This window comes from Pavona decussata, unplaced genomic scaffold (assembly GCF_977016875.1).
Source record: "Pavona decussata unplaced genomic scaffold, jaPavDecu1.1 SCAFFOLD_221, whole genome shotgun sequence".
NCBI lineage: Eukaryota > Metazoa > Cnidaria > Anthozoa > Scleractinia > Agariciidae > Pavona > Pavona decussata.
This window is the reverse complement of record NW_028145626.1, coordinates 395,648-450,152: the sequence shown is the minus strand read 5'-3', so window position 1 is coordinate 450,152 and position 54,505 is coordinate 395,648. Positions and strand designations below refer to the sequence as shown.

The window sequence follows — 54,505 nt, the reverse complement described above, 5'->3', positions numbered from 1 at the left end:
GAACATAAGTAAACTAATTCCCTCACACTTTCACGCTGTCAAATGTACATTCAATGAGATCCAGAATTTTTGGCCAAATTTTAAAAATTAACCGTTTCTAGCGGAATTACAGCATGCCAAAATAATGCGAAATTCAACCGCAAAAAAAGCATCCTGGTACATGGCTTTGTCAACCAAGACTATATTCATCGGAATAAGCAATGTTTCGTGTACGATTTGATGAAATAAAATTTTTGGGTAAATGAAACGATAAATTTTTGGAGCGCTATTTGAACATGCTATTTATCATCAAAAGTTGACCTTTTGACCTTCAAAGGAGGGCAAGCTGTTTTCACATCACACCCGCTAATTTTGATTTTTCCAACAAACATTTCAAAACTCTGGGTATTCTTTCATAGCACAATGTTAAATAAAGTCAATCGCTAGAATTGGGACAGGTTTAACGTTAGTAAATATGATTTTAGTTACGAACACGTAATTTGGTTCAGGGCTACAACATCGACAAATTTGCATATAAATTAGTTCGTTTTGATTTCCACTTAGAATATTTTTATTTACGTTAACTTTACTAAACAAATTAAATCACAAACAAGGTTAGTCGTTACTTTAACGGATTGTATGGTTCATCATACCTTAAAAACCCTTTTCACAAGAAGAAAAGACGAGTTTGCTTCTAGCCGCCAAACGACCATTGAACCTTTTGACGTATCTCTTGACTGTCACGCAATATACGCTTTTAGTCAAAACGTGCGTGACCGCGGGGCTTAAATGACAATTCAGATATAGCAAACGTCTTGTTGAATGTTGTATCTTCACTGGCAATAAATGAAATTGAATTTAAACGTTTCTGAGTTTCCGAATGTAAAAGTTTCTGACGTTGGCGCAACGATCCGCAACTCGTTACATTTGGTAGCGTCCGTGCATTGGTCCGGTCCATCCTCCAAGACGTTTCCAGCCATCCGGCCTAACGTGTATGCAGCTCCGACAGCTCAGCCAAACTCCACTTTCTTCAATGAATCCAAAAAATACATAAAGGAACATTTGAAAAGTCTTACTTTATTATAATAATAGCCGGTACAAATTTATAGCATGAGGTAAATGGGTACCAAACGCTTTTCTTTTCCGGGTGCGCGCGCGTGGCCGCTTGTAAAGAGTCACATTATGAAAGAGAAGCGGGAAAATCCTGCGTTTAAAAAAGGGCAAAAAGGTAAGGGAACAAAAAGGGAATTACAGGTTATATGTATAAAATGAACCACTTCTATCAGTTCATCAGCTTCGTAAAAACTGAAAGCTGTCCAAATAGAACGCGTTTCCCAATTTATTCTGTTTGATTCCAGGATAACTTCTAGAAATGGAATCTTTTTTAAAAAATGTTTCTACACAAATCATATGCTTAATTAATCTATTAAAAAATGAAGTCTTCCTATTTTAGATGAACAATGGAGACGAAATTTTCAATGTCTCATTTTCCATCCCACAAGCCAATCAAGGATACGAGAGCGAAAGAAGACGCAAGTGGGCACGATTGTCTGCATTGTTGAAATCGCTCCTTTTCATGCTCTAAATCAGCGAAACGAGCGACTTGTGTAATTAAAAGCGCTTTGATGTCAGTTAGTGTATTTTTCTGACAGTGTCATATATCTGTATAGCATTCAGTTTGCATCCAGTCTACCGTAAAACCGGTGCAAACAACATGCGAAAAAATGTTTAAAATGCCGAGCTACATAAATAACCCTAAGCAAAATTATCTGTGTGAAAGACTTCGCCTCTCATTTTGTTTCCGGTGGTACGTTTCACGGTTTATTTTTATTTATTTTTTTTTCGCTTCGGGAAAACACTTCTGAGCACAAGCTTTGTACAAGCCTATCTGCGTGTCACTCTACCTGAAGGTAAAATACTTCAGAACTCTGTAATTCTGTCATTTAAGAAAATAATGTATTCTGAATAAATTCCGTGCGCCTTTTAAATTAAGGCAGAAATCAAATGCCTGGAATACAGCTTTCACCTGTAAAGAAAGAACAGGTGTAATTGCACTTTCGTCCCTCAAAGCAACCTCTTTGAGAAAAAAGCAAAACCCAAAACAAAGAAAAACAAAAATGCAATTGACTCGAGTAGGCCAAGCTTAACACTAGCATGTTCTTGGAAATGAAAAGGGGATAAACTTCAAAAATCTCTTTACTTTGATGTTAGAAGGCAACAGTCACAAGTGGAAATGAGATCCTTCAGCAAGGAGATGTATGGTGCTTTCAGTCGGCCAGTGCGGATGCCTCGACGCTCAAATCAAAATGCTCACATGCAGCCCGAAGCATCGCAACACTCAGTTGCCTCATTTTGCCAGCCTTGTACATGGTACACAGATTGTAGGTGTCGAACACAATTGGATGCGAAAGCTGCACCTCCCTTATTACCAGCGCACGGGTGCTGTCGTAAGCTTGTTGTTCTTCAGCCGCTGCCAAGTCATCCGTTTGACTCTCTGGATCATCTTCGGGTTGCCTGTGGCGCAGCTTAGACGATTGCCTTGAGAAGAAGGACTGTATCTGTTGGGGAGTCATGAACTCGCTCATCTTGAACTGTCTTGTGCCGTCTTTGTTCCTAGCATAGCGCATATCCCTTGCCACAATTGCTGGATCCAACTTGTGGCCAGTCTCCTGACCAAGGTTGAATTTCTGTTCAAGATAATGTTTTTGGGCTTCATTAAAGCGAGTAGCTTTCTTTGGTGACTTTAAGGCCCATCCTTCTGGAAGAATTTCGTTGCTATCTTTTCCGATCGTATCACCCTGAATGGTGGCTGGAGCACTTGTTCCCGCTATGAGTTTGGTCTGGTACAGCTTTTTCGCCTTGTCCAGTAGTGTGTCTCTTTCAGGAACTAATTTGCACTTTCCAAAGGACAGGTGTTTTTCTAAAGAGGAATAGCGCTGATAAACCTTCACACAACCAGTATTTGGGCAGGAAAACAGGCCATGCACAGGATCATCCAGTACCTTTTCATCTGTTGCCTCCTCCTTCTCGCCTTCCCCTTTTTCAGGCATGGTGGTGGTGGTGGTTCCTCTTCCTTGGTGAACAGTGACAAAATCCCCAGATGAAAAAGAACAGTGGAAGGCATAACTCTGTAGTAGTTAGATATATGAGGGTATCAACTCACTTTTCAAAAAATGATAAAAAAATCCCATACAAATCCTTATAAACCCCATAAACCACACATTATCTCACCCCAATAACTACATAAAATACTATTTCAGCCTTTGAATTCAACCCTAACTCCTGCAACGGAGACGTCAAAAACCTAAAAACCTAAATCCTCGGTTTTTGAAAAACCTAAATTTTTATCCTGGGTTTTTGAAAACCTAAATCCTCGGTTTTCAAAACTGGTTTAAACCGGTTATTCAATTTTATGTAACCTTATTTATATTTGAAAAATGAGTAACAACCAATTTGATCACCATGATAAAACATATTTTATTCATCCAACATTTCAAAATTTCGGAGCCTCAGTTGATGGTTATATAATCAACCGAAAAAGATTAGAACCTAGAAAAGGATACTTATCTGAAAATGGTTATTATATAATTTCTCCGGGACGTAACAATACATGCCCCGCTCATCGATTCGTCTATGAGGCCGTAAATCAGACACATATTTCTCCTGGATTGCAAATAAATCACATTGATTCCAATCGCCAGAACAATTCAATTGTAAATTTGCAATTGGTTACAGCCTCTGAAAATATGAAACACATGCACAAAGCCAGAAAAGAATTTTTTAACAGCTCATACTCTGAAGAAGAATTGCAAACAGTCAATAGATTAATGGAATTTCCACCAATGGAAGACAATGATTGTGAGTTTACACGCACAGAAAATAAAATAATCAATAAGATGTATTATAGGCTGTGTAACGATTTGGATGACATTAATTTTCCACTTTACAATGATTAATCATCAATGAATTCAAGGGTTGTTTGGCTATATTTTGATTTGACTATGAATAATGGGGTTTTGGAGGGTCATTTAGGCATGAATTTGAAAACCAAAATGGCTTAAAGACAAAACGCGTACCGAAGGGTATCCGAGATGGGTGGAACAAAAAAATCAAAAATCGCAAACGTGAATTTTTCAGCTGGTGAAAATTCATCAACACAAATTCCAGCAATAAATACTGTTTTTCATGAAGGAAAAACTTACTATTGTCATCCAATTTATACAAATTACGCGGGATCAGAAGATGGATATATAATCAATCACAAGATATTGATTCCAAGAAAAGGAAGATTACAATCTAATGGATATTTACATACAACTGTTTACAATCAAAATGGTAAAAAAATATACCAAGCCCACCGGTTCATCTGGGAAGCTGTTAACCAAAAAATAATTTCAGAAGATTATCAAATACATCATATCAATAATGATAAACAAGACAATTCAATTGAAAATTTGATGCTTGTGACTAGACAACAAAATATGATATACAAAGGAAATGAATGCAAAGGTAAAACACGGTCCGAAAAACAAAATGTTGAAATAAAATGTAATAAATTTTATTATCATAAAATTTATACCAACTTTGGAGCTAACAAATATGGACAAATACACAACAAAAAAACCAAGAGAGTTTCAATTGGAATAAAAAAATTTAATGGTTATTTTAATATAACATTATCACAAACTGGTTTACAAAGAAAAACTATTGATGTCCATCGATTTGTTTTTGAATGTATTGAAGGTGATATTCCTGATGGAATGCAAATTAATCACAAAGATTCAAATAAACAAAATAATTGTATAGACAATTTGGAAGTAGTTACTAGATCAGAAAATGTCAAACACGCTTATGCAGCCAAAAAATATAAAACAAAGATTGAAATTACAACTGATAAGCCCATTGAATCCATCAAATTGGATATCAAAATGAAAGAATCAGACGATGAGTTTACTGAAGATGAGAAGGCATTAATTGATAAAAAATTCAATGCAATGATGAAAAAAATCAATAAGGGAGATTATCCACATCGAAGGCAATTGCAAGAACATTTTCCAGACGTTGAATTTTGGTGATTTTTTGACGTCCGAAGTATCCAATTTGTTGGGTATTTCGGTCGTATGGCCAGAACAAAAGAAACACGAAATAGGAGTAAGATTGGTGCTCCGAACACGCAAATTCCAATCGTGGTTGAACAAGTTGGTGTTCAATCTACTATGCAAAACCCAACATCGCAAAACACAATCCACACACAAAATAAACACATTAATAAAAATAATATGACATATATATATATATAATATGGATGAAAATAATCTATCCAAATTAACGAAAGAACAGTTAATTGAATTATTACTCGCTAAACAAAAACCGGTTCCAATTCCTGCACCACGACGAATAAAACCAATACAAATGCCTAGACAATCTGTCAAACAAATGGTAAAAGAGTACGAGAATACAATCATCAAGCCGCCAATGCAATTTAGAGATGGACCTCAACCTTTGCCGAGAAACAACATAATTCCACCTCCAAAACAATTTGCTGATACACCAGTCCCGAAGCCAAGGATGAAGAAAATGGCTCCAGTTCCAACACAAAGAACCCAAATCACAGAAGTTGCAAGAGCATTCAAGGGATATACAAAATCTTTTGAAGTTGGAATTAAAAATGAAACAGATCCTTTGATTCAAATGAGTTCAACCAGATTAGCTATCGCTCATTTTATGAAACAATTATTAACTCAAATGAAAGGAATTAAATTTATTGAAACTTTGACAATTTATTTTGAACAACAAAAAGGAAACCAAACTGTCTCCAGAATTGGATATTTTAATAGTAAACCAAAAACAATAACTAATGCCAATGATTTTAAAGAATCTTTGGATGTTAATGTTGAACAAATTATGAATGATATTCACAAATGGATTAGTGAAGGTTCAGCTTGGATAATTAAATCAATCAATGGACATTACATCAATATTATCAAATATGAGCCTCTTACTGGAAGTTCTTATATTCAACTTCCAACTGAACTTCGACATCACAAAAGTGGATTGATTAATCTACAGAATAAAGACAATGAATGCTTTCGATGGTGTCACGTTAGACATTTAAATCCACAAATTAAAGATCCACAAAGGATCAAATAAACAGATAAAGCATTCATGCCACAATTGGATTATGATAACATTGAATTCCCTGTTTCAGTCAAACAATACAACAAAATTGAAACCCAAAACAATATTAACATCAACGTATTCGGTTATGAAAACAAACAAACTTATCCAATTTATGTTTCAAAAGAAAAGTTTGATGATGTATTGAATTTGCTGTTAATCTCAGATGATGAAAACAAACATTATGTTTATATTAAAAATTTTAATAGATTTATGTATCGAAAAACAAGAAATAAAAATAAGAAACATTTTTGTATGCATTGCCTTCAATGTTTCTCCAAGGAAGAAATATTGTTGAAACACAAGGAAGTATGTATTGAAATCAATGGTGAACAATCAATCAAAATGCCTGAAGTTGGCTCAAAAATAAAATTTACAAATTATAATAAACAAATGCAAGCGCCATTCGTGATATACGCAGATTTTGAAGCAATCACTGAACCAATTCATGGTTGTAATCAATCTAACCAACAATCTTTTACTGAAGCTTATCAAAAACACACTGATTGCGGTTATGGTTACAAAGTTGTATGCTGCTATGATGACAAATATTCAAAACCAATAAAATATTATCGTGGAGAAAATGCTGTTTACAAATTCATGCAAGCAATGCTTGATGAAGTCAAATATTGCAGACAAACTATCAAATACAAATTCAATAAACCATTAGTTATGTCTCCAGAAGATGAAGACAAATTCCAAAAAGCAACATCTTGTCATATTTGTGGTAAAAAATACAAGAAAACAGATAAACGTGTCAGAGATCATTGTCATATTAATGGAGAATTCCGTGGCTCAGCCCATAATCAATGTAACAGGGATTTTACAATAACTAACAAAATCCCTGTAATATTTCATAATTTGAAAGGATATGATAGTCATTTTATAATGCAAGAAATTGGTAAAATCATTGAGACCAATACTTATGTGGATAAAAAAGGTGAAACCAGACAACACAAAATTAATGTAATCCCAAATAACATGGAGAAATACATGGCATTCATGTTGGGTTATAATTTAGTATTTATCGACAGTCTTCAGTTTATGAATCAATCATTGGCAAATCTTGCAAAAAATCTACCAGAAGATGCCTTCACATATACCAGTGAAGTTTTCAAAGGTGAAAAACTGCAATTAATGAAACAAAAAGGAGTTTATCCGTTCGATTATATGAGTAATTTTGATAAATTCAATGATACTCAATTACCAACCAAAGACGAATTTTACAGTCAAATGAATAATACAAATATCACTGATGAAGAATACAGTCATGCACAAAATGTTTGGAATACATTTCAATTGAAAACCATGGGCGAATACCATGATTTATATCTCAAATCTGATGTATTATTGCTGGCTGATGTTTTTGAAAATTTCCGTAAAACATGTTTGGAATATTATAGATTGGATCCATGTCATTATTTCACATCTCCTGGATTATCATGGGATGCAATGTTGAAAATGACTGAAGTCAATTTGGAACTCATTACGGATATTGATATGTATCAATTCGTTGAAAAAGGCATGAGAGGCGGAATCAGTTACATAGCCAATAGATATGGTAAAAGTAACAACAAATACATGCAAAATTGGAATCCAAATGAACCCAGTAAATATCTCATGTATTTGGATGCAAACAATCTATATGGTTGGGCGATGTCACAACATCTTCCAACAGGGAATTTCAAATGGTTGAAAAAACAACAAATATTGAACATTAATTGGAAAACAGTTCCCAAAGATAACAAGACTGGATACTTATTGGAAGTCGATTTGGAATATCCTAATGAATTACATGATTTACACAATGATTATCCATGTGCTGCTGAACAAATTAAAGTGACACCAAATATGCTGTCAGATTATTGTAAAAGAATTGCAGACAAATTTGGAATAACAAGTGGACAAGTCAAAAAGCTGATTCCAACATTGTCAAAGAAATCAAAATATGTGTTACATTATCGTAATCTGCAATTGTATCGTGAATTGGGTTTGAAATTGAAGAAAATCTATCGTGTTCTATCATTTGACCAATCACCTTGGTTGAAAACATACATTGATTTCAATACACGACAAAGAACTAAAGCAAAGAATGCTTTTGAAAAAGATTTCTTCAAATTGATGAATAATTCAGTGTTTGGTAAAACAATGGAGAACATCAGAAAACGGGAAGACATCAAATTGGTTACTAATGAGAAACAATTGATGAAAATGACATCCAAACCAACTTTCATAAACAGTAAAATATTTAATGAAAACCTTGTTGCAGTCCATAAAATAAAGGAATCATTGACTCTCAATCGACCAGCATACGTTGGTATGTGTATCCTTGATTTGAGTAAGACTCTCATGTATGACTTCCATTACAATTTCGTTAAAAACAAATATGGTAACAAAGCCAAATTATTGTTCACGGATACTGATAGTTTGACATACGAAATTGAAGCAGAAGATGTGTATGCCGATTTTTGGAAACACAAAGATATGTTTGACAACAGTGATTACACCGTGGATAACAAATATTTTGATGCAACAACTAAAAAAGTTATTGGAAAATTCAAAGATGAAGCTGCTGGTGTTCCAATTGTTGAATTCGTTGGTTTGAGATCCAAAATGTACTCATACATCAAAGACAACAATAATGGTGGTAAAACAGCCAAAGGAATCAAAAAGAATGTCATAAAAAATGATATTCAACATTTTGATTACAAAGATGTGTTGTTTAATGAGAAACAATTATTCCACCAAATGAAAACAATCCGCAGCAACAATCATCAATTGGGTAGTTACACAATCAATAAAACATCGTTGTCATGTTTTGATGATAAACGATATTTGCATCCCGATGGTGTATTTAGTTATGCTTATGGGCATTGGAATACACATCCATCCCGTATGGGATTCAAACTTTGGTAAAAAATTTGTGATCAAAACATTGCGACAAAAACTTGTGACAAAATTGTGATTTTATTGATTTTTTGATAAATATTTGATTTGGAGACTTTGACTCATCTTTTGTGATGAGATATTTAATTTCAATGTTTTTGGAGAATATTTGGTTTCAAGATTTTGACTCATCTTTTGTGATGTGGTATTTGGTTTGTTTTTTGATAAATATTGGATTTCAAGACTTTGTATTATCTTTTGTGGTTTCAATATTTTGGAAAACATTTTTGTGTAATTATATTATATACTATATTTATACAAAAATGAAATCCATTCTGAAAAAACCAAAAGATGTTTCCATGCAGGTGGAATCATCTCTGTGTCAAAGCCTGCATTGCAAAGATGAATGTGAATTTTGTGGATATCATGATGAATCCAAAGTTGAGAAACAACCATCAATGCCTGATTGTTGTGGATCACAGAATTTGAAAAACATGGAATGTCAATTAACGTGTGTTGCTTGTGGACAGGTTGTTGGTGAAGAATACAAAACAGAATACATCAATTTTCATGCCAATTTGTTCAAAATATACAAGAAAACAGTGTATAATAGAAAATACCATTTGTCGCATACATTAGATAAAATTATTTTGAAAAACAAAGTTGAAATCAGTTGTTCAACCAATTTCAAAATTCATAAAATATTCGTTGAAATAAACAAAATACTGCCACAAATCAATGGCAAACGAAAGAGAATAATCAGTTTGAAATATCTTTTGCATAGAATATTGCAATTAATGAAAATTGATTCTTCCCAAATTGAGTTGACAAAATCCAAAAAAACAATGAAATTATACAATGTTTATTGGGATAAAATTATGAATATTATTGGCCCCAAAATCATGCACATTATTAATCATACATAAGTGAATATCTGATATTTTTTTATCATATTTGTCACCCCATTTATCGACAATCGGCGAATTATCCAAAATGAAATCATCATTTTGAGTAAGCTTGTTTGTCAAATCATCTCTATCAAAATGTCCATTTCTCATTATTTCTTTTATTTCATTTAATAAATGTCCGTAAGTTTGAAAAGCATATTGGCATTGATAAAGTTTGATTTCAACTTTTTTATGCTTCATATAAGCTTGAATTATGACAGACACCGATGATATTGCCAATAATGAAGCTCCACTGGTTGCAACCGATGATGCAATACCACCAGTTGCAAATACAATGGATGAAATATTACCAGCGAATTCCCATTTTTTGAATCTTTTGTATGCACTTTTGTACATCCACATCTTTTTGTGATATGACATGTAATAAGCTTTCAATTCATCAATTTCTTCTGTTGATAATCGATTTGAAATATGATTGAAATCAATTATTAATTTCTTCTTTTGCATATATTATATGGTTATCTTATTTTTGATGCAATAATAGAGACCAGTTATTTGACCGAAAAACATGCATTTTTTCATCCAAGGATATGTTTTTTTCTCATTAATGGTGTACATGTATCCTTTGTCACGATGATATCTGTTGTAAAATTGGCCATAAGCATCATGTAATATTCCATGTGATCTGATATATGGTTGCCAACCAAATAATCGATGGAGAATAGCTGTTAACCATCCATCTCCAGGCCCAATTAATCCGATTCCATCATGAATTAACTCTTTGTAAACTTCATCAGGTAAACCTGTGTTGTAATGTTTTTCATACAAATATGTGAATATTACGATACTTTTTATCATGCATTCCTGTCTGGGTAATATTGGAAGACTCAATTTACGGTGAAAATCTATCATCGATGTTCGAATGTGTTCTTGCAATTCTGACAATTCTTTCATTATACAATTTGATTACAATATTTTTATAAAATAAAGTAACGGAGTCCACGACCTAGTGGACATTATTGTCAGGTAATTGTATCCTAATATATTCAACAAAATACTTCATTGTCCAATCAGATGGATGATTGTTGAAGTAGCAATAATAGTTTTCAAATGACACATCAAAGAAGAATTCCAATTGATCAAATGATGATGACACCAAATCGGATTTGGAATGATGATATCTGTCATTTCTCCTGATATATGTGTTTGTCACAATAATCTCTTGCAATGTATTGATTCCTTTAATGTCATCTTTACTCAATAATTTTATCCATTTGTAATTTGTTTTTGGTATTGTACCACTTTTTCTTCCTATTCTCATTGCAACTTGATTGTTGAGAAACGTTACAGCTTCCTGAGCTTGTTGAGCTTTAAACTGAGCCAGAGCTTGTTGTATTTGTGTTTCAATATATGGTTTGATGATGTCTTCATTGTTGTTAATTAATTGTTGGAGTGAAATTGCATGATTTGAATTAACTCCATCTTTGATAACTAAATGTCTGTTTTCTGTATCCAAATGACCATCATCATTCACATGGATAGATTCTCTGTGTTTGTATCCATCCTCTAAGTTGTCATAAGTTACTGTGTATTCTATTTTATCTCCATTTTCATCAAGAATATGGTTTCCATTTTCATCTTCAACGTATGGCATTATATTAATAGTGTTGATAAATAAATTTCAAAAGTTCCTGTGACTTCTTGGTTTATAGTTGGAGAAGTAAACCCTGGTCTTCTTTTAAAAATCCCCATTTGAATTATCATGGGTTTGATTGTTGTCTTTGTAGTTACAAAATTTCTCCCAATTTTCATATTAAATTGTATTAAATGGGAAAATAAAGTTTTACTGTTAGCAATGGCGACAAAAGAAACTTGGTAATGATTTTTTGTATTAATTACAATATTTTTTATTTTAACCGGGCCTAATGTTCCAAAATTGTAACCATGAACATTTTCAAAAACTCCATTTTTTATGTTGCCGTTAACAACACTTGAAGTTTCAATATTTGACAACCAACTTTTATTGACAGCATGATATCTTTCAAAAAAATCAGAGTATAATACTTTCAATTCAAAAGTTCCATTAACAGCAGTTCCTGCTCCAATATTATCCAATATTGACATAGAATCAATACTGACAAATTTTCTTGATTTAGGCAAAGCGAATGTATTGCTTCCACTTATTATGTTTCCAATTCTGTGGTATGTGTCAGTGTTGGTTGTTTCACCTTGTTTTTTCCCATTTATCAAAATTTGTGCATTTGCAACTTGTTGATTGCTTTGGAAAACAATGGAGTATAGATTGAAAAAGTTATTTCCATCAGCAGCGATTTGAAAATTATTTGTTGGATTTGTTCTTTGGAAAACACCACTGGCAATAGTTCCAGTGTATTTCGTTTTGAATAAGTTGGTAAAATAACCCAAATTCATTGCTTCAGAATCATATAACGGATTTATTAAACCAGAAATAATCTTATTATTCATATCCAAATTGACTTTCATCTCCATATCTCCATTTTTATATTCAAACATTACATTGTCCAAGCCGTCATACACTCCTGGATAAACGCTATCTGACCAATCTTTGACACCGTAAACAACCAGATGACATTGTACTGGAGTCGCTGTAGCTGTTCCATGCATCGTCAAATAGATGTAATTTGGAGTTTGTTTGCTGTTGTTATTGAATTGAACCAATAGCTTGCTATAAGCAGTGAAATCACGCTGTACAGCTTTGTGGATGTATGCTTCAGAAGCAGTACATGATAATTGAATATTAGTCATTTCTGGTGGGTAGAATTCAAACACAATTGTGTATGTTCCAATAGCAAGAGTATAAATATTGAAACCTATCCTTGATCTGCAATCATTACTTCCACTGTCTTTAATCAATGTGATATCATAAGCTTTTTTATTCTGATGCGGGGATTGATTGAAAGCAGCTATTCCATACACTGTGATATTATATTCTGAACTGCTTTCATCGGTATCTGTAAGATATTTGAATTCATTTGTTTTATGGCTGCTGACAAGATGACTTTGCTCCAATTTGTCATCAAAATATTTTTTGGTAGTAGCATCATTATCATCAGTTGGTTGAGCCATATCTTTGATTTGTTTATTATTCATATCAAGGTTTCCAGTCATTGCAACACTTCCATCTTTTTTCAAATATACACTCAAATCACCTCCAACAGATGGTATTTTAGCTATTTCTGTATCAACATATGCTTTAGTGGAAGCATCATTGGGATCGGAAGGATTTCCAAGAACGATTATTTTATGACCTCTCATATCTAATTCACCACCAAGAGCATTGGGTGTTAACCTGTTGAGAACGTTATGATCAACGTAGTGTTTATTAACAGCATCGTTATCATCAGTTGGTTGAGCCATATCTTTGATTTTATGATTGTCCATATCGAGGTCACTATTGGAGACTTTTTGTAAATATTTAGTATCACAGAAACCTAAATTAACGACATCATATGTATTTTGTATATTGGCTCCAAGATTAGTAATTTGTTGATTACCCATATCCAGATTTCCAGTCATTTCAACAGTGCCATCTTTTTTCAAATATGTCGATAAATCAGGTGATGGTATTTTTTTAATCTCATCATCGACATATTTTTTATTCGCCGCTTGATCGTTATTATCGGGTTTTAAAACACTAATATCAAAAAATGTTTTCCGTCCAGTAATATGTTGTTCTGTTGATGTAACCATTATTTCACTTTTAGCTCGTCCACCATGGCCATCAAAGTTTTTCAAATCTGGTATATTAAGATGAATGTTTTCATAAGACTGATGCTCAGTCAATAATCGAACATCATTGGAGCTACCAGCCCCGTCTGGTATGTCTTGCAAATAGATACTATTGGTATGAACACTTCCACTGTTGCTGTAAATTACTGCTTTATTAGCTCGCACATCACCAGGAGCATTATCCAACAATTGTATTTGGCTCTTTGTGACAACATCATTGGGATCAGCTCCTTGTTTAACATTAACAAGTTTTTTGTTTTGTATATCATAATTGCCATTTTGGGTCAATTTAAACCCTATTCCTTGAGGCCCAGCGGCTCCTTGAAGAGGAACCGTTGTGAAAGAAGACGATGAACTATGTTCGTTGAATATTCCCATTTATATCATTTGGTTATATTGTTCCATAAAAATTCCTGTTAATTCTTTTCATGGGCTTATCAACATATAGAAATGAAAATGGCTCTTTGGTTGCTTTGATGTATTTATCCTTTTCGACACCCAACTCACGGGATATCAGACCTCTTTCATTGCTGCTAGGAAAGTCATAGACACAGAAATGAGAGCAATTGAGTCGAATATCTTTTGGTGTTTTGTAGAACGATTGGCTCAGATAAATAACAGAGCAGTTCTTGTGTCTGCCACCAATGAAATAATCAATCAAAGGTTTCTGGTTTTTTTCACAAATAAAGTCATCAAATATGACTATCTTCTGGGCATCATCATCCTTCAATTCCTCTACTGGAATTATATCATCATTGCTACAAACAAGGACATTATACCCGACACTATTTGATATATCAGTCAATGTTTGAATCATATCCTTGTATTTTTGTTGCTCCAAATTTTTGGCATACAAATGTATTCTATCATAATACAAAAGTGGTTTCATCAGCATATGGTACAATAAATTTGTCTTTCCAGATCCTGAATTACCACATATTAACATCCGAAACGTGTCACTTGGCATGTAACCATACAATCTTTTGAAATTAGTGTTTTTATCATGTCTGTCATAATTTGGGATTTCCATGTATATCAATACATTATATAAGTTGAGAAAAGTTAATATAAGTTAATAATATAATGGATCTACAAAGATTAAAACAATTATCTGAAGCCAAGATTAAGGCTGGAACAATAACCAAACAAGTTAGAGATACATTGAAGGAGTACAAGCATGATAAACAAGATTTACAACAAGGTTTATCAGAAACTTTCAAACCAATTATTAAGGCTCAAGAGGAAACAAAACAAACAATTGATGAAAAACAAGACAAACTGATTGAACAATTGGAGAAAAACCAAAAAGCGTTGACTTCAGGTTTGGAAGACATTGCTATGTTAACTTATCAGCCTGAAACACAATCACCAGAAGCAAAGCTACCAATTGGCTATAAACCATTAATGATGTCACCTGATGTTGAATCAAATTTGGATGCTGGTTTTGATATTGATGAAATCCAAAAATTGATGCAATACGATCTTGCACCTCCAAGTTCTGTTCTCCAAGCTTCTATGCAAGGAGATATTGACATCAAGGATTACGATGCTAATATTGGCAAAATGTTGAAAAAACTTGGAATAAAGAAGGGTTCTTTATCCAAGGGGTAAGGAAAGACCAAGAATAAAGACAAAATTGATAAAATAGATGAAGATATAAAATTATAGCAAAAATACAGAGGGCGCATTAAAATAATCCCAGAAGGAATGAAAACCATCAAAAAAGGTTCTGGTTATACTCAACCAAAGAGAAATGCATACAAAATATCATCTTCTGGGAAATATGGTGGACTGATGATTGATATTCCAAAATTAATGGGACAACTCAGACTTGTGGCAACAAAAGATAAACGCAAAGTTATGGACAAAAAGGTTGATCTCGATACAATCGATTTATTGACCAAGAGATTTAATTCAAAGAAGAAATACAGTGATATTGCCAAAATGGTATTTGATGAATTGAACCAACTCAGTGAGATTCCAATCCATAAATCCAGCAAAAAATTCAAGAAATTGGGCTCTGGTGTTGTTTATTTCAATGATGCTAATGATTTGATTGACAGAATGGAATTGCTTGGTGGATCCATTTTGGCTGGCAATAATGGAGTCAAAGAGGAATTTTCACAAATAGCCCATAAATTGAATCAACTTGGCTTGATAAACAACAAACAACTCATTGATTTATTGCAACAATATATAATCAAATAATATATGCAAGAAAGGGCGATACATATTTCATCTGTTAACCGACAAAAAATAGGTCGAAGTCGGCCTGAAGACTTTATTATCAAATTTGATCCACCATTGAAGCTTGACACAACAATGAGACATGAGCTAGCTGTTGATCGAGTGTCAATGACATACTCGTGGCATAATGTCAATGCAGGATACAACAATAATACAATAAAATACAGCCCAGATAATGGTACAAAATGGAAAACAATCACATTTGTTGATGGAATGTATTCATATGATGATCTTGATGATTATATCACTCAATCAATAATTCAAAATGGAGATAAACCATCTTCCAGCAAGGGCATCAATCTATATTTTGTGCTTTCATCATATAGAGTTGTCATTGAGCTGGACAACCAATGGAAGCTTGATATTAGAAACTCTAATTTTGGAGCGCTTATTGGATTTGAACCAAAGTTAATTAGCCAAACTGAACATGGGACAAAATTGCCAAATATTACCAATGATATTGACATTTTGAACATTAATTGTGATACAATAACTGATAGCCTCAGTGATGGACGATTCACAAATACACTGATAATGATACCCACTGACAATTTAACAAGGAGTTATCCATTTACTTTTGAGCCAAAAAGAGCATTATTCAGTCCAGTTTCCAAATCAATTATTTCAGAAATGGGGATAACAGTGACTGACGCTTTGGGTCGACCAATTGACTTGAATGGCATTGACTGGTTCATGAGCTTGATTCTCAGGTCTAGTTTAATATAATATATCAATATATGGTACGACAAAGTGAATTTAAGCCACGTTTTGACCCAGAATTGGGTCGTTATGCGATGAAACATATCCATGGTGAAGGAATTATGGATGTTTTCAGATCAGTTGGATCAAAACTTTTCGGAAAAACAGCAAAAGAATTAGCTAAGAAAGGAGCCAAAACTGCAGCTGAAAAAGCAGTCACCAAAACTGGTGAGTTTGCTGGTAATAAAGCAGGTGATAAAATAATTCAATTATCGAGCAAAAAACAACCTTCCAAAACAAAATCAGTGACAATGAGCCAACCAAAAATGGAGCAGCCACTGACTGATTTTCAAATAGCTGAGAGAGTTAATAGGATGATATCTGGTGGAAAACTCAAAAGAAGGAGGAAATGAAAATAATGTAACATATCTGTATAAATGAAATCATTCAGAAATCCAAAATACATTGAGAGATACGAAGATGTCTTCTTCCAATTGGAGACACCATTGAATACTGGTAATCCAGGAAATAATAGGTCACAAAAGAAAGATGGTTATCGTTTTGTTGTTGACAACACAGGAGAAGTAACACCATTTGATTGGTATAATGCAAGAATATCAGTTGGTTTTAAAGTCCAAACAATGCAGAATGCAAATCTTGCAGATGAAGACCATAATGGTATTGTTAATGGTTCACACAGTCTTATACATGATTTCGATGTAAGATTGAATGGCAAAATGGTATATGATTGTAATGATGCAAATCATTGTGTAAATATCAAGAATCTATTGGAATATAGTCCAGGATATGCTCAATCCATTGCAACCAATGATTTTTTCTATTTGGATACAAGCCGGCACGCTGAAGAACGATCAGCTGAAGATAACTACAATAAAGGATTTGCTGCAAGAAAAGCACTTTTGGGTCTATCAGTGGTTGTCAATACAGAAATACCATTGAATCGATACTCATTCTTTGAAGCATTGATGGATGAGTTATTACCATCAACAAGATTGGAATTAAATTTGCAGATTGAATCTGATAGTATTCTAATATGGCAAGCTGGGACTGATTGTCGTGTAATTATTACCAGAATGGAGTTGATTGTACCAAGAATCACTTTCAATTCAGAGGGGGAATCACTGTATATGAGTCAGTTTTTGAAGCCACATAAATGGGTTTATTTGCGAGAAAATATTGAGAGAAGTAATTCTTCAACACAAAGAAGTGGTCATTTTCAGATAACAAGTGGGATTTCAAAACCAAGGCATGTATTTGTTTTCATTATCAATGATGCAAATCTTGCTGCACAAACAGTAAATCCATTTTTGTACAATACATTTAGTGTATCAACAGATCCCAGAACATTGCTAAATTGTCATTTATCTGTGGCTAATGGCAATGAATATCCTGATGTACATTACACTCCAGAGGCTGATTTGACTCGAGTTTACAGAGATGTCCTCAAATATGTGCATGCAAACAATGAGTACAGTCAAGGAACTTTATTGAATGTCAACAATTTCAAAACAATATTCCCATTCTTGTATTTCGATTTAACAAAACAAAAAATGGATATCAAAGATGGTATCACAAAGCTGACATTCCACTATGAATTATCTGGCACAACTGCAACTGCATATTCAGTTTATGCATTGACATTATACGAGCAAGACGCGGAGCTCATTCAAAAAGATGGCAAACTATTGTTTCGATAAATGGAATAAATTTTTAATGTAACGTTAGTTATATAAAAGATATGACAACTTATCATTCACATGGAGTAAACCTATCAATTGGGCAAAAAGATAAACTAGCAAAAGCATTAAAAAACAATTCAGCAATAACAATAAGATTATCAAATTCTGAATTAACTGGACCGGATCAGCTGATGTTAACCAAAACACAAATAAATAGGCTGAAAAAGGCAATGCAAAACAAAACTGGAGCAGATATTAAAATAAGCAAAACACAGATACGAAAAGCTGTACAACAAGGAGGCAGTCTTTGGTCATCATTATTCAAAATTGGCACAAAATTACTACCAATGGCAGCAAAAGCAGTTGGACCATTAGCTACTGGAGCACTTTCTGGGCTTGCAAATGTTGGAGTCAATAAAATATTTGGTAGAGGACAAGCTGGTGGTTTCCTCATTCCTCAAAATAAAATTGATCAATTAATAAAATACAAAGATTGGCTCACTGAAGCACAAAAGAAGCAAATTGTCAATGCAATACATACTGGTGGACAGATTGTAATTAAACCAACTAGGACACAATCAGGAGGTTTTTTGGGTACTTTACTGGCTTCAATTGGCATTCCAATGGTTTTGAATGCATTAATGGGTAAAGGCTTGCAGGTGGATAGAAGTAGATCCAGAAGATCGGTCCCAGTTTTTGTTCCAAACACAACCAAAAAAGATGGTGGTTTGGTCCTACCAGTTAATTATAGGCCGCCTCCATTTTTCGGTACATGGGATCAGTATGGTAAAGGGAAAAAAAACCAAAAAAGGAAAAGGTCTGTTGTTAGGCAAAAACAGTCCATTCAAGGGGATTCCATTAATCGGAGACATTCTGTGAAATTCATCAATAAACCACTCAGTAACTTTGAACTCATTGATTGGGTCAAAAAACTCAAAATAAAACACTTCAGAGGCATTTACAGCAGAGATAATCTACCACAAAAGATGAAAAAAGATGAAGTTGGTATCATTAACCTGGATTCACAGATTGGACCAGGTACACATTGGGTTGCGTATCGAAACGGAGACAAATATGTAGAATATTTTGATAGTTTTGGGTTAATTATGCCAAAAGAAATTATGAAATTCATGTCAACAAGTGGCAAACGATTAATGTATTCAGGTGATGAAATCCAGGAAAGAGATTCAGTATTATGTGGCTATTGGTGTTTGTATTATTTATTTGAGAGACAAAAGGGTACAAGTATATTGAAAACAATCCACAATGCACATTTTAACATGAACAATCAAAGTGTCAATCATAATTTTATAATCCAATATTTTAAAAAATTATCTAATTAATTTGTATAATGGTTGATATAAGATATTGTGAAGAGTGTGATGAGTACACAGAATTTTCAGGAAAATTATGTTTATGGTGTACATTGGTAACAGATTCTGAGTCAGAGGATTATGAGACGGATTATGAGTCTGACTCTGATGATAATTAATCTAATATAGTGATATAAAATGGTCAAATCATATTGTGTTAAACAAAAGAAAGAAACTGAATGTGTTCAGCCTTCAGGTTACAAGCAAGCCAAAAATGGTCGGCTTATGTTCTTCTGTACCTGTGCTGAATGTGGTATAACTAAAACCAAATTTGTTAAAAAACAGGGAAACTAAATAGCCCCTCCGAAGGGGGGGGCATAATGGATACTTTAGCATCAACTGGTGCTGATATGTTAATTCAACATGCATTACCATGGATGGGAAAGAAAGCAGTTGAAATGGGTCGATATTATGGGTCTGAAGCACTTAGAAACCCTAAATTGCAGAAAAAAGCTATTGATTATGCTATCTCTAAAGCAACACCTTTTGTTCAAAAGACTGGATCAGAGATGTTTGATAAATTATCAACCAAAGTAAGACCAAAAAGAAGGTACAAAACTGACCGAAAAGAACTTGATGGTGGTAATTTAGATACAATTTTAGAACAATTTGGCACACCAGGTAAGGTTGCATCGAAGTCGATGGATGTTGTTGGAACATTAATTCCATCAACAAAGGAAGTCTTTGATAGATACAAATCTGGAGACATTGCCAAAAGTGCATTTAGCACAGATACTGGCATATTGTCGAGTCAATTTTGGTCTGGCAAGGCTGGGAAAAATACATTAGAAAAATACAAAAATTATCCATGTGAAAGCATGGTAAAAATTGGAAGCAAATTTCACAACACACCGAAATGCTCAAGCTATGATTCAATTGGTTGGCACCCACCAAATTGGGGTGAATATGAGAAAGGAATCAAAGGACGACCCAAAAGCGGTGGTTCAATTGATATACACCAAATGATTGGTAAGCTCCCAAAGCCCAAAGCTGGGTGGGTATTACCTGGTCATAAATACACTGGTCCATACAATGATTTGGAAAATCAAGTCAAATATAACCCCAAAACAGGGCAAATATTGGAAATATATGATAAACCAACAGGCAAAACAGATGCAATAGCCATGCAACATGATGTTGATTATTCAGTCTGCAAAGATGACAAAAAATGTAAATTGAAAGCTGACAAAAAGATGGTAAAGTCATTGGATGCTGTTCCATATTCCGAACGACAATGGGGACATTGGTTGGCAAGAAATGCAATAAATACAAAACAGAAACTGGGTCTTGGGGTTCCAAAAAACGTCAAAAGCCGTCGGGTAAAGAGGAAAACTGGCAAGAAAAATAAGCTAATGAGCTGCATAAACCCATAAGACGTAACTTTACTCGGCGGCGTGTTATTGTAAATAATATTGATGAAATATGGGCTGCTGACCTTGTTGAAATGCAACAATTCAGTAAATGGAATAAAGGTAATAGGTATCTTCTCACGACTATAGATGTTTTTAGTAAATACGGTTGGATTGTTCCATTAAAAGATAAAAAAGGTGAGACTATAACTAAAGCATTTCAAAGCATATTCAAAGAGGGTCGAAAACCAAAGTATCTGTGGACTGATAAAGGCTCAGAGTTCTACAACAAACATTTCAAAGACTTGCTCAAAAAACATAACATTACACTGTATTCGACTGAAAATGAAGAGAAGTCATCAGTTGTTGAGCGCTGGAATCGAACGATTAAAAATAAAATGTGGAAACGATTCACTGCTCAAGGCAATACAATGTATCTGGATATTTTGCCTAAAATATTGAAGCAGTATAATAACACTAAACACAGTTCAATAAAAATGACACCGACAGAAGCATCTAAGAAAAAGAATGTAGGAACTGTTTACTTCAATCTATTTGGCAATTTGAAGCAATTATCATCTTTGCCAAAATTTAAAGTTGGTGAAAAGGTTAGAATATCAAAGTATAAAGAAAGTTGTTTGATCGAGGTTATACAGAAAACTGGTCAGAAGAGGTCTTCATTATCGATAAAATACAATACACGAATCCGATCACATATAAACTGAAAGATCTCAATAATGAAGAAATTAAAGGGAGTTTTTATGAACCAGAATTATTGAAAGCTAATCAGGAGATATTCAGAATCGATAAAGTTATCAGGAGAGATTACAAGAAGAAACAAGCTTTGGTAAAGTGGAAAGGATACAATGATACCTTTAATTCTTGGATCCCAATCAAGGATTTAGTCGATTTCCAAAAATAAATAGCTCATTCTATCATACAGTCACGGTTTCACGAGTATTCGATAGCGAGTCGATTCAATAAAAAAATCTATTGTTGTGTGCAAGATAAATGATATTCTTACCTCAAAAAGCGTCTACAAACATCAGAACGATGAAAGTGGAGAAATAAATGTTCAAAAATCCCAAAACAGGAGCCATAAACATCTTCACAAAATGGCAACAAAATGGCCGACACGTGTATTAACAAACTAGTGTCCAGTCCGCTTTGGGTTGTGTCATCGTGAACATGCATGAAAGCGCATGCGTGTTAATCCAAATCAAGCAATATTACGCAATATACGGAAAAATAGCACCATAAGTGTAAAAATTTCAGAACTGAGTGTAATATATAGGTAATCGGGCCATTATTATATTAGTTCACAAACTCTGGTGAAGCTTTAGGGTGGTGTCAGCTGGCCCCTGACTGAAACCTGTTTAACGGCTTGTGCAGATGGTGAATTACTGAGTAGTGTGGGATGTCTTCCAGTAGACGGTACCTCCAGGGTGAGCCCGCTCAGGCCCTACTGGTTTACAGCGGGGTGCTCAGAGTTCGTCAGGACTCAACCTCGGTCCCAGAGGTAAACTGGGAAAGGGACAGCCGCCTTGTCAGCGGCGGGAAAAAGACCTGGCTGGGGCCAGGCAAGTAAACAGCCAACCGAGCACCCCACTTTCAGGGTTTTGTCCATTTTCGTGACAAGTCACACAACGTCACGCGTGACAGTAACGGCATCCAGTCACACAACATCCATAAATTTGAATTATTTATGATTATTTTTTTCTTCATAACAGGTTAATTATATCCAAATTGATGTTCAAAAATATTGTATTCATCATTCAAATCAGCGATTGATGAGTTGGTTGGATTTAATCGATGATTGTTTGTGAGTTGGGGATCAGTTTGGTGTCATTTATGAAAAACGTAAATTTAGCGTCTCCGTTGCAGGAGTTTTGAGAAACCGAGGATAAAAATTTAGGTTTTTCAAAAACCGAGGATTTAGGTTTTTAGGTTTTTGACGTCTCCGTTGCAGGAGTTAGGGTTGAATTCAAAGGCTGAGGTCAAATATTTTTGTTACAAGGGTGTAGTAAGGGGTTGAGTTAAAAATTCGATTTACAAGGCTTTGTATGGGATTTTTTTATCATTTTTTGAAAAGTGAGTTGATACCCTCATATATCTAACTACTCTCTGTAAGAAATCTGAAAGATCATATATAATTTTTAATTTTCGTTCTCAGTCATTTTCAATTTTTTCAGTGCTACAGTGCAGGTGCCAACTCAGCAAACCTCGTTCCGAAGTTCTTCTCGGAGTTCAAAATTGGTAGAAGAAAAGAGAAATGAACACCCTGCCTTCCGACTTGCCTCAAGTTCAAAGCATTTTACTGACTAGTTTTTAACTGAAAAGGATCTAAAGACGTCAATTAACACTTTGCCTTCCAACTTGCTTCACATTCATAGCACAGAACTTACCAGTTTTAATTTGAAAAAAAAAAATAAAAATGTCAATTTTTTTGTAGCCACATGCACACTTCTGATCGTGGCCCTCTCTTATTAGGAAACATTTGTTAGTATCCGTTAGTCCAAAATTCAGTTACTTCGACATAAATGTATGACATCAGAAATTTTATCGGAAGAACTTAGGTTGTTCACATATAATCGTCATGCAATAGCACACATTATATATAAAGGTTTACCCTGCATTTGTAGTCCTCCTTTGTGAACAAGCTTCCCTGTACCAATGCCATATGCACGCCAAGTAGTGATGCCTCTGTCTGAATAGGAGAAATTATTTTGAGAGCTGATGCCTTCCCATTTAATTTGGATTTCAGAATTTGTCAGGGCAGGAGTAAAAGCATCAACCAGGGCGATACGAACTCCTTTTATCCCACCACTAGACATCATGGCCTCTTTAAAGTCGTTTGGAGTTTGCACATCGTGACCTTCGTTGATATGCCTTCGCACATGAGCCTTGATTGATGCTGCCTTTCTATCACAGGCACCTTTCCCACCTTGAGGATCACTGAAGTCCACCCGTCCAATTCTGATCCCGGTAATGTTGGCCATAAGACTACAGGCTGCTAATGTTATGGAACTATGATAGCAACCTGCATTATCTTGGCGGAGAAACGCTGTTAACAGTTCCGGATGCTCCCTCTTGAGGGTCCGAAGAACGTGCTCGATAATCCGTACCACCAAAAGGCTGTCTTGATTCGAATTTTCTGCAATGTGCACAAAGGACTGGCTCTCTAGCACACCACGTTTCTTTCGTACCACCACACTAATGTGCCATGAAATTCCTCTTTTTCCAAACCAGTCAGACTGAGATTCCCGGTATTTCTGAGGAAGGAATTTCATGGCCCAGTCTTGAGTGACGAGCACAGAAGACTCATCCAGGGTATCCAAAATGTCTGTTCTCGCCATGTCTTGTCTTACACTTCTCAACTGGTGAGCCTTCCAAGCATGGATATTTTGGACTGCCTGATGATAATCGTACCGTAAATCATCCAGCTCTTCTTCAGTCAACTTCACGTCATTCAAAAATTTCTCGACATTCAGCAACACGTCCTTTAGTTCTTCGCAGTGTGAACACGCTTTGTCATGGGTGTGATCACAAGGAGTGCTGTAGGCAGCATCGTTACTGTCATTTAGGGAATACGTGCTGCAGTGATCGGCAACAGAGGAGGATTCTGACACATGCACCTGAAAAAATTTCATTACATTTTATAACATTGTATATCTTGCAAACGGATAGCTAAACACATGCTTTCCAATACCTACGAAGGTAAGCGACTGGCACTAATTGTGCTTGAATGTCCGTATAACCATAGAAATAGAAACACGAAACATTCAAACAATTACATAGTGGGATGATAATAATGCCCAATACCAAGGTTATGTTAGGCCAGAAATAAGGTGTTTTTGCATTCTGGTTATGGCGTTCAGACTTTTTTAAACACGATTTATGATAGCAAGGGTAACTAAAAAAAAGATGTTAATTTTGATTTATGATAGTTTCATTGACCTCTGAAAGAAAACGCATTTCAGTGAAGTCGTAATTTTTTTAAAGGCATAACTGATGAAGTGTTAATAAGATAGTTGTTTCTATACCTTGTAATCGGACTTTAAATATTGTTTTCCTTTCTTCAGGGATCTCTCCCAACTATTGCTGACTTGTGCAGATAGACCATATTCTTGCAAACGTGACAAAGGTCATCAAATGCTTTGGCACCATCTGCGGCAATGTAGTCAAGCCCCTGTAGAGATTTTCTGACTGTTGCAGAACAAGCTGACAGAATTCGTAGCATGGTGTTGGAACTAAATGGTTTGAAGTTCGTCTCTTCACAGTATTGCTGGTACTGCCCTACAATCCTCTGCGGGATCATGGTACGGATGACGTTTGGCGTTTCAAGCACTTTACCGGAAGAAAGGTGAAGATAGCGTTGTCCAAACGGCAGATCCTGAACGACATGAGGACTGGTAATAAAGGTAAGAAAATGGTCTAATTGACCACCCTCAACGCGCATTCTCGGACTTTTGTTCACAGGTAAGACTGCACCCCGACCATACTCTAATCTGTGCATCCGTGCCATCTTGAACCTGTACTCGGTAAGGCCTGGTATGTAACGCTGGATTTGTTTGAAGGTAACGAGATCAGCCATGACTGAAAGCACCTGTCTACGGGTATCCCAGCTTGAAGCATTTTGGAAGGTTTCAGCTAGAGCTTCTAGGTATCTCTTATCTGCTGGACATTCTTCACTGATCTGCAACGCCTTTTCAACTGAATTGGAAGCTTTCAATGCTTCCCACAAATGACCTGCGTCTCCCGGTGCAATAACATTCAATGCTGCTACAACTGCATCTTTTGCTTTCGATACATGGCTTTGTTTTGTTCGCATACTTGCTTCCTCCCATCTTTTCTTGTATGGACCAACGCTGCCAGCGTCACAACTTCTTAAGAACTCGTTCATCTTCGACCGTTGGACACTCAATTTATCTGCCATAGCTTGGTGGCCATCAGAGGTCTCGCAGCTACTGCTCCCGTTGCTGTCATCCTTTGGGAGGTACATGCTAACATCTTTGTCAATGGTAAGATCCATCATTTCCTGACACAGTTGCTCGTCAGTGTCACTGGCCTCTCTCTGTATACAAGAGTTGTTTCAGATTTCAGATGTTTCCAGATATCTACACGCGAGCAGTCCCACCTTTTCCTCAGGGATAGTCGAACAGAAAGCTAAAAATGGGGGTATTCGGTGCCCGAGAACAAGCTATTGATTCATGAGCTTTTCGCTCGAATAGGACTGAGATAAAATCGGGACTCTCTATAGTCTAGGGTGGAATAAACTCTTCAAAGATTTCCATTACTATGCTCAGATTCTTTTAATTATTGTTATCGCAAAATTCTTACCGAGACTTCTTTTACAGCTTCAAACGGAAAGCTGGATTGTTCCTCGGCATGAGAACCTGAAGCGACGCTTTGTGTTTTACCTTCGCGTGCAGTAGGTGTGGTATCGACGACGGGTTCGTCTAATTTTTTCCTGCACTGAACACATACCGCTGATAAACAAAACAAAACAAAAAAAAACAAGCCACGTGAGTTTCAATCACTCGCATCAGATTGATTACATGTACGGGGAAAAAACCGGCATGGTCTGGGTTCTATAATACTGCTGCTACTGTTATGACGACTACATCTGCATAACATAGTATATACATGGACTCACGTATATACTGTTATGTACCCGCGGCATGCTGCAAACACACGCTTGCGCGCGTGCTTTACAAAGGCAAGAGCATGGTCAGGCTTAGCCTCTATTACTGAAGCATCTTCCAAGCGAAAAGGGCTGCGGTGAGCTCTGTGACTTGGTAAAAAAGGAGACAGAGTCCGCTGATTTATCTGCGCAAATCGCGCGCTCTCGTGTTGCTTGTACGCGCGTTTGTTACACGCATTCGTATCGCTTCGTGGTCCAGACGCACACCACGAAATTCTCCTAGCACGATTAAGGTTTACAAGTAGCTCACTAAAGTCTGCCGAACACCAGACCACTTATTGTCTTTAAGGTCAACAAGAAATTTTACTTGTTGGCCAGTGCTCGACGAATCCGGATAGGACTGCAATTGGGATATCCCCGAAGGGGGAGGGGGAGGGTACTCCTCTATATTTTAGTTACAGTGTGTCACACACAACTGGATCTTCCATGATATTGTCTTCGCTACGCTTGCAAACTCCTGACATACCTTATTTAAGACCCTTATGTTAAAAAAAGATTCTTAGACTCTGGGGGCAGCTTGCAATTGCAATTTGTTAGGAAGCTGGCAAAATATCATCTATCGTTTATGATTCACATTTCCAGAATGTTACAACTTACGTGATGCCACAGGAATCAAAACTTCAGTAAGCCGCAGTAGTCTTTCAGACTGAGCAAGGGTTAACCCGCGCTCTCCCTTTACTGTTCCTGTGGGATGCCCATTCACATGGGCAAGCACAATTTTTCTTATTACTTCTCCATCGAATTCCAAATTGTTCCCGGTGACGGGGGCAGATTGTCAAACCCAGAAGAACGTCCTTGACCTCCAAAATGCCTTTGACAATAATAATGACAATAATAAAACAGTTAATTGTACGTATTCGCTTCATTAATTACACTCTAATTCTGACATAGTTTCTCGCTGGCTCATGCCCTCGTTTCACGCGAGATCGCGTGCTCGCTCCAGTGGCTACAAAGAGAGAGTGCTCGCTGTCTAGAATTTACATTTGCCTAGATTTCGAAATTTGGATTGGAGTAACTACAGAATACCCTAACACATCGAGTCCATTTCTGAGAGAGGTGGCAACTCGGTACGCGGTGTGTAAATTTCAAGATGTATTCCACGAGAAAATCCCGGCGTTCCACGCGGCCTAGTCTGAAATAGGGTGAAGGTTTGGAGAACCGAGCCGCACACCCGGACCCCCATGGAGTACTCCTCGGGGATACGCGATGCACAGTCAGGAAATAGATTGAAGTTGGGGCACTATTTTAGAAACTAGCTACTTGGTACGCGGGGATTATTTCAGAGTCGGGGTCAACTTGTGGATCGATTCGGGGTTGAGGATCATTTCGGGTACCCAACTGAGGTCACACGCAAAGCGCGTGGCATACACAAAAGCGCTACATACTGGCCTGCAGAACAAGCGTTATTATTATTATTATTATTATTATTATTATTATTATTATTATTATTATTATTATTATTATTATTATTTTATTCATTTATTTATGACTTTTTAGGTGAGCGGAGGTTAGCACGAGGCTATTGCGGAACTCGAGTCCCGCGCGAAGGGAAGGGGACAAAAAAATTTTTTGCGTCTTTCCCGTCGCACGTCGCTCGCACTCCGCGCTCGCTTCGTGCACACACGCACACACACAAAATAACGCCTGTTCTGCAGGCTATAGTGTAGGTCAGGATAAAACGTTAAATTAATTAATTTCCGCGTGGTAGGGTATCTGCGGTTAAGCAGTTTTAGAGGTTCTCTGCAACATAATTTATAAAGTGTATTCAGTTACCTGCACGTGCCAGCAAAAGCTTTGCTTCTGTGTCCAGAAAAGAATCCCACACTTTGTAACTTTTAAGGTGTTCCTTGATGTTCTTATTGCACTTTTCTATCGTGACGCACTGAACATTTGCCGGATTGTCCGAGCTTGGACCACAAATTCCGCCAACAAACTCAGAGTAACCACAAGAAGCCATGATGGTCCATGTGGTTTGTGAATCTAAGGTCCGCGTATATTGCGTGACAGTTATGACATGCGAGGTATTTCGGCGACGTCAAAAGGTTCAATGGTCGTTTGGCGGCTAGAAGCAAACTCGTCTTTTCTTGTGAAAAGGCGTTTTAAGGTACGATAAGCCATATAATCAGTTAAAGTAACGACTAACCTTGTTTGTGATTTGATCTGTTTAGTAAAGTTAACGTAAATAAAAATATTCTAAGTGGAAATCAAAACGAACTAATTTATATGCAAATTTGTCGATGTTGTAGCCCTGAACCAAATTACGTGTTCGTAACTAAAATCATATTTACTAACGTTAAACCTGTCCCAATTCTAGCGATTGACTTTATTTAACATTGTGCTATGAAAGAATACCCAGAGTTTTGAAATGTTTGTTGGAAAAATCAAAATTAGCGGGTGTGATGTGAAAACAGCTTGCCCTCCTTTGAAGGTCAAAAGGTCAACTTTTGATGATAAATAGCATGTTCAAATAGCGCTCCAAAAATTTATCGTTTCATTTACCCAAAAATTTTATTTCATCAAATCGTACACGAAACATTGCTTATTCCGATGAATATAGTCTTGGTTGACAAAGCCATGTACCAGGATGCTTTTTTTGCGGTTGAATTTCGCATTATTTTGGCATGCTGTAATTCCGCTAGAAACGGTTAATTTTTAAAATTTGGCCAAAAATTCTGGATCTCATTGAATGTACATTTGACAGCGTGAAAGTGTGAGGGAATTAGTTTACTTATGTTCAATTGCTTCGATTTTTATGTTACTCCTTCGTAATTTCAAGACGAGCGGCCCATACAAGTGACACTTTTAAGTCGGTTTTACCCGCTCACAGGTCACCAGAATGAAAAAGTCACTTTAAAGGTAAAACAATTATCTAAACAAACTGAAACATGTCTTTCTACAAATGGTTTTAGTAGTCCTTTATTATGACAAAGTTTGGCGATTTTCGATTTTTCTATCTTGCATGGTCATAGGTGAAACTTCCTGGGGAGCGCTCTTAAAACTTTTTTTGATAACTGATCTTGGACGTACAACTTTTTATTTACAAATAATTACATTTATCACAAGCCTCTAGTTCAAGTCGACACATAATCATCCAAGCAATCTAATTGATTATTTAGAGAACGAGACATAGTCATTGTTTCTAACCTGTGTTTGTAAATAAAAGTAGACAATTTACGGAATTAAGTTAGTGTACCTCTCTCGGAAAAAAAAAATGCGACGCAGAATATTTTACACAACAAGCAAGACGCTTACGTTTACTACTAGCCAGTCGAACGGCAACGGAACCCTTTTTGATACAATTATAATTAACGGCAAATATTTGAAATGCGGTTTACTGTTTTTCAATCTCTCTTAACTTTGTTTTGAGGCATTCATTTACACATTTGTGTAAATGATGACAGGCGAAATCGTTCAGAATTTATAGCCTAATTTTTATGTAGTAGATTTTTTTCGGAAAACAAATTCCTTCCGCCGAATTTATGAACTACCGTTGGTCTTCCGAAAATGCTACTTTACTTTATTCAGCTCTTTTTCGTTTAAAAACGAATTTTTGTTTTCCTTTCAAGACTAAAACGATTAATATTCCATATCCCAAAGGTCTGTTCAGATCAAAACCACAACTTTTTTTTATTACAATTTGAGCCGAACCTCTGAAGCGATAAAGTCTTTCTATTGTCGAAAAGGGCCGTTGGGTGTGCCGACAAGTAGGATTAGTGGGTGAAATTTAGTAATGACTGATTGCCTCATTTTCTTTGGACCATGAGCAGAGATTTCTGATAAGCTTGCATATATACAGTTAATACAGAAAACCCAGGCTCCGTATGTAAACGTCTTAGTGTTTTGTGGGTGATTTGGAAGGCATTTGTTGATGTTTAATTTAAAGCCAGCGGTTTCGTTTCGTTTTTTCCTTTAAATACAAAAAAAAAAAAAAAAAAAAAGAGGAATGCTGGGGACTCGATTCCTTCTCGTATCAGAAATTGCTCTCGCATCAAAATTCTCATCCACTTCTTCGACAAGCGCTATAATTTAACCATAGCATTCACCTTTCATGTTGATCACACTGCGATCTTACATAACAAAAATTGGAAGAAAATTCAGTTACCAGTGATTTTCGCTTACGTTCGGCCTTTTTGACGGAGGCCGCCGTGAGGAGGCTGCATGAGTTCAAATTACATTAGGTTCCCTTATTGGCCAGTTCAAACCGACCACCACCCGCCAACAACTGAAAATGCACAAGAGGGAAGAGATTTCTTTCTTTCATGAGTAATCACGCTCCCAGAACTATTGGGAACATGTTTTCATTGTGGACAATGTTAACGGAATTAACGACTTTCCAACATATTCCATCATATACTTACATAGAGAGAACATCTTGTAGCACAACGAATGCCCGAGGTCCAATGGCTTGTATAGGATTATCTGACAGCAATCTGCGGAAAGAAATAAATTTTGTTGCAGAAGTGCGCATCTAGCTTAATTACCGAACAAGAGGCTACCAAGTGCTCGAAACATAGTAAAAACACATTAAGGATAACACTTAAGTGAGAGCTATGATTGAGATTTGCTAGAAACACTCCAGGGGTGATTTTATCATATACGGTTTCTTTTATTAATATTATAAATAGTTTTTAATGCAAGGTAAAAAATACAGCATTTGTATTTATGCTATTAACCATAATTTACACACAGTATTACGGTTTCATAGTTTCTAGGTTACAAGCTATGCTTTTTCTTTTCTAGTTTTTGTCAGTTAATGATTGAACTTGCATAACAATTGATAACATTGACAAAAAAACCCAAAAAGAACAACAACTAAAAAAATCCGAAACAAAACAAAGAAAACTTAAAAAATGCATATTAAAAGAAATATTGAAAGGTAGTAATAATCTTATTTGCAATAGCTAATTCTATTTCAATGGTCAGTTTTCGGCGAAAGAGTGCAAGAAAACTGTCAAAAAAGAGTTCTACATTGTGTAGGCTTCTTTAGAAACCCACCTACAATCATAATATTCGATAATGTTTCGTTTTATTAATCGACCAGCATTGGAAAGTCTTTCAAAGGGCTATAGGGCTATAGTATAGGAGTAGCGTATTAGAACATGCGATGTAAGGAGTGAATATCAGTTAAGCATTGACCGCATGCATTGTTGCCACAAATTTTGGCTCTGAACAGACTTACTTTGGTTTTAAGAATATTAATGTTTGAGGACAATCATATATTAATAATTCACAACCCATTGACCTATCAAATGGTCGATAAACATCACATGCAGTGGTTTTATATCCGATAAAACCTCCTCCTTGTTAGTATGCGGATGTTGAATGTTTTTCTTGCATGTTAATTTCAAACGTTCACAAAAGCATCATTGTTATGAACTATCTTGACACACGCTTTTCCGGGAATGTTTTTGAAGCCGTTCAAAAGACTCGCTGCACGTGTTTTATCGGGTCTAAAAGCACTCGGCTGCGCCTCGTGGTTTTAAATCCCGATAAAACACTGCTGCTTGTGTTTTAATCATTACCTAAGGAGGTGCCTACTAATACAGTAGATATTTTGCGTGGTTTATGACTATGCGGAAAAATCAGATCTTAGCAAGGGGCTATTGGAATCCAAAAAGAAAATTGGGGGTAACCACGCATTTTTCAGTGATAATTAAGCAATAATAATTCTAAAGAGTTGTGAAATACAAAGCAATATATCGCATTCTTTCCCAAATTGAAACTTAATTATCTCTGAAAAAATGCATGGTTACCCCCAATTTTCTTTTTGGATACCAAGAGCATAGTTTTAAACCGCGCAAAAATATCCCTATATTGGTAGGCACCACCCATAGGAAACCCGAGTACCTCGAGATGCACAGAACGTATGCGCAGTAACAAAAGTAGGCACCGTCCTTAATATCTTCCTTTTTTTTTTTTATTAGCGGTGGGCAGTACTAAGATTTTCTTGAACAGAGTGCTTAATACATTTCTGTAGAAATAGCTTCTTTTGCTTTCTCACTATCTAAAAATCGAAATGGAGACTTTTTAATTGAAAAATTCCAAAATTCCTTGAGACTGCTATAGTGTCAAACCAGCTTTTGTGAGAAAACTGTTTACAATTAATTGCAATATTTTCATTATTCCAAATTATTCATGAGAAAACTGCAGAACAGGTGCTATTTATTTATTTATTTATTTATTTATTTTTATTTTTCCGTTTTTCAGGTGAGTGGAGTCAAGTGCGAGGCTCGATTCACGCGCGACGAGAGAGAGGGAGAAGATACTACACCTGCCCGCACACTAGTGTTCATGCTATTCCGCCCGCAGGCACTTTCCAACATCTCCAACCATTCACAGCGTTTAGTATGGACGGTGAATACCGTTCCTACGTAAACTGCCACAAAAACATACGCTAACGGAACAACAGCACGGAAAAATTGTTGTTGGAGACAGTAACAACTCTGCAACCTCCAATTGATTTAGAACAGGAAGTAATGAGAAGTTTTATGGATTTCCTTAACGAAAGAAGGACAATTACGGAGGCTAGCCTCGTAAAGAACATATGGCTCCCGTTCTTTTGTTGTCAGTTGTTGTTTAAGTCAACAGTCCAATTAGGCCCAATTTATTTTCTTTTGCGTATGTCAATTGTTTACTGGGGCCATCCAGAAAATAGCATGGTTCGTAGATTTGATTTCCAGGATATTCACGCAACAATTGTTCGAAGAGCAGTGGAGAAAAACTATAAGAGCATTCCGGTTAGTACTGAAACAGCGAAGAAAGGGGAGCGTTTGCTAGATCAAACCTTTTTCCAAACCTAGCTGTAAGCCATTCAAGTATATTTCTTTAGTTTTTCCTTTACCGCATTAGGGAAAAATAACGAAAAAAAAAAAGAAAGAAAAAAAAAAACGAAAAGAGCTTGTCGAATAGCTTAGTCAAAAGAAAACAATGACGCGACCGCCATTTTGTTGTCCAAAAACAGGTCATGATCACTTGACATTAAATAACCAACTGGATAGCCGTGTTCATATATGAACGCCGGAATAGCATGAACAATAGAGGGCGGAGGGGCGTTAATTTTTTTTTTTTTGCGCCTCTCTCGTCGCGCGTGATTCGCACCTCTCGCTTGCCTGCGCTCAACGGAAAAAAATGCAAAATAATGACAGCTGTTCATCAGGCTAATTCATGAGTAGGTAGGGTTTCCATATAATTTTGTTTTGTATTTTCTAATTGTTTCAATAGTTCGAGGCAAGATGATGGAGATTGTTAGCCTGTAATGCGTCAAACTGTTAGTTACAGTTTATTTGAAAAGTTAGTACACCATGCTCTTCAAGGCTGCTTCTGGGATGCCTTTCTAGGATGCTTTATTTACTGATTACATGCGCGGTACCCAAGAGACTTTTAAGGCTTTATTCATGATATTAAAGTCCGTCAACCTAAGTCCTTGTTTTGTTTTTTTTTTTTTTCTCGCCTATAATAGTTAACTTTTTAATTTCAGTGAGTTTTCCATCCCAGAAGAAATTGAAAATAGTAGAATTCATTTCTCTATATAGTTGCTCAGAGATAACAAGTATAGACGCATTGTAAATTAACCCTATCTAGACTGTTTTTTTTGTTTTTTTTTTGTCTTCTGGGACCGGGGGGAAGGGGTGGATACTTCACAAGTATAAAAGCTATGACAGTAAGAGGTCTGCAACGCAAAATGATGACATCATGTCACGTGGTAATCATGTCGTAATGATCAAATAGCGGCTATTTTAGATCCGCCACCACGGAAGAAAGAAAAGTAAAAACAAAAAATAAAGAAACGCTAATTTGCGCTAAAAAAAAACCATTAAAGATTACGGGATTAGAAAAACGATTTTTCTTCAATTTTAAAAGGGATTTTCTATTTCTGAAAAAAAAAATGCCTGTCAAAACTTGGTGGCATTGGTAACCTCAAAGACAAAGAACACTAAAAGAGCACATCACGTTTTTCCCAGACAAATTTATTAAAAACGTCCTGAAGTTCCATGGCGTTTGTTAAAATATTCAAAAAGTATTTCAGGTTCAATGTCGCCGCGGGGAGAGTCCGCATCCCGCCCTCTCATTCCCCGGTCTTCTAGATTGGGTTAAGTTTAAAAATTTTAACGATTTGTCTTGACCCTGGGGGATCTTGTTATTGTGCTGAGGCGACTAGATTCCAAATAGATTCCAAGTTGCCGTGCGTCTACTAATAGATCACAGATGACGTCAAAATGTGGTAAGAACAAAAAAGTGGCACACGAGCCGTAGGCTAGTGTGTCACTGATGTTCTTACCACATATTGACGTCTTCTGTCATCTATTACTGAACAGACGCACGGCAACTTGGAATCTATTTGTTTTATACAATGAACAGAAAGGAAACACGACAAACTCATAACTCACTCTCAAAAGCATAACTCACCTACTTTATATAAATAGGAGCTATGTAAACTTTTGTAGAACTTTGGAGGGTTTATGGCTCTTTGAAAAATTGACATTTTGAGGCCTTTGCGATGAGGTAAAAATTGAGTAAGATTGAAGGTTTAAAATGCATCTTGGTATGTCAGGTATCGACTCGAGAGGAACATTGTGATAAATTTTGGGTCTTTGTCTTTGATAATATGAAATAAAAAATCTGGGCAATCAATGCACGCGCTGACGAAAACCAAAGTTAGCGAGGCTTCGTTAACAAATTTGCATAATTCGCAACTGTTGAGAAAAAGCTGTTATGGCGACTCGGTGAAAACATTGACCCAGGCTATTTTCAAATGGTCATTTTATCTCATATTGCATTTGCCTGTTTCGCTTTCTTGTTTAATAACGTGGTAGAAAAGGTCTGGACAAAAAAAAATGCACGCCATCGGGAAAGAAAACATTCGCCAAATTCTGGTGGGAAATTTGCATAATGCAAATCTCCCAATAAATCTTTCTGCAAAGGAATCTGATTGGGAAGGTTTCGTGAAGAGACCCGAAACACTCCATATAAGAGGAGTTAAAACAACGTTTAACAATCCGATTTCAACTAATAATTGTCGAATCTAAACCTTTAAATTAAAGTGTCGAACTGATACTCGCTATTGCGTTACCTGCGTCACGTCAATAGCTGGCGATATGTCTAAAAAGATGCCCACAAACACACATGCACAGATACACGCTTCAAAACCTGTGTGCCAATTTCCGTTTAACAAAATAATAAATCAGTTTATACCTACAGTCCACATTGGCTGTACGGCATGCATTTATCTTTGTCGAATGCCAACAAGAGAAACACGGGTATCTTAATGACACTGCATACACGCAATGTCTACTGATACATCACAGGTAGCCGAAGCTCAAAAGAAATTCGTTTGACCTTTTCATTGTCACGTTGTAATTTGAGTGTCACGATGAGTGTTACGCAATGGCGTAAATTATAAGAGTTTGTATGGGAATTTACGAACCTGTTTTGGAGTTGAAAATAAAGGGAATAAATTGAACAAAAATGGCTTACCTTGTCTCTCGATCTCTTGCCAGTGTTTGTGTGCCATATGTTGGCCATTTCAGTACGATTCCATATCTATCCCCAAAATCTTGGTCACTTCAGTCCCCTGTAATTTACTTTCGAAGACTTGCGCACGTTATCAATGCGGTCATAATTTGCTGTAATGCGCGGGCAAAGGACTACGGACCACGGACTGGGTATAAAAGAGGTACTAAGGTAAGTGTATAATAGGAGGACTACGTACTGCGCACTAGGCTTAAAGGAGAACTGGAAGTCTGAAAATCATATCTTTCTTGTATTCATTTTCAATAAGTTTAAGATGTATAAAATGAAGTTTCGGTAGTTGTTTTTGTCCCTTTATTGTTGTTTTTGAGAAACAATAAATGGACTGGGAATAAAATAGTGAGGATCGACAGTGCAAACATAAAATCTTGCTTTATCCCAGCCAAACAGCTGAATTTTTAATACGCGCTGAAGAGAGCTCGGCATTTTAGATTTTTAACATTCATCTCAGGGCTCGATTTGGTGAAAACTTGCTCTTGCAGTGCGAATAAATACGCAAAAGGATGTTTGATGATCATTGATCGTGATCAACCACTGAGCCCATGTGCACAATCATGTAGATGTCGTGCATGCATGCAGTAGACGTTGCGTGTATACAGTGTCAGTAAGATACCCGTGTTTCTGTTGTTGACATTCGACAAAGGTAAATACATGCCCTACAGCCAATGTGGACTGTAGGGCATGCAGTCAGTCCGCAGTCCGCAGTCCGTAGGCCGTAGTCCGTAGTCTATAGTCCTTCTATACCGTTAGTACTATCTCTTTTATACCCAGTCCGAGGTCCTCAGTTCTTCGTCTGCGACTCACGTTTTATACTGACTGCGTTGTTAACATTGCAATTTTTTTCTGAAAATACTATTGATACCGAAGTGACCAAGATTTTGGGGGTATAGATGTATATAGTAGGATACCGTATAGAGAAAGGAAAATTTTCAGCAAACCTAAAACCCACTGGAATCGTACTGAAATGGGCAAAATATGGCATACAAACACTGGCAACATATCAAGGAGAAAAGGTAAGCCATCTTTGTTCAATTCGTGCCCTTTACTTTTCGACTCCAAAACATGTTCGTAAATTCCAATACAAATCCTTATAATTTACGCCATTGTGTAACACTCATCGACAAGGTAGGCAGGCACTGCGTGTACACAGTGTCACTGAGATACCCGTGTTTCTCTTGTTGACATTCAACAAAGATAAATGTATGCCCTACAGCCAATGTGGACTGTAGGTATAAACTGAGTTATTTTTTTTGTTAAAACTTCTCCCGGAACGTTATTAAGGAAGAGTTAAAAGAGAAGTTCAAGCAGAGTTCAGCCTTGAAGCGTGAAATCAACTCTATCTATGATGAGATTCGCCAAGATTGTAGTTTTCTGCGCTACAGTTGTATTCTCCGTACAATGACCAGTCTTCGGAGAACATATCACCAAGAAGTTATTACCACTCATACGCGCAAGGTCTCACGTCTTATCAACCACCAGATGGACCTCGACGAGCATATCCTGAACATCTCATCTTACCAACTTTCGTTCTTCCAGAAACTTGTTCTTTGTCGAGGTTTGAACTTTGCCTTACCGCAATATGTATCTCCAATAGAGGTAAAAGCATCCTTTGAGAAAGCCTATTGGAGCCTTGAGCGCAGTCTCTCCGATGAGAAAATGAAAGAACTGGCTGCTACTACTCTTCGATCTGTGGCTCTCAACTACATTGAACGGAAAGGCCCGCGTCCCCCTAAGGCACTCTTAGTAGCCATCGAAGAGCTAAAGAGACGCGATGACATCGTGATAACCAAACCAGACAAAGGGTCAGGTGTAGTTGTGATGGATAAGCATGAATACCTGCGTTTGTTATCGGATGCTTCTGTGAATGACACAAGCAAATTCTGTGCCGTCCCCATAGAGAGACCAAAAAGTAAAGGAAGACCACCCAAGTACTATCATCGTCTCTTAGAGAAAGAAAAACTGGTAGAGTCAACAGTGCGTAGAATTTTACCATCGGCGATTGCTGACTCCGCACGACCTACTGGATCAAGATTGGCTCATTTGTACGGGCTGCCCAAGACCCACAAGAAGAAATGAGCAATGCGTCCTATATTATTTGCTACGGGCACCTACAACTATGCCTTTGCTAAACGGCAAAGCTTAAGCCTCTGTCTGTAAACGAAAATACCATCACTAATATCTTTGCCTTCACAAATGAAATTTGTGGAGTTAAGATAAACCCGGGAGAAATCTTGGTCTCTTATGACGTCTCATCGCTCTTCACAAATGTACCCCTGGACGAAACAATTGACATCCTGGCACACAAAGCTTTCGAGAACAACTGGTTCAATGACACCTATGGCCTAAACTTGACCAGAACTGATCTTATTGATCTTCTACATGTTGCTACAAAGGGGCAGCTGTTTCAGTTCGATGGGGCCCTTTACGAACAGACCGATGGAGTAGCCATGGGGTCTCCCCTTGGACCCCTTTTGGCTAATGTATTCATGTGCTCCATTGAAGGGTCCCTGAAAAGTCAAGGAAAACTCCCAGATTTTTACCGCCGCTACGTAGATGACACTCTGGTCAAGATGCCAGATCTTGCAGCAGCCACAGCATTTCAGGATACCTTGAATCACGCCCATAGCGCTGAAGTTTCACTATGGAGGTAGAGGAAAATGGGATGCTCCCGTTCCTTGGTTTACAGCTTCTAAATCGCGCACCATGTGTTGAAACAAAGGTTTACGTTAAGCCGACAAACACAGGTCTTCTCCTGCACTATCATAGCCATGTGGACAGCCGCAACAAACAGGGTTTGCTCGTCACCATGCTTGATCGCGCGCACCGGCTATCATCATCTTGGACACATTTCTCAGAGGAGTGTGTACGCTTGAGAGGAGTTTTCCGAAAGCTGAGGTATCCAAATCACCTTATTGATTCTGTCATTAACAAGTTTATCACCTCGAGAGTCGCAGCGGACCAGTCTAAACAGCATACCGATGACGTCATCCGGATAGCTATCCCCTATAAAGATCAGGATGCTGCAGTGTCTGTCAAACGACAACTTAGAGATCTTAGCAGCAAGGTGGGAAAGACCACTCAACCTGTGTTTACTAGCCGTAAGCTTAATCAAGATCTAAGCCTGCGTGAGCATTGTAACCCAGCAATGTGTTGTTTATTTATTCAAGTGTGACCTGTGTGATGCAGGTTATGTTAGGTATACAAAGGGCCACCTTCACACGCGCGTTGAGGGACACCGTCAAAAGGCGTCATCAATCTGCAAGCATTACTACAAAGAACATAACACTGCTGTTCCGAACAATTTCTTAGCACGCTTCAATGTGCTCAAGAAATGCATTAACAAATTTGACTGCCTTGTCAATGAAATGTTGTATATTCAAGAGCTTAAACCAACATTGAATGTGCAGTCCGATTCTCTTCATGCGAAAGTATTTAAGTAATTAGCTTGTCGCTATGTTATGCAAATTCGCTTCAACTTAGCCTTTACAAACCGCTTTTTATCATTAATTATGTACCTTGATAATGGCGCAAGATGCACCGAAACGTCGGTTCCTATCACTAATATTTCTTGTTTCATGTATTTCTAAATCATTTCTTTTAGGAAATTGACACACAGGTTTTAAAGCGTGTATTCGTGCATGTGTGATATTTCATACCAGTAATTACGTTAAACTATGGCGTGCCGCTTGCGAAGGTACAGTGTCAAACAACACAAACAGAGAGTTTTTTTTTTTTTTTAACTGACCCGCTTCTGAGTGATCATTATTTGGAAGCCACTGAAAAAGGTTGGACTGGCTATTTGAAAAGCATTCCACTAAACAAACTTGATTTCATTAAAAATGTTCGCTTTGACAGACTCTATGTCTAACTTTCTCACCTCATTTGACAAACGTGTATTTTTTAAACGTGAATCCAGTGTCCTGTGAACATTTTATTTTTATCAAAACCGCTATTTGCCAGCAAATAAAGGTCTTTATTCTAGTTGTTGTAAATGGCAATTTCGCAGCACAAGTTGGTTTCTGGGCATTATATTATTTAAAATATGTCGACAGGTATTGACGTGACGCAGGTAACACAATAGCGAGTATCAGTTTGGCACTATTAATTTTTAAAGGTTAAGATTCGACAATTATTTGTTGAAATCGGATAATTAAGGTTGTTTTTACTCCTTTGATATGGAGTGTTTCGGTCAAATAGTCTCTTCACGAAACTTTCCCAATCAGATTTCTTTGCAGAAAGATTTATTGGGAGATTTGCATTATGCAAATTTCCCACCAGAATTTGGCGAATGTTTTCTTTCCCGATGGCGTGCATTTTTTTTGTCCAGACCTTTTCTACCACGTTATTAAACAAGAAAGCGAAACAGGCAAATGCAATATGAGATAAAATGACCATTTGAAGATAGCCTGGGTCAATGTTTTCACCGAGTCGCCACAACAGCTTTTTCTCAACAGTTGCGAATTATGCAAATTTGTCAACGAAGCCTCGCTAACTTTGGTTTTCGTCAGCGCGTGCATTGATTGCCCAGATTTTTGACAAAGAGCCAAACTTTATCACAATGTTCCTCTCGAGTCGATACCTGACATACCAAGATGCATTTTAAACCTTCAATCTTACTCAATTTTCACCTCATCGCAAAGGCCTCAAAATGTAAATTTTTCAAAGAGCCACAAACCCTCCAAAGTTCTACAAAAGTTTACATAGGTCCCATTTATATATAGTAGGTGAGTAATGCTCTTATTCAAAACCGACCTCGTTTTGTAGCGTTGCGTACTGTTTCAACACAGGCGTATTGAACTTGGCTAATTTTGAGTAAGATTTTTGCATAATTAATGAGGCAAAACCCGTAATTTCGTTTTCTCCAAAATTCTCGAAAACTATAAATTTCCAGAACATTCAAATCATATTTTCGAAGATAGTTCCCCAAAATTAAACTTCAGGCAAATTATCAGGAGTTTCCTTTTTTTTCAAGCTTGGCCAGCGATTCTCGAAAGTTACAGTCAGGCACTCTTAATTGGTCTCTTCAATTTTCTTGTTTTTTTGTTTGTAAACCGGCTCCTGCTAAACTTTTCTCGAAGCTTTCACTTGCTCAATTCGAAATAATCTTGCAAACATTTTAAAAACCGCGCGCCATGTTGGACAAAACAAAGAAAAACAATTTTCCCGTGACGTCATCCGTGTGTCTGTACTCTAATAGATCATGGGCAACGACCAATCACTGCGCGCGTAGTATTCAGTGCATTGTATAATTTGCGATAATGTTGTTTCGAAATGAAGGTTTCTGATTGGCTCAAAAACTGTCATGTAGGCGAAAACCAAATGAATGATGTCGTTTTTCGAATTCCAACAACCAAGCCACATTCCTTTTGGTTTCATCTTTGTTTGATTATTTTTGTTTTTCATCTTTCTTAATTTCTTTTATCGTGTTAAGTTATTCAGAGTGTAAATATGGGAATTTCGATTTCTTTCGTTACATGTGTAAACTTGAAAACCGTTCCTACCTATTTTATTGCTGGATAGTTCTGCCGTGTAGTTTTCGTTGCACGAGTTGAAATAATAGGCAAGTTGTCGAAGATACGTGAATTTCTATTTCTAGTCAAGTAGTTTTAGCTGGCATTGCTATAGTAGCTTATTAGCTAATAGGTTAGTAGCTTAAACACCTGGTGAAAGGTTTACTACAGCTATCCTTGAAATGTTCAAATTTGTAACCCTTTCTAAATACACTTACAAATATTTAAGTCTTGTGAGGTTAACAAAAGCTTCCTCTGGTATTAAGCGGATACTGTTATTTTGAAGAATCCTATTGAGAACAAAAAGCAGACAGGCAAACATGCAATAAATAAATAAATAAATAAATAAATAACTAAATATGTAAATGAATGAATGAATTAATGCATATGAATGAATGGACGAACGAACGAACGAATGAATGAGTAAATAAAAAACTGTTAAAATTGTGCACCGCTACAGTTTTTGTTACAAATTCAGTTGTAGCTATTTGCCGACAATTATTGTTGTAACTCAATTTTTTTATTCTTAATTGCTCAACATTATATTTCGCAAACGAGCGTTCAGTTTCTCGAGAACCATGCCCGTACATGGTGTTTAATTTTTCTGTTCAATCAGTCAATAGTTCAAGCAATAAATCAGTCAGTCAATCAATCAGTGATGTTCGAGCCTAACATATAGTCAACGACGAAGGAGGATTGAGAATAAGGATTGGAGAATAAGTTCAGAGTTTCGATTCCATGTTATTGACTAAAAAGTACCGTAACTAGACACATCCATACTTCAACTATGAAAACAATGGACATGCTATACCTCAATCCTAATAGAAACATGACAGACCATAGGATGCTACTCACAAATATAGCAGAGACTGTTGATTCCAGAAAAGATCAGCGGTAATTTTCACGAGTTTATTACCTGCCAAGTTACTGGAAAAATACAAACAAACAAATAAAAACAAGACAACACAAGGGACTTTTTATTAGGTTTACAAACATTTTCCAACAATTTGCAATAACCAATAATGAATCCTTTGCATGAATGTTGCCCCATTTGCCACATGACTGGTGGGTTCATTCCTTGGAAGGTGTTTTCCAAGAATTCCTTGTCCACTGTTGCCCTTTAATTATGGCATGAAATACTCCACTACTTGACCTCAATGATTTCAGTTGTGCTACCGACAGTTCATTGGTTCTTGCAATTTCAATAGCTTTGTCGAGAGATAGATTAGGAGCGCCAGCAAGTTCTTGAAAATAGAGTCGCAACGTTAAAATTGATATTGAATTAACCCAGGATTTTACAGCTGAAAATTTCGCCACGATAATAACTATGTTAATTTTTTTTTAAGTTTGTGTGCTTTTATAAAACAAGATTTAATTTATAACACAAGTTCTAAATCGCTCAAACTTTGGATATTATAAGGTTAGTGACCTATATTTTCCCCTCATTTTCGTTAAAACCGTTTATGCCTAGCGGATGATTCTACTATTTGTTTAAAAAAAAACTGGGCGTCAGAGTTTGTTAGCCACCACTTGTTTTCTCACGAATCGACCTATGAGCTTGAACTTCAGAAATTCCTAACTGATAACATAATTTCCATACAGATCTGAGTGCAATTTCTGACTTGTAACAACAATTTTCCCTTGCTGCGTGTTTGAATTAGGAGGAGTATATGTGGTATACGTCTTCCTGTGGTATCTCATCTAAGTTTTCTATAGTCGTAATTATGTACTACATCCCTGCCTATTTTTTTTTTATTTGCAGAGGTAAATTTACATTTCTCTTTTTGCCGTTGTTGCATATGAATAGCGTCTTTGTTATTCTTCCATTTAAAGTACCTTTAGTACGTCCCTTACAGAACATACCAATACCTATACAGCTACTAAATTGCACAAAATACACTGAAGTAGTAGAGAACGAGACAACGTGGGGCAACAATAGTACTGATATTTTACTCTGCGTTACTTGATGATACAGTTAGAGACAAGAACAGCGTTATTTAATGCAAACAGTGATTGCCAAGGAACAAGGTTGTGTTTCAAATTCTTCTACTTTTGTCACTTTTGCTGGAATAAAAACCTCAAAGGGCCCTATTCAGCCACACCTTGGTTTTTGTTTATATGCGAGAGTTTGGCTGTTCTGTTTTATTCGGAGCATGTCGAAATGAACGAAACCACTGTGAAACTACTAAAGATAATGAAACATACTTTTAGGAACACAGCTTACGGTAAAGCAATAAGATTTCGCTTCCCCATGCAATGTCAATAATTGCAATGGCATCAAAAAGGGCGGAGGCTGACTAGGGTACTTTAAACACGGCAGACTACCTTTGCAAAATTCTCCAGTCACAAAGTCCTGCTAATGAAACTGTATAATACGGGAAATTATTGAAAAAAGACACATTACTATGAACTTTGTTCCATTTTCTGATTTGGATCACGTGGCTATGGCATGGTCCAATGTCGCCATCGATTAAACCAGGCTTACAATATATGAATTTAACCAAATCCGGTTGAATATGAACAAACATGTGCTAAGTTATATCAAACCGACCTTTTAATGGCAACTGGCTAAAAAGACAGGAAAATTGACCCTTGGAGACAGTCCTCCCTTTTACGATACGCGGGTAAACTTTGACTTGACGGCGAAAAGGAATACCTAAAAAGGCGTCAGTAGCATTTTGGGGAAACACATATAAGCCATCCGACCAATGACAAGACAAAAAGGAACTTAAAGTACTTTTAAATTCGTCGCTTCACTGTTAAGATGCAATAAAGAAAAACGTAATGGCGAATACATTTTACTCTAGCGTGAAAATCCTTTGTACATTGTTGAAATCGTTAGATGTGGCTTAACGAGAAGAAGAGAAAGAAGAAGAAGAGGAAGAGGAAGAGGAAGAAGAAGAAGAACAAGAACAAGAACAAGAACAAGAACAATAACAAGAACAAGAACAAGAACAAGAAGAAGAAGAAGAAGAAGAACAACAACAACAACAACAAGAACAAGAACAACAAGGAGAACAAGAACAACAAGAAGACGAAGAAGAGGAAAAAGACAGAAAAGCTACAAAGCAAATTGATGGTGGCACACTTACATGTACTCTAGGTACGATAAGGTGGAAAAGATTCCTGAAGAAAGATTTCTTAAACCATTTCCAGACAAACTCCTGCAATGAAATTAGCTTCTTTTAGTATTCCAGACAACTTAAAAGAAGGAGGAAACTATCAAAACATACCGTACCATAATAAAACGTGATAATTATGTTAAAAACAAATTGAAATATAAAGCTGAAACCCTTTCCAGTTCCAGTTGTTGTTGTTGTTGTTGTTCTTCTTCTTCTTCTTCTTCTTCTTCTTCTTCTTCTTTTTGTAATTCTTACGTTCATTAAACGACAATAAGAATTACACTATCAGGTTACCCACAGAAAACCATTTTCCAACCATTTTTTAACTGATGGTTGACATTTTGCAATACAAACCACGCAGATATATATTTCAAAAACTCGTGTTTCGTGTTTCATCGGGGTTTCCAAACACGAGAAAAGTGGTGAAAGCACGAGGCCGTAGGCCGATTGCGTTTATTGTTTTCGAATGTTTGGAAACCCCGATGAAACACGAAACACGAGTTTTTAAAATTGCTTCTCAATCATGCATCAGTAACCAAGAACGATGAAAAAATTCTCACTGATTTTGGCATCGTACGCGGAATATAAATTACTTTTTTTAGTGTTGTTTTTCAGTAATTATTGGCCTTTGTTGTTAAATATTTTAGCAGTGTCACAAGTCCCTGAAGACCGTCATTGTTTAAAGCGGAACAAATATACATCCCTTGATCTCAATCGGTCATTCTTAATAAGATATGGCGTTGTCACGTTTCCGGAAGCCAAAACAGCCGAAGAAGAGGTTATTCTGGTTTGAAACGCGTTACCCAAGTCCACTCAGTACAAAAATAAATGGGCTTATGGAATATTCGAGGAGTGGCAAAGGCAGCGTCTGGTAAAAGTACCCATTGTCGAGGTCGTTGGTTTATTCAAAAACTACGATTTTCATCAAGTTGAGTCGTTGGAAACGCCTCTGGTGGAGACGAGTGCGTTGTCTGTGAATTGTCTAAGAGTTTGCAAGGCCCTCAAAAGAACGTTACCCTCCGAGAACCTTGTACGGCATTGTTGCTGGTATTCGTCGCTTTCTCGCAGAGAAGAAACCGGGTGAGGATATAAATCCACTGAGTACATCTGACAAGAAGTATGACTTGGTGATTTCAATCAAAGCACGCGCATAGTGTTTAAATTACGCAGTTAAAGTTCTTGGTAATACTACAATGAATTTTGTTTCTATTTTCTAGGTTTGTTATTTTCCGAACAGCGCTTGATGCTGAAATGAAGGACGCAACGATTGCAGGAGTCGCTCTTGGTTTTGGACATTCTGTAATTGTCTTCAAGTATTAATAAAGCTTGCCAATTCATGTTGGCGTTGTGGCATTAATATTTAAATTAGGATAAATTCTCCATCAGTGGGGTTTGACATTTTATCAAGCTCTTGGGCTTGATATTTCATCAAAGTATAGGGGAAAGCCTCTGTCCAGGGTTTCATCGGGGTTTCTAACAACACACATTTGGCCAAATTGGCGTATCCTGATTGGTTTGTAAATTGATGAATTATTAATGAGTTTGAGAATAAATTTTTATAGCTCTACAAACGGAGGTCACATAGACATTTAAGACTAAAAAAAAAAAAACAAAAAACAAAGCCTAACGTCTTGATCAAGAATATAGCAAGTCCTGTTTTCGTTCTGCTTTTCTTGATTATATTAACCTGAGCATAGATTTCCAAAGAAAATGATTAATAATGGTGGGCTAAAGTTCTAAGTACAGCTAAGTTACCTGGTAAAATAGTAGTCAAATTTTGTGGCACAAGGTTGCAAACTAGATCATTTAAACGATCTCAAAATAGACAATTAATTTATTAAAATTTTGGATTAGGAGGGAAAGATTTGTAGGAGTCCTCCCGTCCAATGGGATTAAATAACCTACGAGTAAAGATAACACCTGAAGCGTCATAAAAACGAGCGCTAACATCAAAACTTGTCAAATGAGAACTCTAAGTTTAGTTGGCACAAGGCTTAGTCAAAGTTCTCACGGAAGACAGTGAACACACCATGTGTTCGCCAACACCTTTACAATTCCTGTCTTAAGGAACGCATGGGAATTGAAATTATTCTTAAATATTTGGTGTCAAAGGCTCGTTAAACGATGTGAAAGGAAAACATTTTTTTTCTATTTCAAAACGCTTTACGAGAGGAAGGTGTGAATGACATCCATATGAAAAGATCAGGTGCAATTTCAGTCTACTTCTAGAAAACTAGCCAATATTGCGCCAAACATTTAATTATTGGGAATTGTGCTTAGCTGTTACCAAATAAAAAACAAATATCGGTGAAAGCGAAGTCATCTTTGCTACTTTTCAGGCAAATCGAGGTTTAAGAATTTTTTTGAAAAGCAACCCATGCTCATACAGAGAGTTCCAGCTCCTCGAAAAATTTGTCCGAAGTTGATGCTGACGAAACTTTTGAAAACTGATAATGTATCTTAGAACAATTGTCTGTGATTTCTGAAAACGTTCACCATCTCTGAAATATTGAAAGACTGGTTATTTTGGTGTATTCTTGGTGAAAATCTGGGAAATAAATGTAAAACAAAACAAAACAAAAGTCACATGCTACTCTCGGCACATGTGAAGTTTTAAGCATTGTTCCATTCAAACCTGGAAGCGCGAAAACATGCTGTAAATTGGTGTCCGATACCAGGATAACTGCATCTTAAGTAATTGAATACCCACATATTTATGTTTCCTTAACGATCAAATCTGTCGGCAAGTTTAACACTTTATTGCACTAACTTTCACGGTGCCTCCAAAAGCTCTAGTGACATTTTTTAATCAGGCCATAACTATTTTCGAGTTACGTCTATTAAAACGTAACTCAATAAAGGGTCTTCAATAGAACGGACCACGTGGAAACGTCGAGTCAAACCAACATCGTCAGCAATATATCACGGGAAGATCGAGAGCATACTTTCTCAACAAGAAATTCCTCACGGAAACATGTAAGCGTCCGGGTATGTAATTTAGACTTTGTACATTTCTTTAAATTCATTCTTCCCCACCAGTTTTCCACTTAACCCTCGGACTTAAAAGGAAGAAGGGTTGGGGGGGGGGGGGGGGAGGGTTGGATGACAACTCCTTCCCCCTGGTTGTTGTTGTTTTTTTTTTTTTTTTTGTATTTTGTTTTATCACGAGAGCTTTTGTTAATATCTGAGACAGTTGCTGTGAATTTTGGTGGAAATCGGCTCATAGATATAGGAGATATTAAACAAGAAGTAAAGTGTGGTGTAAATGCATTTAAATGTACTATTATAAACTGTCAGAGCCATATTTTGAGCCAGAAGTAGTTGTAAAGCAACTTAAGGATGTATTAAGCCATCTTTACATGCTAAGCTGTCGTCGAAAAGTGTATTTTCTGGCAGAAAACAAAAATTATAAAAGAAAAAAGGGAAAAGAAAAGTGTCCGCCACGTTGGATGACTCTACTGGCCCCAAGCAGCGCCACTTGTATATGTATCCAAAATTATTAACATCTTCTCGTACACGAAATAAAAGGCTATCTATCAAAGAATAATCGATCCCCCTGCCATGTGAACGATCATAGCATTTAAAGATTTATAACAGCTCCGGTAACAGCTACGATCATATCGGTGACAGGTAAAAATGACTAGATTTTTTTTTAATTTGGTAAAATAAAAGGTTAAAAAAGGTGGAATCGCAGATGGGTTTAACCCTTATTATTACGTGAAACACCGAAACTTTGAAAATTTCAAGAAAAAATAAAGGCTACTCCAAGATGACTCCAAAAAAGTATATCTTTAACATTGGTCTCTTCGGGGTAACAGGAATCTCAGTGAACTTCTCCTTCTGGAAATGAAATTATGATAGAAATTATTTAAGAGGCTGTCGGCGTTAAAACAGATAAGGCAAATTTCGGCTTTTCACCGATTTCGCTGATTTTTGCTATGAACATCAATCATTATATCCCATAAACAAATATCACATTAACTAAGATCAATGCAGGAGGTACTTCTATAGAAAGAAAACGGTCAGTGATTAGAGAAATAACTAATTTATGCAGTAATCATAAATTGCAAGATGTCTGGAGAAGCCAACACCCAAATCGATCACAATTCACGTGGCGCAACAACTCTTTTAAGATTCAATGAGGTTTGGATTACTGGTTAGTCTCTAACGATTTCTCTTCATCACTGCAAAGCACCATCATTACAAGCCCCATTTTTTCCGATCACTCGGCAGTTAGTTTCGCACTTCAGTCTAAGGAATACGCTAAACGCAGCCCTGGCTTCTGGATCCAGCTTCTCTAAACTATGGCTAAATGACCAGAAATATTAACCTAGTGGTTATTATTGTATTTCTAGAAGAGCTCGGTTCAGAAATGTGTCTATCGGCATGACGGCTTAATGTTTAATCCGTAAATATTAGAGAGATCGCAGAGCTCTAAACGGCACGCAGCGTAAAGTGCCCACAAATTTTATCCCATGAATTAGTAGATTGGTGTTAGTGCAATTGATTTAAAATAGAATTGACCCTAAGTCAGGTCCCACTTTTGTGAAAATAGGCTTTTACTACATGTATGTTACGTTTAATGCATTCTGAAGTTTAGGATGAGGTATTTTGAAAAAATTGTAACTCAGTCAAAATTTCACAGAAAACCAAAGTTAAACATTTAAATATTATTGACAAATGGAACTTCAATGTGTAAAATATTCAAGCTGTTTGAGATAGAAATGACGTTTTGGCAGCACCGGCAATGTATAGATAACTTGTAGAGTCGCCAAAGGTTATAAATTGGGTAGTTTTGAGGTCACTTTGTAAACCGTCTCGCCAACAACGAAACAAAAATCGCATTGACCTTAGTTAATATGATATTTGTTTATGGGATATAATGATTGATGTTCATAGAAAAGAATCAGCGAAATAGGTGAAAAGCCGAAATTTGCCTTATCCATGCTAACGCGGAAAGCCTCTTAAATGCGCTGCTATTATTGGAACCAGGGTGAAGTGCAATAGTAACATGTTAAATCACTGCTAAAAGAGAAACAATATCAACAGCCAAGAAAGTTAATCACACTTACAGAAATCCCAACCGTGATTGGCGTGAAAATATTTCTCCTGGTAGGTGTTCAATTTTATTCTTTTCAAGGTACCTGTAAATGAAAGGGAAATTTAATTTGTTTAAGATTTCATAAATGTAATTAATATTTAATGGGAATATGATGGGATTAGGTTAGTTATTTCAATTCTTAACAGGGTGGGAGCACTTTATTTTAGAAACTACTATACACCGAGACCAGTGATGGTTGTACACGGTCCGCAAAGCATGCTGGGGCGAGTTGTCGGTTCGAGCTCAGTTGAAACAAACCTTCGTGCTGTGTGGATCTCAAGGAATGACAAATTTTGGCTTCAAAAACGCAGAAAATCGTTAATTCAGGAATTTATTCGATAAGTTTTCTCCGATTACCGTTAGCGCACATCGACTGACTAATTTAACGCTCAAAACGTTGGTTTTACACGGCGATCCTAGCGATCGATCGATCGAAAGCCGGTACAGCCGAAACTGCTCCACACAATTGTAAAACCAATCCTGTCGTCTGTAGCGGGCGGAGCTCGAGATAACTTGAATTCCAATGTTGATAAGAACGAGAAAGCATTTACTAGAACTCCAACAGACCAGTCCTTCTTTCTTGATATATAAATTTAATGGCTTGATGGAATTACGTAAAAACTGAGAAGAAAATTATATTTAAAGCTTGATTACAATACATTCACAAGAAAGATTAATTGATCACTCCTGCCGCGAATCTATGTTACGAAATACGTTCTTGAAATGCAACAAAATAGACTACGAATACTACGGATGCAAGATAGACAAAAAAACGTCATCATACCTCTTTCTCCTCTCCTGAACCTTAAATAGGCGCTTTGATTCTTTCACTCTTTCTAAAAATGTGTCTGTCTATTTTGGAAACGACAGGAAAACTTAACTGCAACACGATCCTATTTCTTCTGAACTCACAAAACGGAATTTACAAAACAAACAAGCTAATCATTAATCTATGAAATCGTTGCATTATAATGTACGATCACGGGCTCGAAAATCTGGCATTGAAATTTTCAGAGTTCATAACTACTGGAATCCTATTCTGGTGGAAATAGCCGAATATTATAACACGAAATTAAGTAAACAAGGATTGTAGGGAAATGAAGATTTTCACAGATCTGCTGGATAGGAATTTTGTTTTATCATTCTGTATACTGGTTGCCAATGAGACTGGGACATGGATAAAAGCTCTCACACAAGTTCAGCTTGTAAGAGTCATAGATTTTAGCCACACAGGAGTACTAAATATAAAGATATAAACTAAAGTTCTTCAATAATTGTTTTATTACATCACATGTTGTATGAGGGAAATGAAAACATCAAATTGATTTTAAATGAAATAAGTCAAAAATACCTTGTAAACAATTCCAAATACTTTACCTTCCTTTACTGGGCAGACCTTTACTTTGTATGAAAGACAGTGTACTCTGGATCAAGGTGATCAAAACTGCTGCACATATTGCACATGTAATTAATAACTTGGCAAAAGGGCACAGTATTATAGTCACACTAGATGTCCTCCTCTCCTTTACGTGAGGAACTCTGCTCACAAGGCATTCCCCCCACTCATAAACTAAGGGCCTGTTTACATCGAAGTGTATCTTGTACACCAATGTGAAGGTGGATGACTCGACATAGTTTGCAGAGTATACCAGAGATTTCAGCCACTGGCAACAATCAATTACAACTGAGATCAAACTTGGCAAAGGGGCACAGCTTTATAGTCACACCAGATGCCCCCTCCTTTACATGTACTTGTCACCTTAAATCTACAACATATGATTAAATAATTATGTAATTGGATATTTGGAGAAATATTGAAATACAATTTGAGGGAACTCTGCTCACAAGGCATGCCCCCCACTCATAAACCAAGGGCCTGTTTACATCGAAGTGTACCTTGTACACCAATGTGAAGGTGGATAAATCGACATAGTTTGCAGAGCATACCAAAGATTTCAGCCACTGACCATAGTCAAGTACAATATTATTGAGATCAAACTAAGCAGGGGGACAGTATTATAGTCACACCAGATGTCCCCCTCTCCTTTACATGTACTTGTCACTTTAAATCTACAACATATCCTAATAATTATGTTATTGGAGTGGAGAAATATTGAAATAAAAATTGAGGGGAACTCGGCTCACAAGGCATGCCCCCCATGCATAAACTAGGGGCCTGTTTACATCAAAGTATATCTTGTACACCAATGTGAAGGTGACAAAAGTCAAGTGCAATTGAGATCAAATTAGCACACATCTACTTTGAAGGTCATCTTGCAAATAAGCTGTCAATCCCTTTTATTAACAACACAAATTATATACAATTTTACACAATATATATTTATACCATAAGCACAGAGGTAATAAGGAAAATCATCAATAGAAATGTCATATATGCTTGACTTTTGATGTAAAATACATGCCTGAAGTGACTAAATATTTTTTTGTTGTATGGGAATCAGTTAATGCATAGAGTGTATACAGCTTAGGCATGCAAATTGTTGTACAAGTATACAAGATATACTTTAAAAGTATACGTAGAATGTAATTTCTGCACAACTGATTCTTTATGGAACTAAGTCGCAAGTGTTTCCCCTTTTTAGTAATTTTCTGCGGATCTGTGCTTGTGATAAAATTCTTTATGTTACATCGTGATTCGCTCATTGTTTGCTCCTCACAATTACCAAACTTTAAACGCAAATAGCAGAAAAACGGTGAGAGGTGCGATGGGGCGCGATGCCTTAGAATCCAAGGGTAACTCTCCATAAAACAAATGGTGTAATTTCTTTTCTTGGAACCCTGACGATATAGCGTCAAAAAGCAAACGCGTTCATTGATCATTGCACGTGGAGAAAAGCGGCCATATTGGACAAGCTTGCGAGGAAGTCGAATATTGACGACAATAACCAAGGAAATTATGAGAAAATACAATCAGTGGTCACCTACATACATCGTCACTTGTTGAATCCTTTCATTTGGAAGAAAAGCCGTCTCCACGGTGAATAAAACAGCAAATAAGACGAAGGAGTTATTCGCGTGAAGATCCTTCCTAAAAACAGCTCTTCCTAACAGCTTCTGGACCAATTTTCCTACCAGCTTTTAACCGTAACATATTTAAAAAAAACCCTCGTATATTTCGGGAAAATTTACTTAATACTTCTCAAAATGACTCCACGTCGACCAGAATTGTTTGCGGGCCCCATTCGCTAGCATCGAGTAGGTTTCCTTTTGGGTTTTTAGCAGTGAACATAGTCTTACTGAAAATTTTTTGTTTTGTTTTTTTGAAATTTCATTTTCTCCTTCTGTGTATTTTCATTCACGAAAACTCATAAATAATCAATCCATATATCAGATACTGAATGGGATGATCTCAATCCTCTGTTAACACTAGTATGATGACATAAGAATACATATGCATATTTCGCTCTGCATGTTTTTGCATCGAGCACTCCTGCGACTAAGTGAGGCAATCATTGTATTGTTTCTTTGTCTATTTCCGCTCCTATCAAGTAGAGCACTCTCTGTTTCACAAGTCCCAACGAAGATGGAAAAACTTCAGTTCGACTATTCAATGAAGAATATCCCAATTCCTCCTACAGACGCATACAGGATCAATTTGCTCGATAAGGTCGAAAGTGTCTTGAAAAGAATGCGATAGAAAGCGTTCTTCTTCCTCAACCCATCCACGGAAAGCCAACCTAACGAATTTAACTTGAAGTCCAGAAAATGCCCGCCGCCAATAGATGATCTTAAGCCGTTTGAAGATGATATGTTCAGGATGGTGGAAAACCTGAAGTTCGAAAAGGTCACAAACCGCTTCCAAGACAAACTAAAGCGTGACGTTCGTAGGATCAACTCGTCAAACAAGGTCCTCGTGTTTGCAGACAAGACACGAAATATCTACGAACTTGATAAGGACCAACATGAGAAATTGCTAGAGAAAACATCACTAAGAGCTACAGAAAATCAGACCAGCATCCACTGATGACGCGAACCGGGAACTGAAAGATATCTCCACCAAACTCGGTATCGGTGACAGGGTCGAGACAATGGCCAGAGGACAAGCATTCATCTCCCTAAAAAAACACAAGGAGAGTTTCTCAACAACCCAAAATGTTGACTGATTAACCCAGCCAAAAACAACCTCGGACTGATCAGCAAACAAATACTGGACAGGATTAACAACAGTATCAGATCCAAAACTAACGCCAACCAGTGAAGAAACACGCAGTCAGTGTTGATTGCTTCTCGAACATAAAAGACAAACACTCTTCCTTGGTTTTCGATATAGTTGATTTGTACCCCCTCCATATCTGAAGCTCTCCTGAAGTCGTTGCTAGAGTATGCGAAGCAACACACCACCATTTCGGACGAGGATGTCGAAATTATCATGCATTCACGAAAAACCCTGCTGTTCAACGGCAACGAACCGTGGGTCAAGAAAGGGGATTCCC

At 36.7% G+C, this 54,505-nt stretch overlaps 1 protein-coding gene, 1 long non-coding RNA gene and 2 pseudogenes across 2 annotated transcripts; 1 reads left to right on the top strand and 3 right to left on the bottom strand.

Moving 5' to 3' along the window:
* Window positions 1-23,680: 23,680 nt before the first annotated feature.
* LOC146459288 (uncharacterized) lies at window positions 23,681-24,769 on the bottom strand. Its single transcript, XM_085089690.1, has one exon. It carries the CDS (start codon window positions 24,734-24,736, stop codon window positions 23,681-23,683), a length of 1,056 nt encoding a protein of 351 aa, XP_084945816.1. The 5' UTR covers window positions 24,737-24,769.
* A 352-nt stretch (window positions 24,770-25,121) lies between these two features.
* On the bottom strand, window positions 25,122-28,747 carry LOC146459287 (uncharacterized; annotated as a pseudogene).
* Window positions 28,748-31,145: 2,398 nt separating this feature from the next.
* Window positions 31,146-50,179, bottom strand: LOC146459285 (uncharacterized). The gene is made up of 5 exons (XR_014858015.1): window positions 50,023-50,179; window positions 44,921-44,992; window positions 42,684-42,755; window positions 42,047-42,118; window positions 31,146-31,220 (listed from the first exon to the last, which is right to left on the bottom strand). It is a non-coding gene; the product is annotated as an uncharacterized LOC146459285 (long non-coding RNA).
* On the top strand, window positions 37,717-39,758 carry LOC146459286 (uncharacterized; annotated as a pseudogene).
* Window positions 50,180-54,505: the final 4,326 nt, after the last annotated feature.

Bases quoted from the DNA above. Each gene is read 5' to 3' on its own strand.
- LOC146459288 (XM_085089690.1), bottom strand. From the start codon at position 24,736: ATGAAATTTTTTCAGGTGCATGTGTCAGAATCCTCCTCTGTTGCCGAT.